Genomic DNA, 72,089 nt, shown 5'->3' with positions numbered 1-72,089 from the left:
GTAAATACCATACATGATTGGGAGGACCTTTGGTAGTCAAATTTTGAACAATCTGCTCTAGATTTTGGCCCAATGATGGATCTATGATGTGCCTTTAGCTCTGTGTAGCCTCTGGGGTCAATTCTGAGGTTTAGATGCGTCAAAATTTGTGTTCTAGCTACCTGTCTGATTTTGACAGTTTTCTGTCCGATTCTCAGATGTCTGATTTTCAGGAGTCTGATTATCAGAATCAGACGTCCAACTTCGGGTTGGTTCGATCGGTCCAATGGTCCGATTTCGGTCACGTCCAATTTCTGGAATCGAACGTCCGATTTTGACAAGCGTCTAATTTTCAACTCATCCGATTCCTTGCGTCCGATTTTCGTGTGTCTGATTCTGAAGTCTGATTTTCACTGTGTCAAATTTTCAAGGTCCAAGTGTCCGATTTTGAGACTGGGTCCGATTCTCGCAGTGGTCCGATTCTGGGAATCGGATCCGGATAGGGTGGTCCGATTCTAGCAGTCGGACGGTTCGACCCTGAAATTGAATGGTCTGATTCTGGGAATTGGACGAACTAGTCCGACAGTGTGGATGACGGCCCGCGGGTTACACGTGATGACTCAAGCCCAGCACCTACTCCACGGAATCATCCAGCACCTTCCAGATATGTAGAAAACACTACAAGGAAATGCCAGACTTACCTGGAATCACTATGGCGCTCGAATCGATCAGCACTTCAGAGGTCTCCCCACTACTCTCTCTCTCTCTCTCTCTCTCTCTCTCTCTCTCTCTCTCTCTCTCTCTCTCTCTCTCTCTCTCTCTCTCTCTCTCTCTCTCTCTCTCTCTCTCTCTCTCTCTCTCTCTCTCTCTCTCTCTCTCTCTCTCTCTCTCTCTCTCTCTCTCCCCCTGGCTCTCAAGCTCACTGTGGTCTTTCCTAGTTCCCTGGAACTCTTATTGCCCCATCTTAACCTGCTGTAACCTCAGAAATTAATCCCTCATACTCTTCTAGCTAGAAATCTGAATATGTGCCCCTATTTCCCTGTTTCAGCCTATTGTACAGCAACAGAAAACCCTACTGTTTGCTCCAATGTTTTGCTCCTATCCTTCCTAAATGCAAGAAAAAATTATAAGAAAAATACCTACACTACATCATGCTTTCCCAAGTCCAAAACAACAAAAACCTACTTGCTAAGGAGATCGAATACCTCTTCAAACTCCCTTGCTTCCTACCTATCTACCTCAAGCACCCGTTCGGGGGAAACCCTACTTCAATGCTTGATTCGAAGCACGCAAGCGCTCAAGGCTTGAATCTGTTGGTCCCGGCAATGGAACCAAAATGTGGGGAGCTTTCGCTCAATCGCCAAGACCCATGGACCACTTATTATTTCAAGAGTTCCAAGCCGAGCACTAATGGCTACCTCTCACATAGCCGACGCGCCATCCATATCTACGGGTGTAGTGAGCTTACCTCCATGCCGATCGAGTTATCTCCCCTCCCGCGCACTTCGGTAGCTCCACGATTCAAGTGCAAGCTTCAAGCAAGCTCCATCCTCAAGCTCCACGCTCCAAGCTCCATCACCGCGAACAAGAGAAGAGAAGAGAAGAGAAGAAGATAGGAGAAGATGGAGAGCTTCTACTCCCCGGTCCCTCACCCTCACACACTCACTCCCTCACACTCTCACACTCCCTCTCTCAAGCACAAGCTCAAGCGAGCAAGAACAAGAAGAAGAAGAAGAAGAGGAGAGCCACTTTCAGCCACACACAATAATGAGCTTCTCTTCCCACTATGGGATCTCTTATCTCCTATATGTCATGGACTTAGAGATGCTTGACTCTTCTTGTGAGGAGGTTCTTGCCACTTATTGCACAACTCGCTTTTCGATTGGGTGTTGGGTGAGATGTCATGATTCCTCACCCTGTCTCTTTTCTTTTCTTTTCTTTTTTCACTTTGGCCCATTGGCCTCTTATTGGGAGGTTGTTGGGGTAAAAGGCCCTTTGGCCTGCCCATGTACAATGACCGCCCATATTCTTTATTTATATATATATATGAAAGTGCAATAAGGCTGTCATAACATTATTAACAGCACCTACATTATGTGTGCTCTTCTCTCCCGCGTCTCTTGCATCCCTTTCACATTGGCAATTTACCTCCTTGCATTTGGATACACCCCTAAAGGAGGAGAGCAATGAAGATATAATTCCACAGGTTGTTGCTATCACATACATGGGAGAAGAACCAATTGAAGAGCTCATAAATGTTGAAGAGGAACATAGGTGGTGGCAGAGTAAGGGTTGGCTCTCATGGTGCCATCTTCTTCAGATCAACCACAAGTTGACAAACCCAACCTTGCCTCCTTGACACCCATTGAAGTAGATGGTATACAATACTTGCTTCTATCAGATGTGCTACAATACTTAGAAAATAATGAAGAAGAGTTGTTTTCCATCCTAGTCAGGGATTCCATGGAAGACCTAATCAATTATGATTACATGGATGTGCATTCGACGATGGCAGAGATTGGAAGATATGATGGCACAAGCTTGGATGCAGTGAGTGCCATCATAGCAACACAGGAGCATATTACCTCAGTTGAAAAAGATTACCTTGTGCCAAATGCCAAATTTGAAGCACTTCAGCATGATCTATTCAAAGCAAGGCCCCAACTTCCTACCAAGGAGTTTGTAGATCCCTCTGCCCAAAGAGGTGCCTCACTGGCACACAAGAAAATGAAGATACAAGATGATCTAGAGAAAGTGAGATTTCTAACTACCATATATTTCTATGCGACGAAACTTGATGGTAGGGTGCCTCAAGTCCTCAATAGTCCACCGCTAAAATCTTGGCCAAAAATGAAGCATATAGCTACCCTATCCGAAGTCTGGCATATGGGGCCACTTTATGTTCGAAGTCTGGCATCTGGGGCCACTTTCTGGCCACTTTATGTTCGAAGTCTAGTGTCTGGGGCCAGAAAGTGGCCCCAGACACTAAATTTCAGACTATCTTCCTAGCTTCCTTTCCACCGCCCGTCTACATTTACAAATTGCATGGGTGAGAGCCCGGCGCTCTTTGAATTAAACCATGATGCGCTTGTGCTCTTTTACAAAAGTTTTGACTTGTGCTTTTCCTTGTGCGCCTTTCTCCCTTATTTAGGACTCTTCTCCTTGTGCGTCCTTGTCTTCCGTTTCTCTTTGCCTTGGCCTTTTTCTTTGTCTTCTGCTTTAGCTTTTTTGGATTTTCCACCTTCATTCATTTGAGGGTTAACATTACCCCCCTCCTAGATGAGTGCCAGTCCCATGGCACTCATCGTCGTGGATAGCAAGCGGCGTTAGTATGCACTGAAGACATGGGTGGCAAGGACGTCTATGGTGGTTGATATGGCGGAGTGTTGGTAGTGATGGGGAGGAAGGTCATTGGGGGCACGTTGGTGGGTTAAGTGGTAGGTGGTAGGGCAATGGGAGTTGGTGGTAGGGCTGTTCTTTGGGGGGGTTGCACTGATGGAGTACAAGTGGTAGTTTGTTGGGGATTCTGTACATGATGATTCTTGGCAGGCTTACAAGGTGATAAGGATAGGAATTCAGAGTTGAGTGTTGATGAAGAGTGAATGACACCTTCATTGGAGTCTTTAATACTTGCAATTGGAAAACTTCTCATGTGGTCTCTCCCTAAGGGATAGTGCTAGTCTTCTTATCGTACACAAGACATATTTTGATTAGTTTGGGAGACAAGTCGAACTCTAAGCAAGCCTGGAGTATTGTCTTGCACTTGAGGACCCAAACCATGTATAGGTTACAGTGTGAATATTAAGTGAGTATACGTGCATGTTTAGGTATTACTTAGTTAGAAGACTGTCGGCCTGGTTCCTTATATAGCAATGGGTCAGTGAAGCAAGGGGCTAAGTTGATGGAAAATTTTGTCGATGAAGACGCGGAGTACACTTGAAGATTGCCTGAGACATCATTATGGTCTTGTCAAGGCAATGTAGCATAATTGAGCTCTTTGATGTCTTAGCTTTTGGTAGCTAGTGGCTACTTGTAGTGCTTGAAAAGTATGGTGTACTTTTCCATTATCTTTCATGCCTTGCTTACCACTGTTGATTGTAATGGCATTGAGATGGAGTGCAAAAGAATTATGCAAGTGGTTTAGGGTAACAGGTCTAACCATAGAGGCGAGCTCCCTAGGTATGTCCTACCCTTGATGTGCCATGAACAATTGTGGGGGATGTACAAAGGGCTAGGGGATTAGGGACGGAGCCATTCGACCAAGGTCACTGGATGTACCTAATTTGAGGACCCCTAGGTGCAGTGCTGTGATCATGTGTGCTTTTTTTCTTTTTTTTCCCTTTTCTTTTTTTTTCTTTCTTTCTTTTTTTTGGTGAAAAAAATGAATACAATCAATGCCATACATTGAGGCTATTAGCCTTTCATTTGGATTAAGAAATGTTGGGATCCAAAGGCTATGAAGAATGGATATTACAAAGATGATTGTGTCACCAGCCTTGATGCTAGAGGAACCGTTGTTGAGATGAAGAGATACACTTGAGATTTTGCAAACCTCTTTGTAACATGTGAGACGTCGAACAATTGAGGTAGCACTTGGAGTGAGCTATGCATGGACAAGGGCAGAGCATCTTGCGAATTGAATCCTAGATGATGAAGAGACATTTTCCCTTGTTGAGAGTGTGGCTCCTACCCGAACATAGAGTTTGGCCAAGAAGGAGGAGGTAATCGATGATTGTGCTTTGGCCATGCTCAGTTGCAATATGTGCTTTCTGCAGAGGTGTCCTTGGGTTCTCATCCAGTGGCACTTCCATCATGGCTTTTGTTTCTTGGTATTCATGTCACTTCCTCCATAATGGTTCTTTGTGGGGTTGGTGGTCTTGTGGTGACTTGGATATTAAACGCTTCTAGGCATTGATCTGTGACATTCTGCATTCACTTGGAAAGGCGTGAGAGTACATGCAAGTTACATGCTTCAACCATAATGAAAATGTCCAACTAAACAAGACATTGCCAACTTGAATCCCTTAGTTTTGACTTGATGCGTATCACCTGCACTTGGTCATCATTGCTCATGGGGTGTGTTGGCCTTTGCTTCTTTTGGTATTATTTACACAGTCACAAAACACGTTGTTTATTTATGTACATGTTCATGAAACCATGTCACTCCGTGAGGATAAAAACCAATTGTAGAACTCAGGATTGTACTCGAGTGTGGCACACATATCTAGCTTCTATGGCAGCCTACTTAGCAATAATAAATATTTGGCAACATCGAGTAGTATGGTGCCTTGTCCGAGTCTACTGGAAACATGTAGCTCCTCCTCAGTGAGAACTTTATCAATCAAAGGGCTCTCTAAGCTAGTTCCAGCTAGGTCCATACCTCGAACTATAGCTAGAACTCGAAATGAAGTTGGTGCCACATAGGTCGGGTCTCTTTGGGACCGGCCATTTGGCCATTTGGCTAGTCGCTTATCTGAGACTGTCATGATTTGGGCTCCAAGTTCGGCCATTGTAGCGCAGTTTTCAAACCAACGTTTTTCAAATTGGCTTCTACCCTCTGATTGTCGCTTTAATTGCTCTATCTCTAAGAGATTTGGCTAGCATAGCATTTCATTAAATGTCACGATTAAGCGTAGTTCGTCAGCCTCCTCGTCAGAGATGAGTCGTATGCATTCATATAAGAGCTTGTCATAATGTTTGTCAAGATATTCTTTCTCTTCCCACGATAGCGAATAAGGCAAATATTCCTCAAGCCACTCCCTAGGGAATGTGCCCATGTCTGCATGAACATAAACACATGCGAATAATTTCAATTTAGTGTCCCACTCGGTCAAGCACTCTGCGACATCTCTATGTTCTGTGAGGGCTTGCTTGGTTGCTATCTCATGCAAAGTTCTAAGGGTTTCCTTAGGATTTAGCATAGCTAGGGACTTGGGCCTAGATGAGCAAGATTGAACAATGCTAGGATTGCTTATGCCTTTGAGGTTTTCATGTTTCTCCTGAGGCTTTATGGTAGTTGTGTCATGGTTCTCCTCAGATGTGACCATCGTGGTCTTAGCATCCTGTTGTGACAGTGTTGTATCCACTCTTGATTGATCAATGAGAGTTTCTCTATCGGTGGATTGAGTGTCGCAAGCACCAGTTGACGGTAATTGTTGCTTTGATTTATAAGAACACATGGATGCGTCTGAGATTTCACTACTGTTAGGAGAGATGGCAATGGGTTTATCTATGGATGAACCAGACACTTTTGTTCATCATCTCTTGAGTACTCTTGGTCCCAATCTTCTTGTCGTCTGTAGTGGCTTGCAATTGTCGTTGTTTTTGTTGTTTTCTTATCTTTCTCTTGGGCATTAGAGGTGTATCCTTTAAGGACTCAGGATCTTGAACTAGGTCAGTAGTTGATGTGCTTGGTTGGGCCTTAGCATTCTCTTTCTATGGCATGTCATCATGGGATTTTGCTACAACCTCACTAGGTTGAACAGCCTTGCTAGGTTGCAAGGGTTCAACTACCTCTCTTTTTTGAGAGTCTAGCTGTCCAGCTAATTCTCCTCTGTTCAGCCCCACATTCGATTGCATTGACAGTTGCTCCTGGTTAGGCATTTGCTCTATATTTTTGTCCTTATCTATTAGAACCTGTCTCCATTGCTTCTTGTCAAGGTGAGTGTTGTGTTTAGAGCTGTTGTTCTCTTGCTCTGGAGGTTTGGGTGACTCTAGTGTAGAACCATGAGACAGTTTAGGGTTCTTGTCATGTAGGCTTGGAAGAAACCAATTGAAGAAGTCAGGGTTGTATTGATAGGAAGCATAGAGATCTAGGATTGCAGGGTCTTGAGTGAGGTAGAAGACATATGCGCTGACATCAAGTACCATGCTCCCTACTCCTAGCCTGTTAGCCAAGTGTAGATCTTCTTCTAGAAGCACTTTATCATACAAGGGATGTTTTTGGACAGTGGTAGAAAGCTGGACATCATGGGCAGTTGCCAACACTCTCAATGAGGTCGGGACAATATACATGGAATCATGTATTGATGTCCAAAGGGCTTTCCTTTGCTCAACAAGTGTCATTAGTCGGTGGCCAATTTTGGCTGCTAAACTTTGGTTGGAGTACCAATTTTGTGCAAAGGTACCTTGTCCTTTCCCTTTTCGTTTGATTGCTTCAAGATTTTCCTTGTTTGTCTCACATAGAGCTGTATAAAATGAGGGTATCAAGCGCAATTCTCTAGCTGTGGCTTTTGGGATGTCCTTCATGACTTCTTCAACAATAGCTACATAGCAGAAACAAACATGTTTCTGCTCATACCAAGTCAGTGGTTCAGCTATGAGCTTTGTGTGCTCTGGTGTTGGCCTTCCAATGTCCACATGGACTTATGCACGTGTGATGGCTGTCAGCTTGTGATCAAGCTTCACCATGCACTTCATCTCTGGTTCATTGGTCGGATGCGCCATTTCTTTGGTCAAGTCTTCAAGAGATTTATCCTCAAGCCTAGGCTTTAGGTGCTTTGGAAGGATTAGAGGTGTCAAGGATGTTTGTTGTGACATCTCTTCCAAAGGTGAATTGCTAAGGACATGTTCCGCAATGGGTGTTGTCATGGCCAAAGGTTGTGACTGCTGTGGTCCTTGATTGGAAGTAGTGGTGGCTAGTTCAGTGGACTGGCTACCATTGGTAGACTGCGGTGTCAAGACCTTAGGCAAATCAGAAGTGGTCGTGTCTTTTGTTGCCCTTTGCACATTCACTTGTGCAGGTTGAGCAACGGCACGAGGCTACTGCTGTCGTGCTTCCCATGTCCATTTAGGTGAAGAGAATGTAGGAGATTTGGGACTCCTACGTGGGCTTGGCACTAACTGGAGAATTTGCTCGTGATTGTTAGACGATTCTGTCATTAGCTTTGTTGAGCAATTAGCCTTATCATGAGCAATGTTGTGCCTGTGGTGCTCATTATCCTCTTGGGAAGTCAAAGGCTCCTTGGGCACTAGTGGACCTTGTGCACGCTCGATAGTTACCTCTAATATCTGCGTGCTAAGCATGCTAGGCTGAGGATCTACTTTTTGATAGGTCATGTTTGGTTTCTTGATTTCAATCGTGAGGGGCTCAATCACTCCAATATTTTTGGTTCGAGACTTGGATTTTCATTTAGGTTTCCTCCTACGCCTCTTTGCTTTTGACATAATTTGGGCTTCTGACAGAGGTGGTTTAGCAGGGGGTTTTGGTACCCAAATCCATCGGTTGCCTACATAATACCCTTAAGCACGAAGCAACGCCTTGGATATCCATCGTGGTGTTGTGCTAGCTCTCCATCGATGCCTTCGTCTATAAGTCTTGGCCTTCTTTCGTGGTCTTCTATGATATTTGTAAGCCCAAACCCTATCCTTGGCCTTATCTCCTAACCTTTTTGTTTCAAGTATGGCCTCACTCACTGGTTCTCTCCGTTCAACCTGCGCTTATATCAACTCTTTTGACAACTCCTTGCTCTCATTACTAGGCTTTCTTGGTATGTCAGAATGCTCCTTACCCTTCCCTTGAGGTTTGTTGAGGTCACCCTTGCTAAAAGTCATGGTTATCCTCACACCTAGTAGTGTTAGGTGTATCCTCTATGCTATATAGTGGGCTTCACACTTCATTGCCTTTTTGAAGGGCCTTCTTAGGAGGATTTCCTTTCCACAATTCTCGCTATTTGGAGGAACATAGAACAGGACTGGCAAGCTTTCTGTTTCAATAGTTACAAGGATTCTGCACTTCCCTAGAAGTGCTTGTGGGTGTTCCCCATAAGCATTAAGAGTTGCATCAGTCGGCTTGAGCTCTGGTTGACCTAGTAGAGTCCATGCTTCATAAGTCAAGATATTGAAATCTGCTCCTTCATCAATGAGAGTATCAACACTATGCTCTCTTTTTGCAGTGAGTTTGACCCTAAGATAAGCAGGTGGCACTATGTCTTCATCTTCCGAGTCTTGGTTTACAGCTTCAAGCCTTTTGACACATGCCTTTGAGTCCCTAACTACACAGTCAAACGTGGATTCTCTACTGAGGTCTTGGGTCGTCTGTGCAGCGCTACTCAAGGTACATCTATCATCAGGACTGTCATATCTAGTCATCCTCACATTGATAGCTTGATGATGTTGAATTCTACTTCGACTAGACGCAGTTTGAACACAATGTACATGTGTTTTTGTGGTGTGGCCTTTTTGCCCTTGATGGCTAGATTGGCCCGTTGAGTTTCTAGGGTCTCTATTTGTCTTTGTTTGGGTATGGGCTTTTGTTTGCTGCTTTACAAGTGAAGATCTATGATTGTGTAGAGCCATTACTACACTAGGGCCTAATCCGGAGGACTTGTTGCGGCGCATGTTTTCTCTTTAGCCTACCGGGGAAGGTGCGAAGGGGGCAAAGCCCCCTTGCGGGGGTCCGGGGGGGGGGGGCCGTTATGGTAAATACCATGCATGATTGGGAGGACCTCTAGTAGCTAATTTTTGAACTATTTGCTATGGATTTTAGCCTAGTGATAGATCTATGATGTGCCTTTCGCTCTATACGATTTCTAGAGTCTATTTTGGTGGTGGCAACTCCGTTTGTGGCCAAAATGAAATTCTGGAAAATTTGCAGTTTTTGGGCGGAGTCCCAAATTCGGCCGGCCGAGGGTCGAGGGCCGAATGGGTGCAGCCGAGGGCCAAGTGGGCCGAGTGGGCCAAGTCGACCGGGCCAAGTTGATCGCTCGGACGGGCTGAGTCGATGTTAGGGCCGAGGGCTGAATGGGCGGAGTCAGCCGGCCGAGCCAAATGAGTTTTTGGGCCGAGTTGGCCAGGCCGAGGGCTGAATGGGAGAGGACCAAGGGCCGATTCTAGGGTTCGGCTTAGAATGGCCGTCACTCGAACGAGCCGAACGCGGCGCAATTTTGGCAGATTTGACGAATAATGCTTCGTTTTTTATGATTTTGGTCTTGAGGGGTCACACAAACTTCTAGAATGCAAGAATAGACATGAATGAAGGATTCTATATCCCTGGAATAGCAAATAACCTCCAAAGTACAAATCAGCAAGCAAATCAAACCCTCTTTCCTTGTTTTGACAGTAGAAGCCCTAATGCTTATTTTCTTTATTTTTCTTTGTTTTCTCCTACTCTAATGCATCCAAATCACAAAGTAAATACCTGCACTACTACATCTCACAACATAAATCTCAAAAAAGCAAAAAACCTACTTGCCAAGGAGATCGAATACCATCTTCAACCCCATCGCTTCCTACCTATCTCAAGCACCGGTTCGGGGAAAACCCTACTTCAATGCTCGATGTGGAGCAGGCAAGCACTCAAGGCTTGAATCTGTTGGTCCCGGCAACGGAACCAAAATGTGGGAGCTTTCACTCAACCGCCAAGACCCACGAACCGCGTATTGCTTCAAGCATTTCAAGCTGAATGCTAATGGCTACCTCTCACATAGCCTACGCACTCTCATGCCTACCAGGTGTAGTGAGCTTACCTTCATGCCGATCAAGTTTCCTCCTCTCCTGCACACTTCGGTAGCTCCATGATCTAAGTGCAAGCTTCAAGCAAGCTCGATCCTCCCGCTCCAAGCTCCAAGCTCCATCGCCGTGAGCAAGATAAGAGAAGAGAAGAGAAGAGAAGAGAAGAAGAGAGGAGAAGGTGGAGAGCTTCTCCACCCCACGGTCCCTCACCCTCACACACTCACTCCCTCACACTCTCACACTCCCTCTCTCAAGCACAAGCTCAAGCAAGCAAGAACAAGAAGAAGAAGAAGAAGAAGAAGAGGAGAGCTACTTTTGGCCACACACAAGAATGAGCTTCTCATTCACTTTTCAACTTTATATACAAAACCATAAATCCCTTTTGGGTGGTCATCCCCTTTTTTACATGGCCGGCTGTAGCCTAGGCCCTTTTTTCCATTGTCCTTCTATCTTCCTAGCTTCCTTTCCACCGCCCGTCTACATTTACAAATTGCACGGGTGAGAGCCCGGCGCTCCTTGAATTAAACCATAATGCGCTTGCGCTCTTTTACAAAAGTTTTGACTTGCGCTTTTCCTTGTGCGTCTTTGTCTTCCATTTCTCTTTGCCTTGGCCTTTGTCTTTGTCTTCTGCTTTAGCTTTTTCGGATTTTCCACCTTCGTTCGTTTGAGGGTTAACATATCCATACATATTACTACTTTCGATGCGTTTGTACGTTAAACAAAAATTAAGAGTCGTGTGTTTCAAGAAACAAAACAAAACAACTTTACTCATTTATTTGAATTCAGTACACATTGCATGAGATATTATGTATATATAAATAAATATTTCAATGTGGTACAGTATACAAAATTTTTTGGCCTTCCAAGATGTTATGGTTCTATAACACTCATTACAAAACCTTGCATCATTAATCTCAAAACCTATAGAGGAGTCCCCTTGCCGTGTCAAAGCTAAATGATAAAGTTCATGTCTTTATCTGTGATTGTGATACGCTTTGCATGGATGGCCGCAAGCTCTGTATCATCGAACAGATCGATGAGAAAACCCTCTGTAGCTATTTGTAGGGCCTCCATAGCTGCAGCAGTCCACCTTCCTGTTGGTGGGCCATCACGCACTTGTGCCCAAAATCTTCCCATCCCTTTCAGCTCCAAGTCTTACATGACTTCCCAAAAAACCTTATGAAAAGAACTTTTCGAGATGAGAAACTCATATTTGTGTTGAATTATCCTTATCTCCCGAAGGGCGACAGTGCCCGGTTTCCATATCCTCTTCTTCTGTGGTGGTCCTTGTGCTCTATGGGGAGCACCTGTTTGCTGCACTAGAGGAGGCTCCACCTTGTGCTCCAAGTGGCGGGCCTTAGTGTGAGGTCTTGCCGGGGCCGAAACGGCGACATGCTTGCTTGGTGTGCATACCATGCAAGCTCAAGGAGGGCAAGATGGAGAAGAGATAGAGGTTGGGGATGTGAGAATGGAGGATGCAAAGAAAGCAAGATGTGAAAATGAGAAGAAGAATGAACTTTTAACCCATTTAAACCCCAAAATCGCAGCTTCATACGCACTATTCACATCGTATGATCATAAATCCATAACCTTTTATTGAAATGTGATAAAACTTCACACACGCACTCGTTAGTTGGCAAAGAGCACTTTTTTTTTTAAAGCGTGTAGACCCCTGGTCCGAAGTCTAGCGTTTGGAGCCACTTTCCTAGTGTGCATGTGAAGTTTTGTCGCATTCCGATACAGTTTCGTATTTTAAAATTTATCCCACACCAAAATTATGGATGGATTGGTAATTGAGAAATCAACATCATGACTACTGGCCCTTAGAAACTTCACACCATATAGACTATACAGAGGCATCAAGGGTAAAGTTTGCAACAAGAAATGGTAATTTTTTTCATGTTTTTCCTATTGAAATTGATAGTGCTAACAAAAACTGTAAGTAAGAAGTGAAAATACAGTGAAGATGCACAGTCAAAGTTGAGAGTGAAGGACAAGAGTAAAAATTTAATTCATATTTTAAGGGTGCATACAATAGTTTTGCACTGGGGCACATAGTCATATGTCCAATGCACGAGGATAACACTATGCCAAAAAAGATAACATTGCAAACTATATTCATTCCATTGGAACGAATGCATCCTTCAATCACTGCTTGAAGATTTCTTACAAGTTGAAAGTCCTTAGGAGTTACAATGATGCGCTTTGCATGTATTGCATAATGCTGAACATCAATATCATCAAGTCAACTAAAAAGGCCTCTGCAACACACTATAGAGCATGAAGACATTCTTTTGTGAAGTGATCAGGTCTATCCTGACCTTGTGCCAAAAACCACCTCCTGCTTTCTGTGTAGTAGAGGTCTTGCACAATCTTGCGAAAAAGTCTCGAGAAGCAGCTCGCCTTCAGAATGATAAGATCAAAAGAGCGTTGATACCTTCTAGTTTCTCTTAAGGCCACTGTACTACCTAGCTTCCACTTGCATTTCTTATGGGGATGCTGAGGAGGACCCTTGTGAGGGCGGCTTGAGGAAGCTGGGTTAGGTTGAGAAGGGGATGCATCTCAGCTAGCAGATGCTCCAAGGGGCTGAACACGATATGGGGCTCTGAGCGGAAGCTTATTTACAACTACCTTAAACCTAGCCATCTTTCCTACACAAGAGATTGAGAACTCAATGAATAAGATAGAAAGTGAAACCATATTTTATATAACTCTAAACTGTAAGACTCATTCACATAGATGCACACACTCTCTTTCCCTCTTAAACTATGAATTGCATTCACACTAAACACATTGTTCATCTTACTATCTGAGCTCTTTTCAAACCCATTTGCTGCCTTATTGAAGCCTTGTTTCTAGCCACTTGGCATGGTTTTCTTTTGCACTTGAGGCTTCATAACGCACTCTTTTATTGGCACGACGTGATTCCATCATGTCTGCAGCCAATGATTCATCAACACTTTCATTTTCTCTCTTTTGCGAGAGTTTAGCTTCATTCGCTACTATAATCCTATACCACCAAGATAGCAATTGGATCATTAGATTGCTACCATTCACCCCTCCATCATGATTGATTTTTCTTTGGTATGCACCACGCACTATCTAATGTGAATTTTCCATCCCTTGTGTGGACCAAATTCCAATGCTTCCCTTTTCTACAAAGTATGGCCCATGTGCCTCAAGGATATGCTACAAAGACACATATCACACATGAGTAAAACTATACTTAACACTTTATACAATTCATACAATTTTAAAATATTAACTTAGTACACACCATGTAATATGTGATAGATCTTTTGTCCCACGCTTCCACCATGTTTTTGTAAAAGCTATGCATAGCATTGATAAATTCTTGCTTATCTTCATTGTTAAACACCATCTTGCGAAGTAAGGGAGCTAATTCGTTAAGACTTATCCAAACCTTAGCTTTGGTCCTAACCTTGTTTTTCCTCCATTACTTCAATCAAGAACTGCAAAATGTAACTTTTTCCACCCATCGTAGTCTTGCAGCCTACGAACCATGACATTCCCTTCCTCATTGATGGGTGCTGAGAGAAACTTCCTAGCCTTTGCTCCTCCAAAGAAAGGCTTTTTTGGCAAGTTACCAGATTTTCATGATCTCTTCTCATCTTTTTCAATCTTTACTTGATGCTTGTGTAGCCCAATTTCTGATAGCACTCGCTCCACATTCCTATACGTTGCAATGGATTCTTTTTCTAGTTGCATCCTATAAGCAAAGCAAATGTATTCATATACAAGTTTCTCCATGATTTTGACAAAAGTATGTAATGAAAACATGTGAATACGATCTAATGGAATGTTAAAGATGGCCTTCCAAGTGGGATCTTCTCTATTGCACTTCGGTGTAGCACTTGTCACACCCTTTGCTAGTTCTTCTTTCCATCCTTTCCTTCCACCCTCTCTATCAAGCAATATAGGCATGGATTCTTTGTATTTGTACCATTGGAGATTCCACACATGCATTTTAAAGTTTTCAAAGTCTCTTGCAAGATGCCATTAAACCAAGTATTGACTATATCCTTCAACCGAGAGCATCTCACCATGTTCTTGACGATCGATGATGCTTGGAATGGTTGTGTGCATAAAGAACAACTGCATCACCTCAAATGTTTCCTTAGGAAATTCAAATGCAGCGAGCCACCACACATGACGCTCAAATTGAACACTAAATTTCCATGGGTTATTCTTATTGAATTGTAAAGCTCTATTCATCAAAGTTACACTAACTCTTTCAAGCTTTACTCCTTTGATAACCTCACTTTCATCTAATTTTATAACAAACTTCAATTTACCATTATATTCCTTAACAGACATATTGTAGTACATTACCATTGCCGACTGCAGCTTGTACAAATCTAAATAGTAATTGTTGAGTTGTTTCCACACATTGAACATGCATGGGATCTCCTATTAGCTCCAAAACCTTTGTATTAAGTTGTCGTCGGGCCTCTATTAACTTTCAAGGTTGAGGAAGAGGCATAATTCTATTTCTCTTTAGCACACGACCAAACCCAACCTTCACACCTTTGAATATCTTTGAGTAAGTCGCTGTGCTAATACCGGCCCTGTCACAAATAGATTGTGCATCCACAGCTGAGAACTTATTTGACACATCTTTTAATATACACTCAATCATCTTTTCCTTCACAACCTTAAACTTAGGATTGCTCAAAGTGTTTTTCAATATACTTGCCTTCAACAATATACTAATACACGATCCAACCTCACCCTCACCTAGGTTCTCTTTCTGAGCTACCTTATATGCTTTGATACGTCGCTTCCATTGGCCGCTATTCACAATTAACTCATTGATTGGCTTCTTCTTTCATTTACGCTCCTGTGTTAGATTGTTGTTGATCTTTCTCAAGTCATCCAATTGTGCCTTTGCCTCCTCATATGAGATACCAATGTTATGGATAGTGTCCTCCATTGAAATACTTTGATTTTTTTGTTTAATTATAGTGTCATTTAGTTGTACCACTTGTCCTATGAGATGTTTTATATGAAGTTGATGTGCAGCGATCACATCATGACCATTTTTTATGGCTACTTGGCAAGTTGTAAATACTTTGAACGCATGATCATTGAGCCGCCTAGTGTAACCAAGCAACCCATTTTCACCCTCGCACACATATTTTAGCAAATTTGTGATTCTTGAGAAAGTTGGAGGTCTATTTTTTAAGGGGTCAATTGGGTAGATTCTCCCATCAACCCACAAATCCAAATGTTTCAATCCCATTTGCATGTAACTCTGCCAAATCTGAGGGTTGACATTGGTACGATGGGTTCTTTTGAATAATGGGGCATATTCAATCTCTACCTCAATATGCAGCTCCTTCTTTTCCTGTATTCATTTTACTATTAATAGAAACGGGGAGCCTACTTGATTGTTACAGGAGGTAGAGTGGAGATGCACAGAGAGGCACACAAAGGTGCCAAGGGAAAGGAGGGTGTAAGTAATTCACTCTATTAATGAAGGTTGCATAAACACAGAGAAGAGGTCACAATAGAGCTATGAGAGAGTATAGATATGGGGAAAAATAGCTCAGAGTGTAGGGATGTCCAAGACTTTTCGTATTTTAGATATTTCCATTTTACCTCCAATTTTTTTTTTCAAAAAACGCGAAATTTGACCAATTGGTTTGTTTTTTGAACAAAAGCTAGAATATAAAAAATCCCCAAAATATCTTAAAAATGAACTTCTAAAACTTCATTTTCCTTGTTCTCGATTAAAAAATCAATTATCACGTATCTATCTACTAATCATTTTGCATTGAAAACCAGGCACCACACTCCCGTAACTAACTCCTTTTTTAATAACAAATTTGGTTGAAAAGACTTCTTGAATGACGAGAGAGAAGGAATCTGAGTATATCTTTGTAGATAATATAAAAAAGGCAAAACGAGATTGCAAAAGTGGAGAGAGAAGATGATTATTCTACTATTCTTCTCTCCTCTTTTCCTTGTTTTAAGGAGGGGGGCTAAAGGTTCCATTTGTGAGTTCATTTTTTTCCTAATGCAGGCTTCAAAAAATATCATCTATCTTATTTCCAACAAGTTCTCCTTGAAGCAATTGAAAGAAGATAGCGTTGCTACAAGTGTTTTGACAACAATATTAATAGAATTTCACCAATTGTGAAGGCCACCTACAAACCATGGGTCATTGCATTCAAAACATCAACCATGTTTGCATTAGACTCTCAAGTGTTTTTTGAGAAACGTAAGCATACATCATATAGATAAGCATATTTGCGTCTTCAAGAGATTTTACATCAGCAAACCTACCTTAGTTGGCATGCCCTTTTTTTGTTTGGTTTCATCATCATGAAAGGAAGGTACTATTCTTATAGTCTTATGGGTTGATTTGTAATACCTATTGGCATTCATCATGTTGTGTTGATGATTTCACCATCAAATAATCATGTGGGTTTAAGGGAATAAATGATTCATCAATTACACTATCACTATCATCATTCAAGGAGGAGACAAAATAGTATAATTGATTCCTAACCTTTAATAAGCACCATGATTTTGTACATTCATTCTAGAAATGTGGTTGTGATAATTATTATCAACGACTCTTTAAATGTCATCTTTGTATTTATGTTTAGGGGCTATCTTCAAAGGCATTTGTTGAAGAAGCTTAGATTTCTATTTTGGTTGGATTCATTCTATGTACTTTTCAAGCTCTGCGATGGCTTCTTCAGATTCTTGATCCAAATAATCTTTTAATTGTTGCATTGCTAGTACTTCTTCTAAGAAAAGAGGGACATACCTAGCTTGGTCACCTTGATCTTATGAAGAGGGCCCTAGCTAGGCATGGACCACACAATGTCGTTATTGTCTGAAGAGGAAGAAAGAGACATCTGTTCCTAGCAAATATGTTCACCATTTTCATGAGTAGTCTCATTTATGATAGGAACATAAATATGCTAGCTTTTGTGTAGCACATATTCAAGAACTTTTGTACCTTGGGTTTCTATAGATTGGATATCAAGAGTACCTTTTAAAGGAGTAGTGAAGTTGGTCCATCCTTTGAAGTCACTTATTTGTGAGAATTGTTCACTATGTGGGTAGCTTGTTGTTATTGATTAGAGAAGAAGATGTGTTCTAAGAAAATTGGCTAAATGCACTACTTCTAATGGAAGATCTTTTTTGTTGAACACCTTGGAGAAACCTCAATTCCAAATCTTTTAGCAAGCTTTGCAAAGTTTCACAAAATTTTGTGAGAACCACAATTTTTTCTTTGAGAATAGTCATAGCATATTGGCTCCAATTCAGACTCTACATTTTTGCAAACCATGAAGCATTGTTGGCTACTCTCAAGTATGGAGCAAATTTATAAGTGTGTCCTTCATGTTGAAATATAATTGGAATTAAGAGTACATTAACCACATTAAAAGATGCATTTTCAATTAGCTTCTTATAATGCTGACAAACTCCTTGAATGATAATTTGATAGCCACAAGCCAAAAAGAGAAATTTGGGATTTGCCCCTTGTGATGGAGAGACTTTGAGGATTGGCTTGAGCTTTTTTTTTTAAAGAAAGTGTGGGTTGAGTAGAAGTTGACAATGTAGCATGAGGAGTGAGAATAATGATTACTTTTTTCTTATCAATATAGACTTTTTAAGGGCTAACGTGGCTGAAACTCTTTCTTTTGAATAGACTTGATAACTAATTGCCTCTCTTGGGGAAGCATAATGTCATTGCTCAAGTATACCACTCTTATCTTTTTCATCCTAATTAGTGTTGGGGGTAAAGGCACCTCCGCCTAGCCGCTCGTGTATTACTACACTGACAATACCTGTCACTGCACACTGTAGGTGGCGGGCCTCTATCACAGTCACTTATTCTTAATTCTTTTAGTGACAGTTTGAATAAAGGAAGGCCCGGCCACACATTGTGGCCATTGGAGTTCCCACTTTGAGTTTCACGCTCTCTCTTGCTCTTGCTCTCCATCCGCCATAGCTCTCACCGCCAAGCTTCTTCCTCCTGGGTTCCACTTCCCTTTCAACTGGTATCAGAGCAAAGGCATTGGAGCTTGCCCGACATTCTCTTCAGCCCAAATTTGAAGAGCTTCAACCCAAGCTTCAATGGCAGCCATGGCACATTCATTTGCAGGTATGTTTTGATCTCCCACCAAGCTTCTGGACTTCCACTAGCACCTTCTAGGGCTGCATCGGAGTCCCCCTCAACATTGCCAAGTGCTCCAGAGCACTATTGAATATCCCCCATCCCCCAGGAGCAGCCATCGCAAAATGCGGCACATTTTTAGAGGGCTGGGCTAATCTCCTCCTGGCACTTCCAGCTTCTTCCTTGGCTTCCCGGCACTGTTGGTGACCTTCACGATCACTGTTGGACTCCCTGGCATTAGTTCTTGGCTCTCGACGATCGATTCGAGTGCTTTCACCTTCAACCATTGCTGTATACAAAGTCCTAGGACTGTGAAAATAGGGCAACACTTGACATTTACTGTTTGATGTTTCTTGGCATTGCCCGTTTGATGCCTATTGATGCTCGGTGATGCTCGGATGTTATGGGATGCTATGTTTATGCTGTGGGACTGATTTGGAGCAGATTTGGGCATTGATTGAGCTTCAATTGACAGTAAATATGTTGCTGTAATACAATGGGCTGAAGCTCATTTACTTGGTGTATGCATTGGTTCTTGGATCTGGGGTGCTTACCGGAGATTTGAATGATCATACCGATGTATTTGAAGGTTGTGAAATGCTTCTTTTTGGTTCCAGAATGCTTTTGAGCTTGGATTAGGCTCCACCTTGGTCATCATCCACTAGCATTTGGCTTCAATTGGCATGGTTTGGACTGGTTTATGCCTATTGTCACTACGTGATATTTAGGCTTCTTGCATTTACGTTTTGGTCAGATATGGATCCCACTTGGTTTGTCCATGCTTGACAGTCACTTGGAGCTTCGTCTTCAAATGTATTTGAGCATTTTGGACCTACTCGGCATTACATTTGGTTGACAATTACATGCTATTTGAATGCTTTCAGGCTTATGCTTTATGGGTCTGAGATAACTTGGGATTTATGCTCCGGATATACCCTACTGGGATTTGGCATGTCTAATGCTATGTACTCAATCTATTAGAGCGTTGCTTGCTCTATTTGCATCTTACTTTACTTCCAGTGGGAGCCTCTTGGTATATTCGGATGTACACAGAGTCTTACTTACACTTGAGCTTGAGCTTATGGGATAGTTACATGCATTTGCTCTCTTGAGAGCTTTATGTCTACAATTAGTCTGTAGTGGGCTGATTTGATACGACTCTTGGGGCATGCACCTATCTCTACCACAGGTTTGTCGATTTTGTATGCATCTTGGATGGTTATGCATTGAGCTTCTTGCTCTATCAGTTGTGCTTGTGCTTGGTCTCTTCTCTTACCCCGAGACCCATTACATGCATGACTTCTAGACCTATGAGATGTCTCTTGCTGACAGGTTATTGGTTTGACAGTTCTTGGTACCTTCTTACCCCTTGACACTCATTGTTGGATGTATCTTGCTACCTGGCCATTGCAGTGACATATGTATTAGTGATTGCTTCATTTTGGGACAGTTTTACATACTGCTGTCATTTATTATAGCAAGATGAAATCTATAGATTTTGAGTACTTCTATGAAGGTAATGCTTACTATTTGAGATTATATTGGTCATATTTGGTGGACAGATGCTTCTCTTGGTGATATCCACTCTTTCAACCAGTTTTAGCAGTGGTTTTAGTGCATTTTTTGCTCATTACAGCAACCTGCAATTTTGCTTTTTTGCTTTGATTTGGGACAGTATGGCTGGTCATCTGAAAGACATAGCTCTCTTTAACATTGCCAAGTTGGATGGTACCAACTATGGGTATTGGAAATCTCAAATATGGCAGGTTTTGGTGCAGAAATTGCAAATTAAACCCTTGTGTTTCAAGGGTGTTAAACCCAAGGATATGGATGATGATGTTTGGATGGAAGTTGATGAGCTATGCAAGTCTACCATTATCTTGTCACTCTCAAAATAGGTCCTTCATAATGTTGTTGAATATGAATATTAGAGTGCATGGAATTTATGGGAGAAGATTCAGGAGCTCTATGCGCAGCAGAGTCCTGTGTCATAGATGTATTGACTGAAGCAGTTAATGGGCCTTCGCATGAAGGAGGGGACATCCCTATCATCTCATTTTAGTTAGTTTCATGCTATCATGAAGAATCTGTTGTCACAGGGTATTGAGTTCAAAGACAACTTGCACCCGTTGTTTCTGTTTGGCACCTTGCCTGAATCATGGGATGTCTTCTGTACTGCCATATGCACAAACAAGCTTGATGGGCTGAAAATTAAAGATGTTGAGAGTGTTTTATTGACTGAGGAAATCAATAGGAGAAACAATGATTCTTCCTGCTCTTCACATGCATAGACCGTTAGAGGTGGCAGACATGGCAGGCATGATAATGATCATAAGGGCAAGGACTCTCAGAAGTCCAGGTCCAAGTCATGTGGTCATAGTAAGTCCCGTGGATGAAATTCTGATCTTACATGCCATTATTGTGGGAAAGCAGGACATATTAGGCCGCAGTGCCATAAGATGCACAATGATAAGTGCAAGGAAAAGGGAAAAGAGAAAGTGCAAGAAAAGTCTTCTGAGCAAAGTATTGTACCTACAAAGTCCAGTGTGAAGATAGAAGAGGTTAATGTCATGCAGGCCACTGATTCAGATGACGATTACATACTTGCAGCTTCTTCATGCGATGTCTTACAGGCTTCTGAGATAGATTCTATGTATACGCAGTGCTGGCTTTTGGATTTGGATGCGTCATTTCATGTGACATCCTATAGAGATTGGTTTCATACTATTGTACCATCTCTGGTTCTGTGCATCTTGGTGATGACAAGTCTCTTGACATTGTGGGCATTGGAGATATTAGCCTGCAGTTTCCTTCTGGCAGTTGCTTTGTTTTACATGATGTATGCCATGTACCTATGTTGACTCGCCTACTTATGTCAGCTGGACAGCTTGATGATGCAAGGTATTTTGTATCTTTTGGAGACTCTGCATGGAAGATTACTCGTGGCAGGCTTGTGCTTGCAAGAGGTGCCAAGTTTGGTAGCCTCTATCCCTTACTTGTATATGGAGCTACCTTGGATCATGTTTTGCCTGTGGGTTATATCCCCCATGTATCCCTCTAGCATGCTCGTTTGGGGCATATGTCCCTTAAAGGAATGAAAATACTTCGTGCTTTGTAGTATCTTTCGCCTTTTGACTCTTCGCATTTTGATTCTTGTGATCATTGTTTGTATGGCAGGCAGCTAGAAATATGAATAAAAAGTCTGGTAAGAAATGCATGGGTGAGCCCTTGGCTCTTGTGCACTCAAATGTATGTGGGCCCATGCCCTATCAGTCACTAGGTGGGGCAAAGTATTTTGTTACTTTCATAGATGATTACTCACATAAGGTTTGGGTTATCCCATCAAGAGGAAATCTGATGTCTTAGACACATTTTAGCATTGGCTTGCATTAGCAGAGAATCAATCTAGGAATAGGCTGAAATGCCTAAGCTTAGATAATGGGTGTGAGTATGTATCATGTGCTTTTGAGCAGTTTTGTGATGGGCGGGGTATTAAGCATCAGTTGACCGCCCCTTATACCCCTCCCCAGAATGGTATGGCTAAACGCATGAATAGGACCATTCAGGAAAGGGTCCATAGCATGCTTGGCCAAGCTGGCTTACCGCAACACTTTTGGGCTGAGGGAGTTACTACTGCAGTGCATCTCATTAACAAGTCGCCTAGTAGTGGCATTGACTTTCAAGTTGCAGAGGAGGTGTGGGCAGGCAAGCCCCCCTCTTATGATTATTTGTGTGTCTTTGGATGTGAGGCATTCTGCCATGTGCCCAAGGACAAATGCAATAAGCTGGATCGTAAAAGTGTCAAATGCATTTTCATTGGCTATGGAGATGTAGGAGAGATGGGTTACCATCTATGGGATCCGCAGGTGCAGAAAGTGATCCGTAGCCATGATGTCATTTTTCATGAGGACAAAATGCATATGCAGCCTGAGAAAGTAGTTGAGGTACGCAGAGTTATCTTTCAGAAGGAGCCGCTTGCTCCCATTCAGCCTGCTCCACGGCCAGCTAGACAACGTGCAACATCACCTGATGCTCATGGCCCAAATGTTAGACATGCCGATGTTAGACAGGATGTTGGTCAGGTAGCAGAGCCTGGATTGAGGCATTCTACTAGAGATAGACGATCTCCTAACAGTTTTGTGCCCTCTATGGATTATGTACTGGTTACAGATGCAGGAGAGCCTCTCACTTATGATGAGGCTATTCACAGGGGTGATTCTCACTCTTGGGAGAGGGCTATGCAGTCTGAGCTTGACTCATTGCATAAGAATCAGACTTGGGATTTGGTTTCCTTGCCTTAGGGTAAGAAGGCTTTGCCATGCAAGTGGGTGTACAAGCTAAAAAGTACCCTTGGATACCCCAAGCCGGCATACAAGTCTCGATTGGTTGCTAAGGGTTTTAAATAGGAGCATGGTGTTAACTTTGATGAAGTCTTTTCTCATGTGGTCAAAATGGCCACCCTACGCTTAGTCTTGGCCTTGGGTGCATAGCTTGACCTGGACTTGTACCAGATGGATGTCAAGACAGCTTTTTTACATGGGGACTTGCATGATGAGATTTACATGGAGCAGCATAAGGGTTTTGCATACCCTGGCAGGGAACAACTAGTGTGCAAACTAAATAAGAGTCTTTATATCTTGAAGTACGCACCTAGGGAATGGTACCATAAGTTTGATGCATTTATGCAGTCATAAGGCTACAACTGCAGTGCTATGGATCTGTGCTTATACATGAAGAAAGCCCGTGATAGTTCTTTACTAATTTTGATATATGTGGATGACATGCTTTTAGCAGGGATAGCTCATGAGGAGCTAGATTCTCTTAAGGCTCAGCTCAAGAAGAGCTTTGAGATGAAAGATCTGGGACATGCCTCTCATATACTTGGTATGCGCATTATGCGCGATCGATCTCAGGGACTACTCTATCTGTCACAGAGGGAGTACATTCATAAAGTACTCAAGGATAATGGGCATGAAGTCCTTGAGCGTGCATTATGCATAATGGCCCATGGGCAGTCTTATGTACGCCATGATAGCCACCCGTCTAGATATAGCTTTTGCAGATGGGGTTGTGGCACGTTATATAGCTACACCTGGCAAGAAACATTGGGATGCCATGAAGGGTATAATGAGGTACCTGAAGGGCACAGTAGATATGTGTATTTGCTATGGCAGCCAGGATATAGGAGTTGTGGGGTACACTAACTCTAATTATGCAAGACATGCAGATAGTAGGAAGTCCACTTCTGGCTGTGTGTTCACTTATGCTAGAGGGGCTATCTCTTGGATGTCCAGGGCACAGAAGTGTACGGCCCTTTCTACTACACAGGCCGAGTATATTGCAGCCACAGAGGCTTGCAAGGAGGCTATCTGGTTAGGCCGTTTGATTGCAGACCTTGGTACGTCAGATGCTATGCCTACATTGCATTCGAATTCTATGAGTGTCATTCAGTTGACCAAGAATCTGGTCTTCCATGCGAAGATGAAACATAATTGAGGTGAGGTGTCGCTTCATTCGCAAGGTCGTTGAGGACAGGTATGTTGACCTTGTCAAGATTCCAATTGAGCAAAATCCTGTAAACTTGCTCACAAAGAGCCTCACTACAGAGCGCTTTGCCTTCCTATTGATGGGTGTTGCATGAGATGATGTCTTTTTCCTCATCATATTGTACATGTGTACATGTTGTACTATCTTTTCTTTTTTCTCTCTCACTAGAGCAGATTCACCTTTAAGTGGGAGGTTGTTGGGGGTAAAGGTGCCTTCGCCTAGCCGCCCGTATATTACTACACTGATAGTACCCGCCACTGCACACTACATGTGGCGGGTGCCCGTCATAGTCACTTATTCTTTATTCTTTTAGTCAGTGTATTACTACACTGGCAGTACCCGCCATTGCACACATGTGGCGGGTGCCCGTCATAGTCGCTTATTCTTTATTCTTTTAGTAACAGTTTGAATAAAGGAAGGCCCAGCCACACATTGTGGTTGTTGGAGTTCCCACTTTGAGTTTCACACTCTCTCTTGCTCTTGCTCTCCATCCGTCATAGCTCTCACCACCAAGCTTCTTCCTCCTAGGATCCACTTCCCTTTCAATTAGGAGGGGTTTTAGATAAATCACTCTACTTTGCATTAGTGGATGAGGATGCGAGTTTACATTTAAACCTTTTCTTAAAAAAGAAATAATACCTATGGCTATGTAACCCAAATACAAATAGGATATTTGTTTATTTTTGTATTTTATGTATAATGAAAGATATGAGATTCATACTTTGGTCATTTTGTGAAGTATCTCCTATGATGAGTATATCATGATCTTCAATATAGAGAATTGAGGCTTAGAACTTGAAGATATTGCCTTCACCATAGATATTAGCTACCTAATTTTAGAGAGAATCCACTTGGCTCCAAGGTTTGTTTAATCCACAATGATTGTAGAAATATTAAGAGATTTGAGCACTCAATGAGACCTTTGTGAATAGAGATAAAAGAGTTCTTTCTTGCCATTACCAGAAGAGGAATTATAGGGCAAAAGGGCTTACACACTCAAAATCAAGCTAAAGACTCAAAGCCTAAAACTCCAACATGTAAGGCAAGAGAGTTAAGTGAGCAAAATGCTATGTAGAGTTAAGTAAGCAAAAATGCTATATAGAGTTAAGTAAGTGATATAGATAACAAGGTAGAAGGATTCGTCATGTCTAATAATGGACAAAGAATCTTTACTTCATGCAGTTATGCCTTTCTAGGCTAGGTTGTAGAGATAAGAAGGAATCCTTTACAAATTGTAAAGTAGGCTAGAAAGCAATTTATGTTACATCAGTTTTTGAGGTACTGGCTTTCACAATATCAAATTTTCTAGGACATTTTCTTTTCCTTTCATATATCCAACTCAACAAATAGGGACTACTAGAGTAGTCATGTATTCTTGATTCCTATTAAGAGATTTTTGGCATGATACCCTTGCACATATTGGAGATTTATCTTAATAATGAAAGGGAATTTTTTTACAAAGATTCTATTTATGCATTTAATAATTCCACGAATTTCTCTTAGGTAGGATGGCTAGTTCTTTTGGGTATTATTAAATATGTACAAAGCACATATGCAACTTTGTAATTCCAAAAGATCTATAAAATTTAGGTGCAAGTTTGACATTAGGGTTTTTCTCCACACTTTTTGATTGATGTTTTTCAATTCCCAACCCAAAAAAAAAAAGCATCCTAAGGATAGAAATCAATAGCTAGCTACCATTTTGCTCTTGTCTAGCTCAAATTGAACGTGCCCTACAATTTGAGCAGAAGTGATTTCCTTCTCACTTAGCTAGCTCTACTTTACAATCCTAAAATCTACATGTAGCTTCTTTATTTTATTTGGAGCTATAAAAGAATGAATAATTCCACATTCAATCAAGATCTTAAAGGACTTAAGTTGCTCATGTTTTGAATGATTTAAGATTGGTGATCAAGTCCCTTTTTTACAATGGTCAAATAAATGAATCCTCCCTCGACCTCTTTTGTCATGGTGAGCTCTTCTTTGGTTGGTTTTCCTATCATGGAATCCACTTCTTAGGCTCTTGACTTATTTCCATTACCTCTACTACTCATAACTAAAAGATTAGAGTTTGGGTTTTGTACGCAATCTAGATAATCCACCTTCAATGACCAATTTTCTTCCATTGGAAACATTACTTGTTGCCTACCTTGATTTTGGCACTTGGATTATTTTAACATCTTGCTTATTTATTTTTGTATTATTCACTTGGGGACCACAACCTATAAAGTTTTTTTTTGTATTGGTTACTCTTGGCAGTATGACTTCTTTGGTTAGTCTATGTGATCTCTTAAGCTAGATGTTTGGTATAAATAAGGGAAACTTCAAGGATTGTGGACCTTATTACCTCAAAAAGGTTGTCAAGAGGGAGATTCAATTGAGTAATGGGCTTCTAGAGTTAGGTCTAGTGAAGCTTATTTCTTAGTATTTTGAAGATATGGGTCTTCGAAAATGAAAAATATTTTTTTTCAACACTAAAGAAAAAAAAGATGTTGTTGTATTGCTTTTGCCTTTTTTTTTTCTATCTTAGCGAGTTTTGCATGTGCATGCCAAAATTGAAACATCACATCAATTTTTGGTACATGCTTTTCTTGGAAGATGTGATGTTCAAGAAAAATGCTTTCTAGGTGTGTGAAACTATTCAAAGGACAACCCAACTTCTTGAGACAAGACATGGAAGCTTTGGAAAAGCGGATCAAAGAACATAAATAGGTTATCCAATGACTGCTTGTGCTGATTTGAAAAGAGAACAAGCAGGGAATTAAGCTAAGTAGACAAATGATATTGTCATAGATTTGGGTGATGAAGGGACAACAACTAGCATCAGTGGTTCTAGTAGTGAGCTACCACAACAACCATGTAATAGACAAAGACTAAGGAAAGACTTATTGAAGAAGATGCAAGAGAATATGCCATCATCTTTAAGAAAGTAAATCTCAATGAATTTTATGTCAAAAAGAAGATCGGCAAGGATTTGGAGGCTTGGATTGAAAAGCTCAAGGATTTCTTTGCACTATGGGAATTTCTAGAAGAATCAAAGGCTAAAATTATCATCCTACAACTTTAGAATGTGACAAACCTATGGTAGAAATCCTACATGAAAAGTAGGATCTGAAGTGGACCTATTTTGTGGGAGAGTTTGGCATGCATGATAAGAAGAGGTATTGTTCTCCTCATCACAACATGGAGAAAAGGACGAAATTTTACAATCCTAAATAGTATGAGGAAGATAGACATGATTTATCTATACATGATTATAAATACATTTTTCTAGCATTTCATAAATATGCTAATGAAGTCAATAGAGATGCTTTGGAAAGTAAGTTTTTCGAAGGATTAAAGGATGATCTAAAGTATCAAGTCAAGGGATCTGTGTAAGAAGCTGGGAAGAATAGCAGTTTAGTGTGAAAATAATAGTAATACCATGTCACACTGACATAGGTATAAAAGGAGGGGACATGTAATTTTTCTCATCTTTTGACACATTAATACATTACTGTCCTTCTCCCCATTACCTTGCTCACAGCTTCAATGGCTTCTTACTTCTTTCTATCTTTCTCTCTCCTATTCTAGTCTTTCTCTCTCCTCATCACTCTCTTTCTCTCACTTCTACACTTCATCTCTCTCTTTTTGCAATCTTCTCTCTCCTCTTTCTCTCTCTCCAGTTCTTTTCTTGACAAGTGGTATATCGAAGCATTGGTCTTTGATCCATTTTTCTTCTATTTCAGTCCAATTTTTCACCATAAAAACCAATTTCAGACAAGTATTACAGGTACTAGATATAGACAGTGACTAGCAATGGCTTGCAGGACGTCTACAGTTAGATGAAGACTATATCTAGAGATCTTTGGGGAAAAATATGGTGGTGGAAGGTTAAAATAGAAGGTTGTCATCAAATTTTCATGCAATTTTGAGATAACTTGGTCAAATGGGAGTTACTTGGGCTTAGAAGGGAAATAAAGTATGGTTACTTTTCAAGAGCGGCTTCTCTTTCCTCTTTCTTCAAGATTAGGTCAAGATTCAATGGAGTTTTTAGCAAAGATATTATTCTCCTTCACTAATATTTGCTCCTCTTCAACAATGCCATGCATAATGGCCTTCTAGGCATCAAATCCAATAGGCACAATACCATTTTCATGACTGTGTGGACAACCATGTGTGCAAGAAGGCAGCCCAAAATTTGCACTAAATTTTCAGCCCTGTTTTTCAACAAAACTTCAACTCATGGACAGCATTGATGCTTCTAACTTATCATTGGCATTGTTTACTTCAAATCTCTAATGTCTAGACTCCCAAATGAAGCTCTATCTCTCATCATTTTGCTTTCTTGAAGCCCTAATAGAACAATCCATGGACAGCCATGAAAGCTTCAGCTCAAGCTTTCATTTCTCTTCAATTTCTCAAAGATTCTTCATCATTTTAGCCTGTGAAATAATTTTAGTAAGGATTCTTAAAGAAATTGCAAGGATTGAGCACAAATGGCCAAAGATTGAAGCTCAAGAGCTTCTATGGAGTCAACATTTGGGGGAAACGGGTTTAATGCTTCAATCTTAAGCATCTGAAGCTTCAAAGATTGCTTCTAAGCATTAAATACACAAGCCTTGAATATTATTTTGGCAACATTGGACCACTGGAGGATTCATCAAGTATTTGGGGATTAATTAAGTCTTCATCAATCATATCAAAGGTACTCTTCTTTAATTCTTAGTCTTTCTCATTCATCCATTTGCGGAGCTTCATCCAATTGATTGAGAGATTAAAGAATTATATAATTTCCATCAAAACTTAGCCAACCATTTCTTAAATCAGCCCATTCATGTAATGCAATGTTTGCTTGATGCATATTGGATCTAATCAGTGAATTAGAAGCTTCAAACTGAAAATTCCAACATTGCATATTCGATTGATTAAACCCATTGATTGATTGATAAGATTTCTCACTCTAATCCATTGATTATTGATGATTATTTCTTCATGGCAAAATATATCATAACCCCATTGTAAAAGGGTAAGTCAGCAATGCATCACTGCTTGGTAAGACCCTCTTCTCATCTATTTTGCCAAATTTTCAATTTATTGAATTACATGAAAAGAGCTAAATGGATTTTTCAGTAATACATCTCATGCTAATTGATTAGAGTAGTATGCTACTGCCATGTTGATATTCCCATCGAGGAAAAAGGTGGATGATGGGGGAGATAGTGAGACAAAAGAGAGGTGACCCTCCCTCACTATTAAAGATTTCAAAGGGGCAACCAACCCAGGGGGAACTTTGCCCACCTCCCAGTGATTCAGAGCTCGTGTAAGGAGCCTGTCCTACTGTTTTATCCCTCACATAGGTACAATGAGTGGAGAATTAAAGATTGAAGTGCTTTCAAAGACTCAAGTATCTTCAAGAGCAAAACAAGATAAAACAGAGAACTTACAAGACATTGCAAGGTATATACAGGTCTTTACAAGTACCAACTTCATTACTGAAGTATAGATATAGGTGCTACAGGGTGCCCACAGGTCTTATTCAACCTCTTATAGGGTTTGGTAGCCATTTGGGACTACCATTTTACTCTTACATGTGGAAACAAGGTATTTACATGTTGAAACAGGGTGTAGGCCTAAATAATTCAAACTCAAAGATTGGATTGCATAATTTTTTATCATAAACTTGCTATGACATACTATAGCTCATCTTAAAGAGGGCATTGTTGGCTTTGATTTGAATTAAAAATTTTGCAAATTGGAGTTTCCTAGCTCAAGTTATAGCCAATTTTCTAATAGGGGATACTACAAGACTGCACTATTATAGCCAGACACAAAAGGCAAGAATAAGGCCTAGGATGGGTATGCACAACAAATAAGATATTCCATGCTAGATAATACACCTCAAGAGGGACCAGAAGCGCCTCAAGTACATGGGAAAATTAGTGCACTTAATAATACCATGTGTGAACATGGGAATAAGCATGCCCAAAGACATATGGAGCTATTATATTGTCTACTAGTCAAACAAAGTCTTCCATTGAGAAGTTGGTGGATTCCACTACCCAAATGAAGGCTTCCATTGACAAGTTAGTAGAATCTAATGCCCAAATAATGGCTCAATTCTCCCAATGGATGCAAATGCAAATGGAAACCAAAGAAGCTAAGGAGAATGCTCATTCAAACAGTGAACCCTCAAACCCACCTCTACCACCTAACGAAAATGGTCAAGGTCATGGTATCATCAGACAAAGAGGTATTCCAAATAGCCAATATGAAGTAGATGAGTGTGGGAGCTTTCACTCAACCGCTGAGACCCTCGGACCGCTTATTGTTTCAAGCGTTCCAAGCCGAGCACTAATGGCTACCTCTCACATAGCCGACGCGCAATGCCTACCTTATGGGTGTAGTGAGCTTACCTTGGTGTCGTTCGAGTTACCTCCTCTCCCGCGCACTCCGATAGCTCCACGATCCGAGTGCAAGCTTCAAGCAAGCTCCATCCTCAAGCTCCACACTCCAAGCTCCATGTCCGCGAGCAAGAGAAGAGAAGAGAAGAGAAGAGAAGAAGAGAGGAGAAGATGGAGAGCTTCTCCTCCTCAGTCCCTCACCCTCACACACTCACTCCCTCACACTCTCACACTCCCTCTCTCAAGCACAAGCTCAAGCAAGCAAGAACAAGAAGAAGAAGAAGAAGAGGAGAGCTACTTTTGGCCACACACAAGAATGAGCTTCTCATTCACTTTTCAACTTTATATACAAAACCATAAATCCCTTTTGGGCGGTCATCCCCTTTTTACATGGCCGGCCGTAGCCTTGGCCCTTTTTCCCATTGTCCTTCTATCTTCCTAGCTTCCTTTACACCGCCCATCTATATTTACAAATTGCACGGGTGAGAGCCCGATGTTCCTTGAATTAAACCATGATGCACTTGCGCTCTTTTACAAAAGTTTTGACTTGCGCTTTTCCTTGTGCGCCTTTCTCCCTTGTTTAAGACTCTTCTCCTTGTGCGTCTTTGTCTTCCGTTTCTCTTTTCCTTGGCCTTTGTCTTTTTCTTCTGCTTTATCTTTTCCAGATTTTCCACCTTCGTTCGTTTGAGGGTTAACATTACCCCCCTCCTAGACGAGTGCCAGTCCCATGGCACTCACCGTCGTAGGTAGCAAGCTGTAGCATGCACCGAAGACGTGGGTGAGAAGGACACCTATGGCTTCCGTGGAGGAGTGTTGGTGGTGGTGTGGCAGAAGGTCCTGGGGGCCTGTTGGTGGCCAAGGTGGCAGTGTTGGGGATTGCATTGATGGCCAGCACAAGTGTTGGTTTGTTGGGGATTCTGCACATGATGATTATTTGCGGGCTTATCGGATGGTAAGGGATAAGCATTCAAAGTTGGGTGTCGGTAAAGAGCGATTGAAATTTCGTTGGAGGCTTCAATACCTGCAATTTGAAAACCTCTCATGTGATCTCTCCCTAAGGGGTAGCGCTAGTCTTCTTATCGTACACAAGACATATTTGATTAGTTTGGGAGACAGGTCGAACTCTAAGCAAGCTAAGAGTATTGTCCTGCACTTGAGGACCCAAACTGTGCATATACTTCGGTGCAGATATTATGTAAGTGCTCGTGCATACTTAGATATTACGTAGTTAGAAGACCGTGGGCTAGTTTCTCATAACAATGTGTGGATGAAGCAAAGTTATCCATGTTGAGAAGAAGTACACGTGAAGGTATATGAGACATCCTTTGCATTGTGACTACACGACGGAGCATAATTGAATACAGGGACACCGCACTTTCAGTAGCTGGAAACTATTGGACTTGCTTGATGAGTACGGTGTACTTTTCATGGCCAATCGTGCGGTGCTTATCACCACTGATTGCAATGGTACTAAGGCAGAGTGCAAGAGAGAATTGTGCAAGTGGGTCAGGGTGACAGGTCTAACCATAGGCGAGACAAGCTCCCTAGGTATGTCCTGCATTTGATGTGCCCTGAACAATTGTGGGTGATGGTAAAGGGCTAGGGGACTAGGGACGGAGCCAGTCGACCAAGGTCACTGGACGTACCTAATTTGAGGACCCCTAGGTGCTGTGCTGTGATCGTGGGTGCTTTTTTTCTTTCTTTCTTTCTTTTTGTTTCTTTTTCTTGTGCTTTTTTCTTTCTTTCTTTCTTTCATTCTATTCTCTCTCTTTTTTTAAAAAAAGACTTGCGTGAGTACAACCATTATAATATGTTGAGACTAGTCGCCTTTCAATGGGTTGGAAAATGTCAAGCTTCGAAGGCTCAGGAAATTGATATTACAATGATGATTGTGCCCTAGCCTCGTTGTTAGAGAAGCAGTTGTTGAGATGGGGAGATACACTTGAGATATTGCAAACCTCCTTGCGACACACGCGATGTTGGTACAATTGAGGTAACGACTGCCGTGAGCCAACTATAGAGCTTGACCCAGAAAGGGAGCGTGGCCCATGAATGTGCGTTGGGCCATGCGATGTGGGTGGTCGGCAAGGGTGATTTTTGCTTTCGGCAGTGTGGCTTTGTCGTGGCTCTTTGTGGGGTCAATGGTCTTGTGGTGATCAGGCATTGAACACTTTCGCACAAGGACCTATATTATCCTGCATCCACTTGTCACTTCGTGAGAGTATATGCTTGCTTGTGTTAAGTGCATCAAACAAATGCAATCATGATAGGACATAATTTTTTAGAATTCTATAATGTCTATTGGGATGCCTATTTCATTGCGTGTTAAGGTTGCATGCATTAACGAGAAGTAACGGGAAAGTGTACAAGTGGGGATCTTGCCCCTTTACTCATCAAAAAAACAAAATGTTCTGGCATGCTGACTTGTCGAGCTACTTGTACATCCTAGGGATTTAGTCGATAGGTACGCAACGGGGTGAGTCCAGTTGACTAGGCGACTGGGGCAGTGCTAGTGCGGGGCTCCCATGAGGTTGGGCAAGGAACATGTCGGCCGGGACATGAATGGTGTAGTCCCGGGCCGCTACTGTTTCCAGAATGTCTTTAAACAGTTCATTAAATTCTTCCCTATCGCAGGCTGCCCTATCTGCCCTTGAGCATCTGGTGCCCGAGTGTACGTTGGGGGTTTGTGCCACCGGCATTGCCACATGCTACGCGTTGCTTCGAGTCTCTACTTTCTTGGCCCGGGGGTTCTTCGGCCTTCGTCCGGGATGGTGTCTCTTAGGGCCTTGCTTCTTCGCATACCTCTTGAGGGTGGGCACGTAGCGCACCGGCGGAGGGGCGTGTGCTGCATGTTCCCGTCGGAAGCAAAGAGCATCTTTGCAAGCAAGCTGCCCTAGGCTCTCCATGTTTTCCTCGTAGGGAGACCTGCAAGGCGCAAACCAAGGGTTAGACCTTGATACAAGATACAATTGTTCGCATGGAAGGGATTTTAGTGTGGTTTATCAAGCGCATATGACAAGAAGGGGAGGGGTGAGGCATGCAGTGTTTGTTGTAGAGGGATGGCCCCCATGATGATGTTTGTTTTGCCTCCAGTCATTAGCAGATATTGGCTTATGCTAAGTTGTGTGGACTGGTTGTCATGGAGTGGGACAGGGCACATCCTCGAAAGGATAGACCAAAAAGGAAAGAAGGTGTATAGAAAGAGACTACACCCTGTCTACACCATCAGAGTTGTTGGTCAAGGCTTCCTTTGGCGGTAATGTGGATTGCATGCCCTTCACTTGGAGGTGGGGATGGTCACACAGCTTTTAAATGCGTGATGAGAGGAGGACTTGAGAAGCTTAGCCTGTCAAACCCAACTCTTCTCCCTGCGCTTGACTATCATTGCTTGTGTGTGTTGACAGTATCTATACAGGGTGACACAAAAATCATTGTTTATTTATATACATATTTATGAATCCATGTCACTTTACGAGGACAAGAACCAATTGTAGAACTCGGGGTTGTACTGGAGCGTGGCACACGCATCCAGCACTCGTGGCAGCTTACTTAGTACCGATAAATATTTTGCCACATTGAGCGGCATGGACCCTTGTCCGAGTCTACTGGCAATGTGTAACTCCTCCTCAGTGAGAACCTTATCAATCAAAGGGCTCTCTAGGCTAGTTGCAGCTAAGTTCGCACCCCGAATGCCAGTTAGCACTCGAAGGGAAGTTGGTGCCACATAGGTTGGGTCCCTTTGGGATCGCCATTTGGCCAATCGCTCCTCAGAGACTGTCATGATCTGAGCCCCCAGTTCGGCCATTACAATGCGACTTTCGCACCAACGCTGCTCAAATTGACTCTGACCTGCTGTCAATCGCTTTAGTTGCTCTATGTCTACGAGATTCGGTCGGCAGAGCACTTCATTGAACGTGATGGTTAAGCGCAGTTCGTCAGCCTCCTCGTCAGAGATGAGTCACATGCATTGATGTAGGAGCCTGTCGTAGTGCTCGTCAAGATATTCTTGCTCTTCCCAAGATAGAGGAAAGGGCAAGTAATCTCCAAGCTGCTCCTTGGGGATTGTGCCCATGCCGGCAAGGACGTAGACACGTGCGACCACTTTGAGCTTAGCATCCAACTCAGTTAAGCATTCTGTGACACTTCTATGTTCAACGAGAGCTTGCTCGGTGGCTATCACATGCAAAGTTCTAAGAGTTTCCTTAGGCTTTAGCATGGCTGGGGGCTCAGGCCTAGATGAGCAAGATTGGTCAACACTAGGATTTCTTATGCTCTTGGGGTTCTCATGTTTTTCCTGAGGTTTTGTTGCTATTTTGTCATGGTTCTTCTCGGATGTGACTGGTATAGATTTGTCACCCTGTTGTGATGACGTTGTATCCACTCTTAATTGGTCGATATGAGTTCCATTGTCGGTGGATTGAGTGTTGAAAGAAACTGTTGATGGCAACGGCTGCTTTGATTTTTCAGAGCACATGGATGTGACTGAAGTTTCACCGCTATTAGGAGAGACATCAATGGGTTCATTGGTGGATGGACTTGATGCTTTTTTCCCCAGCTCTCCATTGCTCTTGGGGTCCACAACCACCTGTGATTGCTGTTGTCTTCGTTGTTTTCTCCTCTTTTTCTTGGTCAGTGAAGGTGCATCTCTCAACGACTTAGGACCTTGGACGAGGTCAACCGTTGATGTGCTTGGTTGGGCCTCAGTATTCTCTTTTTCTAGTGTGTCCTTATGGGACATGGCCGTGGCCTGCTGAATAGCCTTGCTAGGTTGAGTGGCTCGATGCGCCACCTCCCTGACCACAGCTTTGAGAGGTTTCTCCTCAAGCCTAGGCTTTAGGCACTTTGAAAGTGCTGGAGTTGTCAAGGGATTTGGTTGCGACACCTCCTCCACATGTAAACTACTAAGGACACATTCCACAAGGGGCATTGTCACAGCCAAGGGCTGTGACTGCTGTGGTCCCTGATTGGAAGTAGTAGCAGCTAGTTTAGTGGACTGGCTACCATTGGTACACTGCGGTGTCAAGTCCTTGGGCAGATCAGAAGTGGTCATGCCTTTTGTTGCCCTTTGCACATTCACTTGTGTAGGTTGAGCAGCGGCACGAGGCTGCTGCTGCCGTGCTTCCCGTGTCCATTTAGGTGAAGAGGATGTAGGAGATTTGGGACTCCTACGTGGGCTTGGCACTGACTGGAGCATTTGCTCGAGGCTATTAGGCGATTGTGCCATTTGCTTTGTTGAGAGATCAACCTTGCCTTGAGCAATGTTGTGCCTATGGTGCTTGTTCTCCCCTTGGGAAATCAAAGGCTCTTTGGGCACTAATGATTTTTGTGCATGCTCATTGGCCACATATGACATCTATCCATTTAGCATGCTAGGCTGAGGCTCTTTCTTTCGAACCATCATGTCTGGTTCCTTGCCGCGAGACCTAGAGTTTCTCTTAGATTTCCTCCTATGCTTCATTGCTTTTGATGCACTCTGGCCTTCAGTTGATAGAGGCGGTTTAGCAGGGGATTTTGGTACCCAAATCCATTGGTTACCTGCGTAGTACCCTTGAGCACGTAGCAACGCTTTGGATATCCATCGCGGCGTTGTGCTGACCCTCCATCGATGCCTGCGTCTATAAGGCTTGGACTTCTTTCGTGGTCTTCTATGATATATGTAAGTCCAAAGCCCATCCTTGGCATTGTCTCTTGACCTCTTTTCAGGCTTGGCCTCACTCATTGGTTCTCGTTGTTCGACTTGTGCTTGTATCAGTTTTTCCAACAAGTCCTTGCTCTCGTTAGTAGGCTTGACTATTACGTCAGCACCTTCCTTGCCTTTCCCTTGAGGTTTGATGAGGTCACCCTTGCTAAAGGTTGTGACTATCCTCACACCCGGTAGTGTCATGTGTATCCTTTGTGCTACATAGTCGGCTTCACACTTCGTTGCCTTTTTGAAGGGCCTTCCTAGGAGGATTTCCTTTCCACGATTTTTGCTATTTGGAGGAACATAGAACAGGACTGGCAAGCTTTCTATTTCAATAGTTACAAGGATTCTGCACTTCCCTAGAAGTGCTTTGGGTGCTCCCCGTAAGGGTTAAGAGTTGCATCAGCCGATTTGAGCTCTGGTTGACCTAGTTGAGTCCATGCTTCGTAAGTCAAGATATTGAAATCTGCTCCTTCATCAATGAGAGCATCAACACTATGCTCTCTTTCTGCGGTGAGTTTGACCCTAAGATAAGCAGGTGGTACTATGTCTTCATCTTCCGGGTCTTGGCTTGTAAATTTAAGCCTTCTGACAAATACCCTTGAGTTCTCAACTGCACGACCAAATGTGGATTCTCCACTGATGTCTTGGGTCGTCTATGCAGTGTTGATCAAGGTACATCTCTCGTCAGGACTATCACCTACCTTATGGGTGTAGTGAGCTTACCTTGGTGCCGTTCGAGTTACCTCCTCTCCCGCGCACTTCGGTAGCTCCACGATCCAAGTGCAAGCTTCAAGCAAGCTCCATCCTCAAGCTCCACACTCCAAGCTCCATGTCCACGAGCAAGACAAGAGAAGAGAAGAGAAGAGAAGAAAAGAAGAGAAGAAGAGAGGAGAAGATGGAGAGCTTCTCCTCCTCAGTCCCTCACCCTCACACACTCACTCCCTCACACTCTCACACTCCCTCTCTCAAGCACAAGCTCAAGCAAGCAAGAAGAAGAAGAAGAAGAAGAAGAGGAGAGCTACTTTTGGCCACACACAAGAATGAGATTCTCATTCACTTTTCAACTTTATATACAAAACCCTAAATCCCTTTTGGGCGGTCATCCCCTTTTCCCCTTTTTACATGGCCGGCCGTAGCCCCGTAGCCTTGGCCCTTTTTCCCATTGTCCTTCTATCTTCCTAGCTTCCTTTCCATCGCCCATCTACATTTACAAATTGCACGGGTGAGAGCCCGGCGCTCCTTGAATTAAACCATGATGCACTTGCGCTCTTTTACAAAAGTTTTGACTTGCGCTTTTCCTTGTGCGCCTTTCTCCCTTGTTTAAGACTCTTCTCCTTGTGCGTCTTTGTCTTCCGTTTCTCTTTTCCTTGGCCTTTGTCTTTTTCTTCTGCTTTAGCTTTTCCGGATTTTCCACCTTCGTTCGTTTGAGGGTTAACAATGAGACTTCACAAAGGCATGATGACTATTTGGGTAGTTTGAATGGTGTTGATTCCCAAGCTTTTGGGATGAATATCCAACTACCTAGAGGTCTTCTACCAATGAGGTGTCATACTAGTTCTCAACCACCTATTGGGAGAGTTCCATCTTATTTTGGGGGTTCCATGCCTAATACTCATGACCAATCTATTTTGGCACAGCAACCCTTTCATGAAAGAGAGCTGAAAGATAAGATCATTTTGACAAAGTACAATGGCAATCATCTTCACCATCCAATCTAGAGGAATGGATTTCAAAATTGGAATCTTACTTTGATATATTCCATAGAACTGATGATATGAAGATTCATTTTGCATCCTTGCATTTGGAGGGGTTTGCACATACTTGGTGGAGATACATTAAGAAGGAAAATATACTTGTAGAGCAATTGGCACTTATGGCTAAGGTCTTTGTCTCTCCTCTTGAAAAAGAGAAATTGGCACAGAGATGGTATGGATTAGAGCAAAGAGGCCTAAGTGTACAAGAGTATACTAACCAATTCCTCAATCTTATCATGTATGTAGAGAGCATTAGTAATGAAGCTAAACTCCACAAGTACATGTATGGTTTAGAGCCATCTTTTTCAAGTGATGCTATCGTGCAAAACCCTACTCTTTTCAAAGCTATTGAGCTTGCGAAGCACTGTGGAGGGAAATATAGAAGGGAGCCCTCATTTTAGCCTAGTTATGGATAGCCAAGGACTATATTAAAACATGGACAAGTTGGCAATGTTTATGGTAGCAATCATGCACCAAGTGGGGGCTTAAGAGTGCCGACTTATCCATCATTCAATGCTTCAAGTTCTCAAAGAAATTTCAAGATAGCAAATAGTCCAAGATTAGATTTCAAACAAGGGGAGAGCAAGCCTAAATCCATTTCAAATAACATGAATCCAAAGTCTATTCCTATGGACCTCTACAAAGAAAGAAAGGAAAAAGGCTTATGCTTCAAATGTGGGGAAAAGTATACAACTGATCATGCCATAAAGTGTGCATACAAAAATGCAAAAGCCAAGTTTCATAGTATATTAGTCTTTGAGGATTCTGAATATGACCTTGATGAGGCTAATGCATTTGTACCTACTACTGAAAATGATGATCTTGAGGAAGAAATTGGGCAAGAATATTTTTATGATCATGCCAACTCTTTTCCTTTTGATCCAGGTGGGAGTGTTTCTTTTGACCTGGGAGGGATTTATGAGAAGCCACTTGCTACCACTAGTTGTTCCATTTCCATGAATGCTTGGACAGGTTCTAAGTGCCCTAATACACTTCATATGAATGGTAATATTCATAGGAAGGACATGTTCATCCTGATAGAAAGTGGCAATATACACAGTTTTGTGAGTAAGTCCATTATGGACAAGATAAATTATATTCCCACTGACTTACAACAGCCCATAAGAGTTCAAGTAGCCAATGGTGAAGAAGAAGTCGGCACTCAAATATGCCCATAGGTTTCTTTACAGCTGGCTAAAAATTATGAAGCAAAAGTAAACCTAATAACCTTGGAAATGGGGCCCATAGATATTGTACTCGGTTGTGATTGATTGATAGCATTAGGCAAAATTATTATGGATTTCTCACAGCTGTATATGGAGTTTATCTTCGATGGATAGCTCATCCATTTACATGAAATTCAGCTTATCACCATTCAAAAACTCAAAAAGGAGTACAAGAGACACTCACATATATTTGTTTTGCACTTGAATAAAGAGGCTGAAGATAAGTCCATAAATTCAACAAGTCATCCAGCCTTGAAAGCTCTTCTTGAGGAATATAGGGATTTGTTTGAAGTGCCTACTTCATTGCCTCCCAAGAGAGTAATAGATCACCCCATTGATTTGGATCCCAACTCAAAGCCAATTAATAAGCCACCTTACAGATCGTCCAAGTGTGAGCATGAAGAAGTAGCCAAGCAAATCAAGGAGCTTCTTGAAATGGGATTCATTGAACTTAGTTCTTCACCCTATGCATCTCCAGTCTTGTTAGTTAAAAAGAAAGATGGATCTTTTAGGATTTGTATTGATTACAGGGATCTTAACAAGTTCACAATGAAGAATAGGTACCCCATACCCAGAATTGATGATTTGCTTGATGAGCTCAAGGGGGTAAATTCTTTACGAATATTGATTTGAGGTCAGGGTATTATCAAATACATATGCGAGAGGGTGATGAAATCAAGACTGCTTTTAGGATCGATCAAGGGCTCTACCATTTCCTAGTGATGCCATTTGGGCTTACAAATGCTTCATCTATCTTCTAGAGTTTGATGAACAAGATTTTGCAGCCTTTCCTCTTTCAGTTTGACTTGGTCTTCTTTGATGACATTTTGATTTACAGTAAGACCCTTTAGGACCATTTATCACACATGAGGAAGGTTTTTGATGTATTGAGGCATCACAGACTCTTTGCAAAATGCTCTTTCATGTAGTCTGAAGTGGAATACTTGGGATATATTATGAATGAAAAAGGAATCCAAGTTGGCTCCAAGAAGGTGTAGTGTGTTAAAGATTGGCCAACACCTACTACCACTACTTCACTACTTAGAGAATTTCTTGGTCTATCTTCATTTTCTCTTCGATTCATCAAATATTATGTGGCTATTGCACCTCCTTTGACTGATAGATTGAATAAAGAAGCTTTCTTTGGGATGCTCTTGTTGATAGTAGCTTCAACCATTTAAAGGAACTCCTTACATCTACTCCTATTCTAGTATGCTCGAATTCTTTGAAGAAGTTTACTATACAGTGTGATTCTAGTGGCCGAGGTATAGGGGCTGTTTTGTTACAGAAGTATGGAGTGATTTCCTTTGAAAGTCGCAAGCTTATAGATAAGGAAATGGCTATGAATGTTTATGACCAAGAGATGTTGGCTATCTTGCATGCAATAAAATTATTGCACCATTATTTATATGGCAATCGATTCAGAGTTCAAAGTGATCGCACGGTCCTTAAGTATTTTCTCTCTGTCCAATCTTACTCCTAAGCAACGTAGGTGGGTAGCTACATTGCAAAATTATGATTTTGACATCACCCATACAAGGGGTAAAGACAATGTAGTGGTTGATTCTCTTTCTTGTATTTGGGCATGTAAAGTTTCAGCAAAGACTGAGCTACATAGTAACTAGATTGAAGAATTACAAAAAGCTTATCTTTTGGATGAAGAGCCCAGCCATATTTTTCAAGAATTACAGGAAGGTCTCATGGAAGATAACTCACATTATCAGCTTCAAAATGGCCTAATCTAGTTAAATGGCACAATTGTCATTCCCTCTACTTCTTCTTTTACACAGAAAATTATAGAGGACTTGCATTCTTTGCCTTTAGCTGGACACCTTGGAGTTTTCAAAACCCATGATAGGATCAACAAAAGCTTTTATTGGAAAGGACTATGGAAAGATGTCAAAGATTTTGTCATGAAGTGCATGCCTTGTCGATAAGGACAACACCCATAAGCCAGGTGGTTTGTTGCATCCATTACCTATTCCTACAAGCAAATGGACGCATATTACTATGGATTTCATTATTGACTTGCCTTCTACCAAGAAGTGATGGAATAGTATATATGTGGTGGTGGATAAACTCACCAAGGCAACCCATTTCATTCCAACCAAGACCCAGTTTATTGCTTCTCAAGTGGCCAATCAATTTATGAAGCAAATTTTTAGATTACATGGATTACTGCAAGTGATTGTTCATGAGTATCTTTTGGCAAGCGGTATTCACATCCATGGGCACTAAATTGGCTCCCTCTATGGCCTATCATCCATAAACTGATGGATAGACAGAAAGGGTAAACAAGTGGTTGAAGACTTACCTTCACCATTTCTACTATGATGTCCAGAATTCGTGGGATTCTTGGTTACACTTGACTGAGTTTGCCTACAATAACTCCACTCATGCTAGTATTGGACTTTCACCCTTTGAGGCTATGTATGGTTATACAGTGTCCTTACCCACAGTCATATTCAATGAAAGAATCAATCCTCATGGGAAAGAAGAATTGGAAAGAATGCACACCCTTCTTCAACAGTGTAAGATGAATCTTAGGAAAGCCCAAGACCAAATGAAGATGTATGCAAATGAGAAGAGGTGACCTTTAGAGTTTCAAGAAGGAGAATTGATTTTGTTGAAGGTGCCCAAGTCTCAATATTCTACTTTGAAAGATGGATCTAGCAACAAGCTTGCTCACATATTTTATGGCCCCTACTGGATATTCTAAAGTGCATTGGGGAACTGTCATATAGATTGGAGCTACCCTTTTCCACTAAGATTCATAATGTGTTCCATGTTAGTCAGCTCAAGCCTTTCTATGGTGATCCTGTTGATACAGTTGATGATTTGCTACCTATTGATGAAGAAGATCTTATTTAATACATCCCAGAGGCCATCATAGGTCAGCGTGAGAAGAAGCTTCATTCTCATTCCATCATTGAATACATGATCAAATGGAGAGGTTTGCCACTTGAGGAAGCTTCTTGGAGGTCTGATTCCATATTAGATGAGTTTTCTTACCTAAGGGACACATTGGCAGTTGAAGCTGAAGCTTACTGACTATGTAGCCAATTATGTTCCAAAGAGGGACCTAACAACAAACTATTTTAGAACAGTTTTTATTCTGCCTAATTTTTAGAATTATATCACCTACATAGGGTCAAAGTACTCATTTGGTTCAGCAGGGTCTGCTTATACAACAAGTTGTCAAGTTCATTTTGAGTTCATCAATTGAAGACTTTAAGGCTCCAAGTACTTTTGAAGAATTCTTGATCATGTATATAGCTGAGGCTTACTTCTATTTCTTCATTTCAGTCCATATGCCTCTCATCTTTCATTCATTTGTAACGTTGAAAACAGAGTAGAACTTTGTTCTATCCATCCTTTTCCAATCTTTGCAAGTTTGCTTTTGAGGGCAAAAACCCTTGGGATGGGATGGATTGTAAGAAACTGGGAAGAATAGTGGTTCAGTGTGAAAATAATAGTAATACCATGTTACACTAACATAGGTATAAAAGGAGGGGGCATGCAATTTTTCTCATCTTTTGACACATTAGTATATTACTGTCCTTCTCCTCATTACCTTGCTCGCAGCTTCAATAGCTTCTTATTTCTTTCTATCTTTCTCTCTCCTATTCTAGTATTTCTCTATCCTCATTACTCTCTACACTCCATCTCTCTCTTTTGCAGTCTTCTCTCTCCTCTTTCTCTCTCTCCAATTCACTTCTTGACAATCAGGCTATATTAATTTCCTTGAAGTTATAGCAAGGACAAAGAACTATGAAAAGATTTAAAAATGGGCACTACAATTGAAAAAGCTGATGAACAAGATATGTGTTCAACTTCTCCCATTACATGCATCATTTCTTCTATTCAACATTTGAGAGCCCTTGCTATTCTTATTGATTCTAGAAGTATACATAGCTTTGTATCTCAAAAAGTTCTCAGGAACCATAATCTAAATTTTGACAAAATAATATACTAACTTATAGAATTGGCTAATGGGGAAGTACATTTTATGAAGGGTTTGATACAAAATCTAGCCTTCACTTTAAACAATGAAACACATAAATGAGACTTTTATATACTAGACATGGGGGAAAGAGATGTGATAATTAGGACTGATTGGTAGTTAAAAACCATGCATTATTAAACTGTGAAAAACGAGTCTTAATTTTCAAACAATAAGATAATCAATTTCATAAAATCCAAGAAAAAGAGGAAGAGAATAAATCATTAATTATTTTAGCCACAAAAATTTTGAGGGGAATAAGACAAGGATGTGAGATCTTCTTAATCTTTGCTAGAGAATTTAAACTAGAGGAAACAAAAAGGAATCTTAAATACATTAAAATTTTACTAGATGACTACAATGATGTTTTCTCTAATGACCTGTCGGGTATGCCTCCTCTTCCATACCATGGAGTTATATCTAGGAAGGACACAATCCTATTCTTGTATTATCAAAGGAACTTGTGTATTATTGCAAGAACAATTCAACGAATAAAATACATGCATCTCCTTATATGGGACATAGAGACATTCAGTCTACCATAGCTATATGTAGAGAATAATTTTATTGACCTAACATGAAGCATGATATTACTAAAATTGGTTCTAAGTGCATTGTTTGTCAACGGATTAAACATCAACATAGTAAACCTTATAGATTACTCGTGTCTTTGTATGTATCTATTGGACCATGGCAATAAATTTCTATGGATTTTATTACTTTTTTACCTACAATATCTCACCATAATGACATGATATGGACTATCGTAGATAGATTTAGTAAACAAGCTTACTTTGTTCCCTATAAAAAGATCCTAACTACACCTCAAGCTACTAAACTATTCATCAAGGCCAATTTTCCATATCATGGATTTCCAAAAGTGATGCTTCCTAATCGTGATGGTAGATTTTGTACCCATTACAACATAGTATTGTTTAAAAATCTAGGTTTTAAGATGGACCTCATCTTTCCACCTTAAAAGCAATGGCCAAATTGACTCAACCACTACTACCATACTCGACCTTCTTAGATCCTACATAATTGACTAACCACACAAATGGGACCAACATTTACCTTCCCTATAGTTTGCTTATAAATAACACTCCATACTTCACTTTTGGTAGAGTATTCTTTAAAGTTATTTATGGTCAAAAATTATCCGTGTCTGTGACCATCATAGCAATCGATATTCCACATGCATGTTGATAATTTAGCTAGTGATCATATAAATTTTTTAAAAGAAGTGACTGATAAAATAAAGCAATCTTGCTCAAGCCAACAAGAAATGTAATGCTATCACATCCAAAGAAAATGATTGGGCCATTCTATATTGTTCATAAGATCAATTGATAAAGCATTCACATTGGGTATTCCTTCTCATTAGAAGACTCATAATTCATTTCATATTAGTTTGCTAAAAGCATTCAAGAAATTTCCACCAATGACTCCAATTGCACATGACTCTCCATTGTTAGAGGAAGACACAGAAATATTAATATTTGAAGTTATCCTCAACTATGATCAAACCACTGACAAAACAAATACTCCATATCATAATTATTTAATTAAGTATAAACACCATTTTGTTGAAGAATCCTAGTGGATTTAAAATATGATTAGCTAATAAGTGTATACTACTCATAGTCACATTGATGTTTGGGGGGCACAAATTCACAATATGAGATAGTGTTTTGTGAAAATCTATGACTATCTTATTTTCATAGGGTATGTACAAATTCACTACATTGAGATATTACATTGATATTGTGGATTACCTCATTATTGCAATGTAGATTTACTGCATGAGGCAGCAATAGTATGTGATTGATCACCCACATAGCTTTGTTTTATCAACTAAGGATATTTGCTTTTTAAGCCTTAGGTAATATTGAGATAATTTCTATGAAAATAAGATGATGTTTGTTTTATCAACTAAGGATATTTACTTTTTAAGCCTTAGGTGATATTGAGATAATTTCTATGAAAATAAGATGATGTTTATTTATTTGTTTCTGTGGATTTTCATTTGTCGATTTACCACATGATAGTGACTTGTTATGTGCGGACCCACGTGTAGCACTTGTCGCATTGTGCCTAGTAGATATATGGTAGAAAACTAATGTGTTTTGTGTTGTGGCGAGTATATGGCTAGATGAAGTTATGCAAAATATTTATTTTGAGTAGAGTGCATTTAAATGTGCAAGGATTAATAAATTTTTGGCACTTCAATAGCATGGAATTATTATATTTTTGGGCACTCTAGCATGGGACTATTATATGCGCACATGCAATTCAATGTGCAAGGCCTAAAGGATTAGACAATTCTGCATATTAGATAGAAGTTAGATATTATTAGACCAAACGCATAATGTTCAGCCAAAGAAAGTAAGAAGCTCAAAAGGGATGGTTTTCAATGTATCTTGAGTACAAACAGATAATGTAAATAGATGCATGGGGGAGATGCTCACCTATGAATTGGGGGAAGCGGGGATTGTATTTGTGATTTTTTTCAATTTCTTATCGACATTGAAATATTAGTACCTGAAGTTAATATCCTTGGCCATGACTAGAGCATTACTAGAATATATACTCAATATCATAGGTATTTCATTAAATATAAAAACCGTTCTATTGAAAAATCCTAGTGGATTTAGAAGTCATTGTCAACTTTGACTTATGTATATAGACTCACTCTATAAGGCAATACATTGATATTTTACATTGTCTTGTTGAGATGGTGCACATTCATCACATGAGGTAGCACTAAGACCACCCATGCACTTTTATTCATTTTATCACTTGAGGACAAGTGTCTTTAAAATCCCCACACAATGTTGTGGAAATAATACATATATTTTTTACAAAATTTTATTTTTAAATTTGTTGCATGATAATGACTTATTGCATGTGTGCACATGTGTGACACTAGTTGCATTGTGCCTATGTGTAGCTAAATGGTAGAGAACTAATGTGTTTTGCATTGTGGTGAGTAGAATATTAGATGAAGTTATGCAAAGTAATTGTTTTGAGTAGAGTGCATTTTTAATGTGCAATGACTAATTATTTTTAGCCACTTTACTTGCGTAGAATTATTATATTTTTGTGTATTCTCTAGCAAATGATCGAATATATATGCACATGTGCAATTTATTTATTTGGTTATAACTTTCGTAGAAAACCTAAAGGGTTATATAATATTTTTATACAAACCTTAGAATATGTTTATTAGATAGGAGATAGATAATATTAAGCCAAAACCATAGGGTTCATGCAAATAAAGCAATAGCACAAAAGGATAAATTTTCAATATATTGTGGGCACAAAAAGATAATGCAAATTCATAAATACATGCATAGGGAAGGTGCTCACCCATGAGTGGGGAAATATTGTACCCAATCTTTTTGTTTTGCTTTGTTATCTCTATTTTCTCTCATGTAATTTATGCATTCTCTCAATTTTAAGTTCATAGTTATTATCGTACAATGAAGGACTACAACATCAGGTAATATTATGATAATTACTATAAACATACAATAATCTTATATTCTGAGTGGAATGGGTTTTATTATACAAGCTGAATTAATTATTTATAGACATTACTTTAGCATGGAATTATTGTGCATGTACATGTATAATTTACTTATGATTGTAACCTTTGTGTAAGGCCTAAAGGGTTAGAGAATAACTTTTCATACAAGCCTTAGAAAAGCTAATAGTTTATTTAGTTAGGAGTTGGCAAATAAAATGCCAAAAGCATGTCATTAATGTAAAGAAAGCAATAGTCTAAAAAAGATGTTTTTTCAATATTTTTTAACACAAAACATAATACAAATCTATAAATACATGCATGCGGGGAGATTGTACCCAATCTTGTGCGGTGCACTCTTTTTCTATTTTCTCTCTTCTTGCAATTTGTGAATTCTTTCAATTTCTTGTCAATTTGAGTTGTTGTATAGTGAAGGGCTATAATATTGATAATTACTATGAAAATAAGATGACGTTTACTCATTTTTGTAGATTTTCATTTGTCTATTTGCCATACCCTGGTGACTCATTATGTTAGGATCTCTATGTAGCATTGGTCACTATCATGCTACCGATAAATAGACAAATGAAGATCCACAAAAATAAATAAATGAACATCAACTTATTTTCAGAGCAATTATAATAACATTTTGAAATGAAAAACATTGGGTTTGGTCAAGTAGGTAATCAGTTTTGAGAATGTATAGTATCATGTAAAAAAGTGTAGATACAAAGAGCTTCCCATCTTACAAGAATGATACACTAAGAGTTATTAAAATTGCCTCACATGTATATACAAGGGGTTTAGTCATAGGGGCTTGGATGCATGTGATGGTTTTTAGGAAGGAGTTGTCACACAATCTTGTAACATGCCAATAACCCCGAAACTCACTTGAAAATGAAGTTTGGCCTTTAAAAATTAATTTACATACTAAACTACACACTCTCTCAAGATCTTGCTTCTCCTAAGACAACTCCTTAAGTTAAAGAAGATGAACTTGAGTGTTGGGCAAACTCATGATGCAAAAGTCTGCTTTGATACCAATTGTTAGATTTAGGGTTGTGGTGCATAAAAAATACACATTCACATAAGACAAGGAAAAGAAGTTCAAGAGCTTTGATACCAATTGTTAAATGTTGGTATAATGGTGCTTGGCTAACTTGTTTTGTGGGCAAGCTGTTTGATAAGTTTGAACCAATTGTAGATGCCATGAAATGTAGACCCATAGAATTTCTAAAGTAACAAAATCGTGAGTGTCGAGTTAATTGTTTTCATTTGATGAAACAACTAAGGAACCATTGTAGCAAGCCAAGGGTGTGATTGTTAATAGGAGTGGCTCAAATCTAAGTTGGAAGTGAAAAGGACGATTACTCAATGGTGTTGATGGTGAATGGCCATGAAATGCAATTGGCCCTATGAAATGTATTTGTATAAATGGTTTGAATCGTATTGTTTTTTAGGCTTCAAGTTCTGAGTCAATTGATCTTAAATAAGCATGTACCCATTGAACTAACTTAATTGCTTTTTCACGTAGGTTGGTGATTACAAATTTGTGAAGCCATTTCTGATATCTTGAATTATCAAAGTGGATGAAGTAAGAAACTTGTCAACCTCAAAGGAGTACAAGGTATGTGGTTTGAAAGCTTGTGCCTATACATTAAGAATGCTCTTCTCAGTAGGTACATGAGAGTTAGGTTTCTATCAATTGTTTTTGAGCATGCAAGTTAGGTTTCTATAAATCATTTGAACATAACTAGTAGGGTATTCAAAATTGAGCACTTGACTTGGTTACCCCTTAGTATACACAAATTTGTGGGTCTTATACCATATGGTTATTTATGTTCGTTATACCTACCTTTGTTATTTGTCGAAGCTATATGATGTAAAAGGCAAATAGTTGGCCAAAACCAATGTCTTTCACCCTATGTTATGAGCTTGCAGCTGTTGATGTTATCAATCTTAGGTCCATGACATGGGACAAGTTGGCTTGATTGTTTTGTCTACACCATAAATTCCATCGCTAAAGTTCTAGTCAAGAAGAGCACAATGTATATTATAAATCACACTTGATTAGATGTCTTGTATCTATTTTTGTTACAAATTGAGTGTAGTCCCTATATGGAGCTTCATAATCATTGATCAACTTATTGAGACTTGGGCCTTTACAAATTATACTTGGCAAGTTTGGAGATTTTCATATTTTCAAGTTTCCCAATGATATTTAAATGATTGGAAGTTTTTGCTCATGTAGTTAATCTCTCACTTACTCGAGGAAGCAATGCATGGTAAGAGGAAATGATGCAATCGATTCTATAAACTAAGACATGGCCAAGAAAGTAATGAAAGTTATGTACTAATCCTTGTACACATAAACTTCTCTATATGAAAATGCATTTCACAAATACAAATATCCAATGTTATATGCAAGGTTCTTTATATTTACTTTTGGGGTCTTCTTTAAGAGTTTCATTATCACTTAGATAATCTTAAGGGCTATCCTCAAGCAGCGTACTTATCTAGTTAAGTTAGCAACGTCTTTGATATGTACATCTAACTTATGAATGAGAGAGGATGGCCCAAAGCTTTTGGACCACTTGAGAGAGAGAGAGAGCGATTAGCTTGAGAGTTCTATTCATTTACCTTTCCACAAGTAACAGGAGGGCTAGGGGGAGTCTCTTTAAAGGGCAAATTTCTTTACAAAAGATGGATGATTGATTGATTGAGAGAGAGTCACCAAAGTGATTTGAACATGAGCAAAGCTATATAAGTTGTTTACAAAAGCATGAGAGGTACCCCTAGCATTTGTGAAAGATCGAGGTAAATGAATTGCAATAACCTAAAAAAAAAGAAGGTTTAAAACATTGAATTTCACAAGATTTTTGGTTATAAAAATGGCAAATACATGTATTTTAATTCAAAAAGTCCCTTTAAAATTTTGAGATAAAGGTCTTTATATTTACTACCAAAATATTTTTTTGTGAATGTTGGGTTCCCAGTGACCGCAACCCCTCGAGATCACACCCTATGCGAACAAGTCGATGTACTTGCGTGTGGAGGAGCTCTTAACTCCACTTAAACACAAAAGTTATGGCCCCCTTAACTCCTCTTAAGCACAAAATTAATACTCCAACAACAAAAAGCTGAATTCAAACACCTAGTGTCATGGTGAGACATTCTATTGATGATTTGATCAGTCTTTGAAAGTTCCCAAGTGGGGAGCTTCTTATTTGCTTAGCCTTTCACTATCCACACACAGTGCCCAAGGCCTCTCTCTCCCCCTCTCTCTCTCTCCAGTGTCAATGTCTCTCTTTCTGCACTCTCCTGATGAAAGCCATGGCCTTTCTACTTCATCTTTGCCCCTCTGCTTCAGCAGCCACATCAAACAGAGAAAAGGGAAAGCCCCCACTGCGCCCCCCATCGCTGTCCACCCCCTGCCCTCTCTCCCCGTCTCCTCCCCCCTTTCCCCCGTCTCCTGCTTTCCCCATCCCTTCACCTTTCCCTCCTTGTTCTGTCAACATTCCCTCCCCTTTCTCCTCTCCTTCTCCCTCTTCTTCTTAAGCTCCTCCCATGGCCGCCTTTTGCACATCCCCCAACATGCCCATCAGCCCATCAATCACTCCTCAGAGAACGCAGAGCAGCCCTCTGAATGAAACCTCAGGCCAAGCTTCCATGGAATTGGGGGCACAGCTTGAGGCACAGAGCTTTGATACGGGGGAGGCTCAATTCAGAGCAAGGGACACAGTGGAGAAGGAGAGCCATATTGGGCCTTCTTCCAAGCCTACTGAAAGAGCTCTCTTAGATAAGCCCTTGGAAGAGTTAACCAAAGAAGACATCATGCAGCTCACCCGAGAGGACTGTCGGAGGTATCTCAAAGAAAAAGGTATGGTCTTTTGTCCTGCCATCAAAGGTGAATTCAGCAGTAAGCTTTGAAATCCATGTTTTTTACTCAGGACAAAACAGTAGAGTCTATAAGAAGGGGTTTGATAGTACTTCATGTTTTTTTACTCAGAAGAAACCAATAGAGTCCATAAGAGGGGCTTTGATAGTACGTGCAAATGTTTGGTAGCATTGATACCAATTGTCAGATGTCCTGATTGCATGTGCTCCCCATTTGTGTGCTGTTTACAGACACATTTGCAATCCCCTCCCCCCAGTTCTGCTATTGACATATCCATTTTCATTCCCATTGTTCATCCTATCACACGATTGATCAAATGTGAGTGTATCACTGTTCATTCTACCTTGAAACATGATTGATCAATGTGATATACATTACAATTCTCTGTGACTGCTCTCTGACCCAAATGTACAATGCCTCCTAGCAAGTGTGGACAGGTCCCTTTGAGATTTGGGACACACCATGTCTGCTATAGCTAACATGGTCCTGGAATCAATTTCTCAATTCAGGCATGAGAAGACCATCGTGGAACAAGTCACAGGCTATCCAACAAGTGCTGTCTCTCAAGAGGCTGTTTGACTGCAAAGCTGATGAAGGGACAACAAGAGTTAGGGTATCAAACAGCTTTAGGAAACCGGACATTGAGTCTTCTGCCAATCCGGGTCCAAATAGACTGCATCACATGTGTCCAGAAGAGGCAACTGGCACACAAGAAGAACCACTAGCACCTTCTCAATATAACAGTGTCAGACCTAATCTCCATTTTATTTTTGGTCAATATTAGTTAAGCTGTTTACTTTATTTCTTATCTAGAGCTGGAGACAGGTTTGCTAATACTATCTCTTTTCGATGTCTTTTCTTGGGTGGTTGTACTTGTGCACTTCAGATGGTAATTGCTAATGTCCAGCCAAAAGATATGTACTCTTCCAGAGTACACGGTGACTTACATTTGCAGCCTTCAAGCCAGTTTGGATCAGTTGAATTCTCAAGAGGTTTACCAGCTTCGATACCTATACCTGTGCAGCCACAAACAGGCAGTGCAATGCTCTTTCAAACCACATGCTCCCAAAATAAAGAAGCAGTTGGGTAGGTTAATTGGATCAATGGATATGGATTGATCAGTATTGGATATACCTACAGTTTTATTTGCACACTGTCTTTTCTTCAAGTTCTACAAGGAATTCATGTTTGTTTATTCTTTTTTCGGTGACATAGGGTTGCAGGCAGGAAAACTTCAGCACAACTTACCATTTTTTATTCAGGAATGGTGAATGTTTATGATGACATTCCAGAAGATAAGGCAAGTCTGTAATGTATCAGAAAAACACGTGTCCTTAAAGATTTTATTCAAAACTTGACATGTTAAAAGCTTTTGCACAGGCTAGAGCCATCATGCTGCTAGCTGCGAGGTTTAATCAATCCTTATCATCCATTCGGTCTGAATTTCTAGACTCTCCTGTCTCACCAACAGCAGATGGATCAACCACTGTGATCAGACCTGTTGGTGTGTATAGTCCTCCCATGAATGCATCCTCCTCTGGGGTTGTGTCTTTGCAACAAGCCTCTAATAGCACCCAGCCAGGTTACATTTAACTTAAGTTGCTTCATCCATTTACTTAGCTCAATCCTGATTGTTCTCTAAATGTGCTCATGTCTTGTTGTGCTCTTTCAATTGTAGAACTCCCACCATCTCGAAAGGCATGCCTTCAACGGTTTCTCGAAAAAAGAAGGGACAGGTACTTTATGAAATTCCCATTTGTAAAGGACTTTTTGAATAGTGAACCTGCAGACTATTCGATTTGATGATTTTTTGCAGGTATAAGAGCAAAGCTCCATACATAAGCTCTAAGAAGGTCACTTCTACTGACCTGCCTGCTCAGCCTACCACAGACCCAGGTTTCTACCATGATTTAGTGTGCTTAACACAAGGGCAGGTGCCAGTGCTATCTGGTGGGAGTGACTTGTCTTCACCACAGATACCTGTACAGATGAGTTCTTATGGATTTGACACATGTCCTGGCCAGTACACAAGTGCAAAAATGAAGGAAGGGAATGGAGGTGTGGATAAACATTGGTCCTCAGAATCCTCTACATCTTAGCACAGTCCAACTTCAATGCAGGGTTTCAATCTTTTTGTTCATTGCAAAGAGCTGCTAAGAAGTTAGATCAGACTGGTGTGGGCAGCTTGATTGCTTTGTTTGTGATTGAACACAAGCTGGGGATGTTTTTGCTTGCATTCCTAACGATGTCATTCTCAGAAGAGGATAATGAATGGGGCTATGATGAGGCCAATCACAAAGAAATCCCATCCTCATTCCCTTTTTGGTGGGTGATCTCCCTGTGAGATTGTACACTTGAGAGTTCAAGTGTTATAGTGAATGCTGAATGTGCAAGTTAAACTGCCATGCCTCATGTGTCAAATGATGCTTCTGTTGTGCAGTATCATCGGACAGATGATTAGGCTTTTCAAACTTTCAAGGAATGAGAGGAGATTGCTTTGCGGTACCTTTGAAGGGGCCCATTTCTAAAGTTCACCGCATTCTTGAAGGACAACACTGTTGTTGGCAGCATGTCATCAGTGTGGAAGTTGCACTATTTGTGTGCAGAGATTCCCTCCAAAGAGTGGGAGGATGAAGTGTTTGGGCTGGAGGCTGGTTTGAGTCTGCAGCATTTTTGCAATAGTATTTTCAAACAGTGAATGGCTATGTCTTTTGGGATAGACCTTGCTTGTGTCACCTTTTCACAAAGAAAGACCAACATGTTATGCTTGTCCATGAACTCAATGTTGCATGTAACAACTTGGAAGTCCCATTCCTTCAGTAACTCCAGCTTGCTGTGAGTCTTCACAGAAAAGTGTCCGAGATTAAAAATCTGTTGGCTATACCCAAGCCAGCAAGAATTATTCCTTCCTCGCAGAAACAGACCATGGGAGTTGGTTGCTTGTGGTGAACAAGTCTTCATGGACAGTGTGTGAGCTCTTACAAATCTGTCAGCTACACCAAATTTAGCGAGAATGATTCTTTATTGCTGAAACAGAGTTTGTTGTAAGTGTCACATACAAATTGTGCTGAACATTTGGGGACATCAAGATTTGCCAGCCGTCCAGGAAAATGTGTGCTAAACGACCAACCTCACACTACAGATTGTGTTTCCTTCTGAATGGTGATCCTTGTAAGTTGATGGTTTTCATGCACGAGTTGTCGTATATCAGAACTTTGGGTCTTGGTTTTTCTGTGAGAAATATCAGAACTGGCATTTTGCAGTCAGTGTGTAGAGAGCGACTTTAGTCATTTCTGGGGATTGACAAGTGTCGTAAAGTCTTTCCTAGTTGCAAAGGCTTTTACAAAGTCAACCTTTGGTGCTAAGTCTGAAACAACTTTCACAAAATCAACATTTGGTGTGCCTGCTCTGCAAAGGAGTTAGGTCTAGAGGCATTGCTTGTCCCTTTGTGCCAGAATCATTAAGGCTCAAACAGATGATCTATGGACCAATAGTAAACTAAGCAAGGAAAGGTTTTGAAGGTGACACTAAATAGCTACAAATCAGGCATTACACTAAGTAGGAAAAGTAAGCACTGACTTGCTCTAAATGCAACAGACAAGAAAGTTCGAAACAGGTTTGATGACAGCAAAAAGATGTAGACAACCTGGTTGGTAGACTGGTGTTATTGTAAATTGGAGCTAAAAAACATGTACTAGTCAGATATAAGTCAAAGCACATGATGCAACAAACTGAGTTGAATACCAATGCATGATCGGGCTCTTTTTGTGTAACCTGTCCTTAATTGATTGAAGCACAAAAGTAATTCCCTGATAAAGCAGTGGCAATGATATGATTGTATTGAAGTAAGAATACCTTGGTAGACAAAGCTGGGAGCATGAGAAGCCAAAATATTAGTCATCTTATGCATGTCCTCATTGCGAGGTTATGCTCCAAAACCTACTTTATACATTACTTCCAATTCAGTGTCTCCCTCATACCCTCTAACAGTGGCTACAAAGGGTGAAAATTGTAATGGTTTGGTCCCATTCCACAAATCTTTGACTTGACATCCGATCTAGAATGTATGTTAGGGTTTCCTTTTGTCCATACACAATCCTCATTGGAGAGACCTCTTTTTCAAAATTCAAACCTGGAAATAGTGCTCCCATGACTTCTCTAGTCAAAGATCCTCTTGATAAGGGGCAATTTCAGCAATCCAGTCTTTAAAAGCTGAGAACTATCATTTTGGAATTCACATGTCCTAAGCCTTGTTGCATGATTTTGTTGTTGACTCACTGCTCAGAATCCCTTTAATCAAAGCCCATGTTTAGTGTTGTCACAATCTCCTCGCCCTTGTGCTTAATTAAGCTTGAAGTCTTAATGAAGCATTGTCTCATGTGGATGATTTTCATGGATGGTAGCGTAGTTGCAACTACTTCCCTTGCAAGCTTGCAGCTTGTGGTTAGATTCCATCTTTCGCTTGCCTCTTCAAAGGAGATTGCCCTGCAGTCTTTGATGGCTACATCATGTTGCTCTACTACCACTGTGTGTAGTAATAACTTTGTCTCTTCTATCAAGAACTAGATGATGTTTTTTTACGCATCCAAGTCCTTGTGATTATTGTTCTATATGGGAAGCAGCCATGAAGCAATTAGATCAGCTATTCAGCCTTGGGACTTTATGCTGAATAGTACTCCAGTTTTCACAAGCTCAACAATTGCTAAATCCAGTTTTTCACAAAGCCTTCTATTCTTCCAGTAGAGGATGTCTACTAGCATTTGCAACCAAGGTGTATCTACTCCTTCCAACATTTTATCAACATCTTTTTTCCTCCAAGGCATGCTTTTTCACATGGACATTTAACAATTGCCATTCATCAAGTTACCAGTGCTTCTTTAGACACTCCATCTCAATCAGGGCAAGGTAGGACTATGTATTGTACTTGGCCCCAAAGAAACTGCTAATCATGGAGTCGCATGTCGCCCTTTACTCTAGCTAGTTGAAGGCAGATAAAATTTGAGCATAGGGTGGATGAAAATCTTGACTGTCTTTGATAGTACGCAGAGAGAGGCTAAGCTTATTGAACTCCAGTAACTCAGTTTCTTCCTAACCCTTGTCGTTAGCTATGAGGGTTTATGAGATCCTTTAACATCAGTGCCCAAGGGACGATCGAGGTGTCTAAATGTTTTGGCCTTTGCCATATATCTTGCCTTCCCATCCGAGGTATACTGAGTCATGTTTTGTTATGGCGATACGTGATGATTCGCCAACGTTGATGGAGAAGCGTACAACTGTCTCATATATTTGCAGTAGCTTCAAGGCATTGTCAAGATGATCTTTGTTTGCCTGTAACACCAGCAACATGGAGTCATCAAACCAGTGACTTGCATTTTGTTTTCTGCGATGCTGAACTCCCTGCAACTTGCCATCCCAGACTTGAAAAGGCTCTTAACAAGGTTCCATTCATATGTATGTATGTATGATATATACTGCAACTTGCCATCCCACAGACTTGAAAAGGCTCTTAACAAGGTTCCATTCATATGTATGTATGTATGATATATATATCATACATACATACATATGAATGGAACCTTGTTAAGATATATATCATACATACATACATATGAATGGAACCTTGTTAAGAGCCTTTTCAAGTCTGTGGGATGGCAAGTTGTATATATATATATATATATGTATGTATGTATGTATGATATATATATCATACATACATACATATGAATGGAACCTTGATAAGAGCCTTTTCAAGTCTGTGGGATGGCAAGTTGTATATATATATATATATATATGTATGTATGTATGTGAGCGACTTACCATCTAGCAAGAATGGAACATTTGCAATCTTTTTAGGAAATCTCATTCTCTCATTGTTTGCTTCAAGTATCCCCAATTACCCTTATCAAAAGCTTTTGTCCATATCAAGCTGGAAGCCCATAATTTTTTATGTGTTTTGGCCCATTACGATATTCAGAGCATTATACATTAAAAACTTGCTTTTCATAGAAGGAAGCCATATTGATGTTTTTTGATGCATCTTTGTTGCTTCATGAGCTTGTGGGCTAAGGCTTTGGTGAGCAATTACTTTGCAGTCCCCATAAGTAAAACAGTGATTTCTTCCTCCGTCCACTCTATCGGGTCCAAACCGTCTCTAGTGATTCGTTTTGGTACATTGACTTTGTTTAGGTATTTGGCTTATGATGTAGGACCTCACCACTCATCCAATACATAAACCATGAACAAAGCTTTGCATGATGAAGCAATGGAGCTTTATGCATACAAGGTCTTAGAGCATCCTATGTCTAGCGCAATGTACCTCAAGCAAGGTCACTTCAATTGAGCCATCTTAGCATTTTTATGTCTTGCCTTCCAAACCACATGACATTGCTTTTTGAGATCCTCATCCAACTTTTCAATGGCCCCTTCAATCATGTAATTAAAGGTGACTTAAAATCCTTGCAATGTGCAACATGTAATTTGTGTTGACCTTTTAGAAAGATACGAGAGTTAGAATTACAAGAGCATGCTTTGAAAGAGGACACTTAAAAATCTACCTCCATTGATGCTACTACTGGGAGCAAATTGCCTTCCTAGTTGCTATACTAGCTATCCAATCTTGCCTAGTAACCTAGGTGACAAAGCAAGTTAACCTTAAGGGTGTAACATTTAATTGAAGGAAATATTTCATATAAACTAATCCAATGAGATCACATGCAAAGCACTAACCCATGCCTCTATTTTTCTTAGCTCCTTGAGGCCAAGGGGTAGAAGTGAAAGCATCTAGTTTATGAGTTACCATATTTAAGTCCCCACTAGACCATCCATATCCAATTCTTCGACTCCCCAATGTGCCCCAAAGTCATGCTCCATTCCTAGCATCATTGAAACCATTGACATTGATATTGTTGTTGATTGGAGCATCTTCCTAATTAATTGTAACTCCATTCCTAGCATCATTGAAACCATTGACATTGATAATGTTGATTGGAGCATCCTCCCAATCAATTAGTAACCCCACCAAAAGTTGGCCATCCTTTGAGTTGGCTTTCAATGTAGGACTGAGCTGAGTTTTAACAACAGTGAAGACATATGGATTCCCCACCTATCTCTCCTGCCCAGAACAAGGGTAGTCCTTGTAAAGGGACAAGTTTTTACTTTTTGCATGTTGCTTTCTAGGCTTGTTTGATAGATCCATCTCCAAAAAGGAGATCTCTTATTTCCTCCATTTAAATGATTAGCAACAAGGGTGGCTAACTTAGTTCAGTGTTGATAAATAGCTTAGTTGCCTTGGAAATTTTCAAAAATAATATTAGGCATTAGAAGTCTATGATAAGCATTCATTTGCCATGGGCAATCCACAAAGGCTCAAAGGACATTCTAAAAGACTATTGACCACACTAGAGAGAGAAAAAGGGTTGGGGCCACTTGTTTGTGAAACCATATGTATTTAAATTTAAAACTAATAGAATCTCTCATTCTTGTGTCTACAAACCTTTCTTCCTTTTTCTTTTCTTGTTGCTTCCACCATAGCTAAAGCTTGAGTAAGGATATTGTGAGGGAAAGCGAGGAAGTGGGGATCATGAGTGAAGCTCTTTATTTCATCTTCTTGCTTCTTCCCTCTTCTTCTTTATCTCATACCCATTGTCGAGCTTGAGATGTGCCCCCCTCGGTTCCCATTCCCCCAAAGGAGAACATTCTTTTCTCCATTCTTTCTTCCATTATTCTTCTTCTCCCCTTCTTAATATAGTATTCTTGGAGGTGTCAAGAGAGTATTAGATGAAAGAGGCAACTTGAAGACTACCAAGAGAGCGTTACTTGGATCACGAGGGGGCCATGGAAGCTCCTATATGGAGAGATTGGGTTACACTAAGAGAGGTAAGTTTAGGTAAGTCTACCATTCCCTTTGAGCTTTCTATTTTTCTTCTACAGTCTTGGGATAGAATAAAGAGAGCCTAATTGCCTTAGAGCAAGACTATATAGCCAACTATGTAAGAGGTAGCTTGAGCCATAGAGAGAGTGGAAGATCTTGAAAGAATAAGAGCTTTGGAAGTGTCTCGCTTTTGAGCTTGTAGAGCATGACAACCAAAAACAAAAACCATGTGATTTTACAAGCTAGAATCCACCATAAGATTGTGAGAAAACATAACAAAATACTTACAATCATATCTTGGTGGTTATTCTTCTTATTTATCTCAAACTTTTCAAAATGTTATGTATAAACTATAAATTTATCTACTATAGCTCTTACATTTTGCACTTAACAACATGTTAGAGAATGTTTTACAAGATGAAGACATGAATTCTATACTTTACATTCCCCTCCTTTTCTCTCCCATCAAATATTCTAGGTCTCAATCTCATATTGTCGGAAATCATTATAGACTTCTAGACTTAGGTGAAAGGTCCAAACATTCTTTGATAAATTCTTTATCTCTATGCTCCACTTCACCCTACTCATCTTCCGCATTTGTTGTGTTAGGATCATGCAATAATTCGAACTCGTTGGAATCTTTGGCCATTCTCCTAAACTTGTCACAAGCTTCAACAAGTTCATAGACTTGATAGATCTTATGTGGAAAAAGATAAAATATAATGACATATAGCCAACTTGCATCCAATGAACTAGGTGAAAAATAACTAGACATACATAAGTGATGTATTAGTGGCATATAACCATCTTACATCTAATGGATTGGGGTGAAAAATAACATGATATACATAACCGATGTATTAATGACATATACTAACATTCATACATACTCACAATGATTGGGAACCATGAAAGTGTCATGTAGGTCTTTTCATAGCCTAGTGTAGTCAATATCTACAAAACCCGATGCATTTCTTTAAACGGTCACATTTGGTTCCTCCATGATCACCTAGAATCATTGCATGACAAGTATGAACATGCTAATGTGTGATGATCCATCCTTAGAATCTCTTGTACATTGTCAAACTAATCCATAGAGGAGACAAACATATTGGATCTTTAGCCCTCCTATACTCTTTTGTTCAAATTTTGTCATTACTCCATAGTCAAAGATTTGGTACTTTTAATCCACATGCTTTGTATGGAAATGTTGGTCACTTTGACATATGACTATGATTTCCTTTATACTAAAACACATAAAGAAAAAGTCAGAAAGTGGATGGAAGCATTATGTGTGTACCAAGGTTTTAGATAACAACAAAAAATGTCACTATGACTTACCTTTATGGCTATACCTTCTTGAAAACTCCCATTCCTTTTTGAGGTTCGTAACTCTTCCCTCTTCCCTCTTTCCTTGCCCTCGTTTATGCCCGTTTATGCATGCTATAACCATTTGAGTGCTATAAAGTTTCACAATGATTCTAGCTAATTCGGATATCATAGATTTTGATATCTATGGCTGGCTTTGAAAGCATGTATAGTGACCCTTCTTTCCTTTTTTGCCTCCTACAAAGTTAGCAATTTATCCATGGCTAATTATAGATATGTTCTAATTTTCTAGCCACAAAAAGGCCACAAAAAAAACACATCCATTGTGATGTGATCTTAGAAACTCTATCCTTCAATTGTAATTATGCTATTAATTCTAATTTAAATTATGGGATTTATTTGATATTCTTGATTATGTACATGGTTATTATCATGTTCTAACCTATACTTGGAACATTTCTAAGTACAATTCAAGTCATTACAATGTTTAATATTAATTTAAACATTCTCATAAAAAAAATTCATTGTGAGTGCTTCAATTGCTCCATTAGACGAAATCCAAGGTTGCCTTATACCATTATTTTGAGGCCTACAACTAGTATCTAAGCGTGAACGTGGTAAGGACATTATTTGGTTTGGATACATTATTATGTTCATTCCTTGCAAAGAAGAATTGTTCCACATGGTTTTTAGCAAGAGTGTACAAAAAAATCTCTAACCACCACAACATGGAGCTTAAAAAGAGACTCACTTTCTACATGGTGGATATCAACGAGCTTAGCCTTGTGCTCACCTTTATTAATTAGCTTCTTGACTCACCCCTCAAGCAAGCTAATTCACCACATAGAGCACATGACTTGAAGCTTATATTTCCATGGGTGGTGTACCTCAATCATACTATAGTGGGGAGACCCTCACCTTATCTTTTGAGATTCTCAAGAATCTTTCTTGTCTTTTGATGTCATCTAAATACTCCTTTCACACAAATTTCCCATGCTCACTCATTGCTCACAAGCACCATGGAGAAGAATTAGGAGCCCAAAGATCCCCTCTTTATAAAGGAGACATGCCACTTGTGGGCAAAGCGTTTTGGAAGACCACTACAATTGGCATTAAGAGTAATATGATGCACCTTTTACACTTCTATGATATACAATGAAAATCTATTTTATACCCCTTTCTTAGATGTAAGATTTTATATGATTATTGCCATGCATGTTTGATGATTAATTTTACATATGTGTGTGTGTACTTTGATTGGATTGCAACTGTATAGAGATGCTTGCACTAGATTCTAGCATTTGTTGATGCTAAGTCTAAAAGAGTTGAAATGCAAAGGTATCTCTTTTAAAGCACTTCCATTCTCTTGTGGAGCTTCTAGATTTTAGGACTTACTGAAGGCAACATATATAATTCTACTAAATTATAGCATTCCTTAGCATCAAATTTATATGAGTTGGAATATAGAAGCTTAGATTAATGCAAGCATACCCATGCATCCTCAAATTTGATGATCTATTTAGCCTTAAAAAATGCTTAAAGTTGGTATGGTTGTTCATTGTCAAAATTTTCTAAAACAAAAGAAAATGAGCACCTTGTAAAATTGGATTAGCTAAGATGGAATCTACATGTCATCAAATAACTTAATTTTCATGAATTCAACTTCAATAGAACCCTTTGTCACATCAATTAGAGGGCATTTTGATGAGTCCTTAGTTGCTTAAGAATAGAAACCCTCTCATCATCCTTGTGCATTTAGATATTTATGGTGCCATGGCCTATCAAGTACTTTGTGAGGGTTTGATGATTATTTGCATAAATTTTGGGCATATTTGGTTAGGCATTGGCTACATTAAAACACTTTCTTGCTATGGTTGAGAAACAATTTGGGCATGGGTTGAAATGCATTCAATTTGACAATGGGGGTGAATATGTCTCTAAGACATTTGAGCAAATTTGTGATAAGAGAGGTATTAAGCATCAATTGACATCACCTCGTACATCCCAACCTAGAATAGAATTGTAGAGCCAATGAATAAAACTATTTAGGAAATAGTTTGCAAGGTATGCTTAGTCAGGTAAGCTTACCAAAGTACTTTTGGGCTAAAGTAGTTACTATGACTGTTCATTTGATTAATAGGTCCCCATGCATTACTCTTGGTGGTAGAGTTATAGAGGAGGTATGGTCTAGTAAACCTCCCTCATATGTACACTTGCTCAAGAAGAGCTTTGAGATGGATATGGGGTATGCCTCTCACATACTTGATATACACATTCATGCAATCACTCTATGAGACCCCTTTTTCTATAAAACAAGTACATTCATAAAGTCCTTGAGTAGTTCCATATGCAAGGTGGTTGCCCATTACCTTCTCATGTAAAAGTTAGTTAGGTATATTATTCCTAGTTAGATGACAAGAGGGCTGAGATGGACAAGATCTCATAAGCATCTGCAATGGGAAACTTGATATATGCTATGATAGCCACTAGTCCTGACATAACATTTGCAATGGGACACATGGTGGCACCTAGAAGGCAACATTAGGATGTCGTGAAGGGTATTATGAGATACCTTAAGAGCACTTAAGATATGTGTATTTGTTATGGTGGATAAGATATTGAAGTTGTGGGCTAAGTAGACTCTCACTATGTAGGACATGCAAATAGTAGGAAGTCTACCTTTGGCTCTATCTTCATCTTTGTTGGAGGTATTATTTCTTGGATATCCAAGGTGCAGAAATGCATAGCTTTATCTATGATAGAGGTTGAGTACATTGTAGCCACTAAGGTTTGGAAGGAGGCCCTATGGTTAGGCCAGCACTATGACTCCTATATTGCATTCGAACTCTATGAGTGTTATTCAATTGGCACATAATCCGGTCTTTCATACAAAGACCAAGTACATCGAGGTCCATTATCACTTCATTAGAGAGGTGATTGAGGACAAGAAGATAGAGCTTATCAAGATCTCGATTGATGAGAATCCTATATATTTTCTTACTAAAAGTCTCCGAATGGAATGCTATGCCTTCCTTAAGAAGATGATGGGCGTAGAATGAGATGATGTCTATTTCTCATCCTATTGTACTTATGTGTACACATTGCAATTTGTCACTTTTTTTTTTGTTTTCTCCGCACTCAGTCATATTTTCCTTTAAGTGGGAGGTAGTTGGGGATTAAAGGCCACTTGTACCTAGCCGCCTACATTTACTTATACTTACTACCCACACACGTGTATATTGCAAGTGGCAGCTACCCGCCCCTCACTGTTACTTTTCTTTTTATTCTTTACATGAAAATAGCTTAAGGAAAGGTAGACCACATATTCTAACTATTGTGAAGGGAGAAGCTTGAGCGGGAGCACGATTAAACGGAAGCAAAGGAGATGTAAGATATAGCGGATGGAGCAAGAGAGAAAGAGAGAGAGACTCAAGATATGAGAACTCCGATAGTCACAATGTGTAATTGACCTTCCCTTATTCATTAGTCACTACAATAATAAATAATCAAGTGATAGTGATGGGCATCTACCACTTATAGTGTATAGGTGGGCAGATCCCATCACATGCAATGTACAAGTATGCAGCTACTATAAGTGTAGTGAATACACGAGCGGTATAGGTACATGTGTCTTTATCCCCAACAACCTCCCACTTAAAGGAGAATGTGACTCTAGTGAGGAGAGAACAAGAAAAAAGTGAAAAAGTATATATGTACATAGAGTACAATAGGATGAGGAATAGACGTCATCTCATCCAACACCAATCATCTTTTTAAGGAAGGAAAAATGCAATGTCGAGAGACTTTTAGTGAGCAGATATGTAGGATTCTGGTCAGTTGAGATCTTGACAAGCTCAATGGACTTGTTCTCAATGACCTCTCTAGTAAAGTAGTAACACACCTCAAAATGCTTTCTCTTTGCATGGAAGATTGGTGGATTCTTGGCCAACTGAGTAGCACTCATAGAATCTGAATGCAATGTAGGGACCACATTAATAATATCAAGGTCTACCACAAAGATGGCCTAACTAGAGAGCCTACTTACAAGCTTTAGTGGCTACAACATACTCTACTTATGTAGTAGAGAGGGCCATGCATTTCTATACCGTGGACATCCAAGAAATGGCACCTCTGAAAAAGGTGAAGACATAGTCGAAAGGTGGAATTCCCATTGCCTACATATCCTACATAATCAGAGTTAGTGTACCCCACGACTCTTGTATCTTGGCCACCATAACATATGCATATATTTACAGTGCCCTTAAGGTACCTCATCATACCCTTCATGGCATCTTAATGCTGCCTACCAATCGTAGCAAGATAGTGTGCTACAATTCCTACTACAAATACTATGTTAGGACAAATGACTGTCATGACATATATCAAACTACCCACTGCGAATGCATAAGGGATCTTGGCTATCTCGGCCTTTTTCTCATCAAACTACAAACAATCAGTCTTGACTAACCCTTACATGAGGAGGTAAAGGACAACCAATAGACTTAATATCCTACATATGAAATTGATCAAGGACCTTTTGGATGTACTTCTAATGTGACAAGTAAAGGAGCCCCTTAGAGTGATTGCATATGATGCACATCCCAAGAATATGTGAGGCATGTCCCATGTCTTCCATCTCAAAGCTCTTCTTGAGCTAAACTTTCAAGGCATCTAGCTTATCATGAGTGCTCCCAGTTAATCAACATATCATCCACATAGAGTACCAAAATCATAAGGCTACCATCATGGGCCTTCTTTGTGTATAAACATAGGTCCATATCACTGTGAGTATATCCTTATGAGTGCATGAGATCATCAAAATTGTGATACCATTCTCTAGGTGCTTGCTTAATGCCATAAATGCTATTTGTTCACTTGTATACTAGGTTTTCCATGTCTTTTCTTGAAAGCCCTTAGGCTATTGCATATATCTGATAAAGGTCTAGATCTAATTGCACAACCAAAGCCAGCATCAAGTGTAGGGTAGTCATCTTAACTAGAGGAAAGAAGGCTTCATTAAAGTCAATACTATGATGTTGTTTAAAACCCTTAAAAACCAATTTGGCCTTACATGTTGGCTCGGGACATCCATAAGTACTCTTCAACTTATATACGGACTTGCATGGCTAAGCACCCTTTCCATTAGGCAAAGGAAACACATCCCACGTATGATTTTTCTGCAATGAGTTATACTCTAATTGCATGGCTCTCTCCCAAGAGTAACTATTACCTTTGCCTATGGCCTCATCATAAGTAAGAGACTCACTAGCATTTGCCACTATAACATAGTCAATGGAGGGTGTAAACTGATCAAGTTGAGGTTTGCCTCTAGTAGACCACCTCAAAATAGATAGTGGGGCTTAAACATCCTGTCTAATATCATTGTCATGGGACACTAGAGTATTAGCTATAAGCTACCTAGCTGGCTATATGGGAACATGAGGCACCTCTTGAAATATCACAATGCGTAACTCAACTATCTACTTAGGATGCTTATGCATTTTCTCTTCATGAAAACAACATCATGGCTATAGATGACCTTCTGAGCTTGCAGATCCTGAAGACGATAGCCCATCTTACCTGCATCCTCATAACCAAGAAAGATACACTTCATTGACTTAGGATCCAATTTTTTGTGCTTGTCCTTGGGAACAGGGTAAAAGGCCTCACAACTAAAAGCATACGATGGAGGTTTTCCAAACCATACTCCTCTATAATCTAATAGACAATAGTAATACACATGGATCTATTAATCAAATATACAACAATAGTAATAACTGCCTCAATCCAAAAGTGCTATAGTAAGCCTACATGGCTAACCATAATATAGACTCTCTCTTGAATCATCATGTTCATGCATTCAGCCAGACCATTCTGGGATGGGGTATACATGGTGGTCAACTAATGCTTAATAACCCTCTTATCACAAAATTGCTCCAAGAATTTAGATACATACTCACCCCCATTGTTAAATCATAGGCATTTAAGCCTATACCTTGACTAGTCCTCAACAAGAGCAAGCCAATGTTGAAATATAGAAAAAACTTCTGATTTATGCTTTATGGGATATATGCCCAGACCTTATGTGAGTAATCATAAATGAAAGTAACAAAACACTTCACACCATCTAAGAAGTAACAAGGCATAGGGCCGTAAACATCAGAATGAACAAGAGCTAGAGGCTCACCCATGTGCATAATGCCAGACTTCTTATGTGAATTGCGTGTGTGCCTACCATGAAGATAATGATCACAAGAATCAAAATATTTATAATCAAGGGGTGGAAGACATTACAAATAGATAATCATTTTCATTCCCTTTAATAACATGTGCCTAAGGTGACAATGCCATAATGATACATGTGGTATTGCAGCCATTACCAAAACATGGTCGATAGTCCCAGATACAAGTAAGGGATAAAGAATGCCAAGCTTGGCACCTTGTTCAAGGGCAAGATTCCCACGAGTAATATTACATAAGAAATCACCAAAATATATAATGTAATCTGTATCATCCAACTATCTAGCAGAGAGTAGACTTTTGTGGAACATGGCATACATCATGCAAAGTGAAGATGCTACTTCAAGTAAACTATAACTGTACATCTCCAATAGCAATAATATCCAATGGAAAATAATTATCCAATTTGATAGAGCTCATCATGTTGTGATAGAGTAGAACCAATTGCGAATGAGAGGTAATATGAAATGAAGACATTGAATCAATTAGTCAACATTGAGCATAAGTAGATGAGACATCAATCAAGTGTGAAACATCAAGAGAAGAAGATCCAAGTATGTAATCATTATCCAAATCAGTCCTGTGGTGTAACGTGCCCGCCCTCAAATCATGGGATACGTCTTAGTAGTCCATCGAGAGATGTATCTAGAAGACGCCGCCCGGCACTCCCAAGGAATGACACAGAGTTTGCTAACTAGGGTCTCTTGAGTCTACCCCGCAATGGAACTTATGCGGCAGTTCCCACTAGGATCGACTTGAAGTCCGGGTTCCTTGTAATCGGGTCTTCCTAACAACCTTCTAGTGTCGGTCTACAACTGCTCCACTTTGCGCAGACACAACTGGGCCAAAGCAGACTCATACTGCACTTGGTTCAAAGAGAATGGGAAACAAGAGGGATGCATCGCTTGACCTCTCTGCCCGTAGGGCATAGTCCCATTCCGGTCCCCTATAACGGTATGAATCAAGTTTTTAATTTACAAGTTCTAAGGTCCTTGTCTATCTAACATTCACATCAAATAAATTCCATTGAGGAAAGCTCTAGCCTAACCGAGACCACCCTTCTGTAGGATAGATCCATTGGTCACATCCACAACGCTTCCCTCGGGGGTTGTTTTAGTTAACTAATTACCTACCACATTATGTTTGACACATGAAAGCGGCTTTCTTAATTAACCCATTAATCACAGGTTCCTTTACATAATTTAGGGCACAGACACGAAGACAAGACAACAAGATCAAACACTTCCTTAACTTATCTTCAGATTAATGTTTGTCTCCTGCCCATACAAGAGAATTTAGTGTCCCTTTCTACCTCCGCAAAAAAAAAATCATTCCGTCTCCCGGCAATAAAAACCCGAAGGTTTATCCTACTAAGATTTTGCCTTGTAACTAGTATCAAGGCCTCGAGATCCCATCTCGAGTCACGTAGAACTCTTGTGTAGGGTCTAGAGGCATTGGGATTTACGGCCAGAGCCCCCCCTGGCACCCAATTGTCCTCCTATGCCAAGTAATTTCCACGGAGAGACCTCTTGCGGCGGGTTCGGTCCACATTCCCGGTACGGATTCATAACCCCCTTGGTTAGGGTTTGGTGGTTCGCGGGGGTAGCTAACGCCATCCTTCCTTAATTATCCCTTCAGGAAATCATCCACAGCTGAAGCAACCAACCTAATAACATTTACTAGGGAAAACATCCCTTTTGTTCCCATGGCAATTTATCCTTACAGTTCTTCCTGCCATGAAAATATAATCACTTGGATATTCATCCAAAACCACAACCAATCCTTAAGTATCCTTCCGGAAACAATCAAGCTGAAACAACTAGCCTAATAACATTTACTAGGGAAAACATCCCTTTTGTTCCCATGGTAATTTATCCTTACAATTCTTGCCATGAAATTATCAACCACAAACAACTAGGATTAGCATCCAAAACCATATCAAGCAATCACCTTGCTTATGATCCACCTATCCTTAGTAAGATTCTCTCCTCTTACCAACATAACCAGTTGATATTCACTGGGAGATACCCTTTTCAAACAACCAAGCATAACTTGGGTCAACAATCCATTTAGAGTTAGGTCACCAGCTTCTATTAAGCTAGGAACGTATCCATTTGTGATAGTCTACAGCAAGATCGATAAAACAACTCGCATGCAATTATACTTGACCTCTTAACTTCTTTTGAAGCTCTCTTCTCCTTGGGAGTTTCCTTGTGGTAACTTAGTCCTAACTCAAAGCATTGATTGGTCAACCAAGGCAACGGACAAGCCTTATTTGCAACCCATCCAAGAGCCTTTTATTCTTCTAGTTCTTTACTCATCTCTCTCTAACCAAGTAAAGTTATCAGACTTGGCAACGTAAGAATTTTCACCTAGGCCTTCAGGATATAGTCTAGATGCATGCGTCCCTTCCATCTCTCTTAGTGCGATACTATGCAAAATTCTCCCATCGTGCACATGGTGCGTTTAATATATTTGTACATCCTAAATGACCTTTAACTCTCTTCATATGTGGCAACGAATACTTATTCCTAATGCACTGGATCTCATGTGACTTGCGTATATGAAAGTCTAGGTTTCCATCCATCGGTGCAATTGCATCCTATGAACGGAAACTAACATTTTGTGTGTCTAATTTTCATGCAGATGCAAATCGTGATTTTTATTGGTTAATTTAAGCATTTCTCTATGCGAAGGTCTATCATTTTATGTAAAATTTTATGAAAACCTTATCATTTCATATGCGTCAATCCATGTAGAATCCATTCTATTTGTCCACTTGACTCCCATGCAATCATCTTGTATTTGCAATAGTTTGTGCAACAATATTTCATGTACTAGGCTTGTCAATATCTCATGCACTTGACTTTTTATAATCATGCACTTTAAGTATGGAAGAAAAACCATGAACAATAAGCAATAAGAATAGTGGGAGGATTAGAGGACACCCTTTTCGAGTGGGTAGTCAATGTCGTCTTGCTAGGTGTCACGAGCCATCCACGGACTTCCGGTCTCATGCGTCCTCATAACCCTGAGTGTCCTTGATTTCTCGATGATCGCGAATGAGTCTTCGTGCTTGGCCTTCTGATTTCTCTTCAAGTTCTCTTCTTTCTCACCTTCTTCTTCTTCTTCTTCTCCTTCTCTCTCTCCCTTCCTCTTCTTCTTCTTCTTCTTCTACTCTTCTTCTCCTTCTCTGTCTCTCTTCTTCTCCTTCTCTATCTCTCTTCTTCTTCTCCTTCTCCTTTCTCTTCTCTCTCTTCTTTTTCTTCTCTCCTCCTTCTCTCTCTCTCTCTTTCTTCCTCTTCTTCTCTTCTTCTCCTTCTCTCTCTCCCTCTTCTTTCTCTCTTCTTCTCCTCTCTCTCCCTCTTCTCCTTCTTCTTCTTCTCATCTCTCCCTCTTCTTCTCCTTCTCTTTCTCCCCCTTCTTCTTCTTCTTCTTCTTCTTCTCCTCTCTCTCTCTCCCTCTCCATCTTCTTCTTCTCTCCCTCTCTTCTACCTCTTCTTCTTCTTTTTCTCTTCTTCTCCTTCCCTCTCTTCTTCTTCTTCTTCTTCTTCTCCTCTCTCCCTCTTCTTCCCCTTCTCTCTCTCCCTCTTCTTCTTCTTCTTCTCTTCTCTCTCTCTCTCTCTCTCCCCCTCTCCTCCTTCTTCTTCTTCTTCTCTCCCTCCCACGGCCAGGGGCTCTGTTCACGGGGTAGGGGAGGGTGCCGCTGCCTGTTGCAAGCTGGAGGGGGGGGGGGGGGAGGACCTGCCATCGAAGCTGGAGGAGGGGGCGCACTGTTTAGATTGACGGGGGGGGCCGTGCTACAGTCGGAGGGGGGGAGAGCTCGCTGCCTATCCAAATGGAGGGTGGGGGGAGATTCTTATAAGGTGGGGGGGAGAAGACGGTTGTCTGCCGCCACCCACCTGGGGCTGCATGCCCCCCCCACCACACACACACACTCTCTCTCCCCACCATGCACACGGCAGGGGGAGAGAGAGGGAGAGAAAAAAATTTCAAAAAAATTTAAAAATAGTGAAGGGGGGGTTCTCATAGGGGGGAGGCACGGGGGAAACACGGGGGGGGGGGGGGGGGGGGGACGTTACATGTGGCTACCTTAATCTCTTCAATCCTGACATTGGACTTACATGGGAAAATACTTTCATCATCATTCTTCTCCTGCACTTTTCTCTTTCCCTTTTACTTACACTTATCATCATGCATTTTATGGTGATGTGGCCAAATATGACTTGGCTTTCTACAATAACGACAAGTCAATGTGGACTTATGGCCATGGGACTTATTGCATATGACATAGAAGAATGAGACTTTTGAGAGTCTCTCCCATGGCGTTCATTACCACTCTTAGCATTACTACTTTGACTGTTAAAGCATGAGAGCTACGGGAAGTTAGAGAGGATTTTAAAGCCGAAATTCAAGTGCAAAGGTGGTGTGAGACCTGTAAACGAGGTCTTAGCAAAAAGAGGAACAATTAGAATCAAGAAGATGGAGTTTCTTAGATGCATTTCAACACCAAGAATCCAATGCAAGTGTTCGTTTTTCAATTGGAGTCCGTTTAACCCCCAATTTAATGGCTGTAAGGTTTGGCATTATGAAGCAACTACTAAATCCAGAAGCTAAAAAGCATGTGACGGAGGCAAGTATAATAGATTTCGATGCCAAAAAGCCACCTGCCTAGTTGGATTGCGATTCTGAGGTAGTTTTCCCATTTGTCTAGGCTGAAACCACTTGCAGACAAGTATGAACATGCAAATTTGAACTAGATAGTTTGGGGGTAATATTTTAATCATGCTTAAGAGAGCTAAAAGCTCAAATTTCACAGGAATGGGAGGGGGAGGGCATGTTTTTTTGAGTGCCCCTTTCTCAGTAAAAAAATCATTTTTTGTGGTTGCTACAATCTTTGTCCATCTTTGAGCATGGGTTCTCAAATTTCTTTGCTCTCCGATGCTTCAAATCACACAAAAAATGATGCAGCAAATGAAAATATCCAATTTTAGTATTTCTCTATCCTCTTTGTTCCTTGTTCATATGACTACGTATGAGAGAGAGAGAGAGAGAGAGAGAGAGAGAGAGAGAGAGAGAGAGAGAGAGAGAGAGAGAGAGAGAGAGAGAGAGAGAGAGAGAGAGAGAGAGAGAGAGAGAGAGAGAGAGAGAGAGAGAGAGAGGGTTGATTCGATGAATCAGGGAGATGGAAGATGGTTTGGAAGTGTAATGGCATGTAGATTGGGTGATTTGGATGCGTCAATGTTTGGAAAATAGCATCAATGATTGCGTTTTTTTTGAAAATATGAGGCATCTTTATGTGGATTTTAGAGTAAGAGTATTTTATTTAATTTTCATGATGAATCTTTCGTGCATATTATGAAAATATGTTTGAAAATGATTGAAATATGTTTACTGATGTCTATAATTTCAAAAATTCATTCATTTTTCCTTATGCATATAAAAAATACTAAAATTACAAAATTTGAAACACGAGATTTAATGAAAAATGGTGTTGTTCTTGGGTTTTGGGAAACGAATGATATTCATATGACATGAAAATGAGTACATTGATGGATCAAATTTCACATAAGTCATAACAATGAGAAAAATAAATAATTTATGTTGAAAAAAAGGAAAAATTCGTGGAAAATAGTCAAATGAAGACAAAAAGTTAAGGAAAAATGAGTTTTTGCACGTTAAAATGTACAAAAAATTAGGAGAATATTTGTGATTGTGTGGTGAAGATAAAGCATGAGGGTTTGCCTTAGTTTACCTTGATATAAACCTCCATTTATATGTTAAAGTGCATGTTTAGGGCTTGTTTCTATAGAAATTATCATGAAAACTCTCTACATCTATGTAAGTAAGCAAAACGTAAATCGTAGGGAGTGTGGGATTGAAATGAAAATATATTTGATTAAATTGCTGATTTCTTTGCATACCTTAGTATATAGGCTATGATTTATATAATAAGGGGTTTAGTAGCACATGTTAGCCAGGTGTTGTTCCTTAGCATCACAATACGGATGTATAAATTTCAAGGAGTTTAGTAGCAT

At 40.3% G+C, this 72,089-nt stretch overlaps 1 protein-coding gene across 2 annotated transcripts; it reads left to right on the top strand.

The window, feature by feature from the left end:
• The first annotated feature begins 49,952 nt into the window (after positions 1-49,952).
• On the top strand, positions 49,953-55,128 carry LOC148009964 (protein TIFY 4A-like). Of its 2 annotated transcripts, XR_015689689.1 has the most exons (8): positions 49,953-50,594; positions 51,122-51,357; positions 51,499-51,698; positions 51,828-51,912; positions 51,993-52,194; positions 52,291-52,348; positions 52,429-52,937; positions 53,053-55,128. XR_015689689.1 is itself a non-coding variant. In XM_087672762.1 (7 exons), exons 1-7 carry the CDS (start codon positions 50,282-50,284, stop codon positions 52,709-52,711), a joined length of 1,377 nt encoding a protein of 458 aa, XP_087528888.1. In that variant the 5' UTR covers positions 49,953-50,281; the 3' UTR covers positions 52,712-55,121. The 2 variants fall into 2 exon arrangements, 1 of the variants encoding a protein (XP_087528888.1); XM_087672762.1 differs by having other exon boundaries at positions 52,429-55,121.
• The last annotated feature ends 16,961 nt before the right edge of the window (positions 55,129-72,089 follow it).

The sequence above is a fragment of the Lygodium microphyllum genome, chromosome 30 (genome assembly GCF_053477565.2).
Source record: "Lygodium microphyllum isolate KBCC chromosome 30, Lygodium_microphyllum_v1.1.10, whole genome shotgun sequence".
Taxonomy (NCBI): Eukaryota; Viridiplantae; Streptophyta; class Polypodiopsida; order Schizaeales; family Lygodiaceae; genus Lygodium; species Lygodium microphyllum.
Note: the sequence above shows the minus strand (reverse complement) of the source record. Positions and strands in the feature narration are given on the sequence as shown.

What these genes read in the sequence shown, in the direction of transcription:
- LOC148009964 (XM_087672762.1), top strand. Translation starts at nt 50,282, where the DNA reads ATGGCCGCCTTTTGCACATCCCCCAACATGCCCATCAGCCCATCAATC. An exon ending in ATGACATTCCAGAAGATAAG is followed by an intron (nt 51,913 to 51,992) that starts GCAAGTCTGTAA and finishes GCTTTTGCACAG; the next exon opens with GCTAGAGCCATCATGCTGCT. An exon ending in CTCTAATAGCACCCAGCCAG is followed by an intron (nt 52,195 to 52,290) that starts GTTACATTTAAC and finishes TTTCAATTGTAG; the next exon opens with AACTCCCACCATCTCGAAAG.